The 72,089-nt window shown below is 43.2% G+C and overlaps 1 long non-coding RNA gene across 2 annotated transcripts; it reads right to left on the bottom strand.

Annotated features, from left to right (window-relative positions):
- Positions 1 to 24,109: 24,109 nt before the first annotated feature.
- On the bottom strand, positions 24,110 to 51,354 carry LOC133229639 (uncharacterized). Of its 2 annotated transcripts, none has more exons than XR_009730594.1 (4): positions 50,960 to 51,354; positions 42,361 to 42,476; positions 29,267 to 29,369; positions 24,110 to 26,780 (listed from the first exon to the last, which is right to left on the bottom strand). It is a non-coding gene; the product is annotated as an uncharacterized LOC133229639 (long non-coding RNA). The 2 variants fall into 2 exon arrangements; XR_009730591.1 differs by lacking the exon at positions 50,960 to 51,354 and adding an exon at positions 47,726 to 48,639.
- Between the last annotated feature and the right edge of the window lie 20,735 nt (positions 51,355 to 72,089).

Here is a 72,089-nt window from a genome sequence, read left to right as displayed (position 1 = left end):
GATTCTATGTAACCACTTAAAACCCACGTGTAGGCTTCCCTGGAGGCTCAGTGGTGAAGAATTCACCTACCAGTGCAGGAAACATGGGTTGATGCATGGTCCAGGAAGATCCCACTTTCCGCGGAGTGGCTAGGCCCATGTGCCACAACTATTGAGCCCCGGCTCTACAGCCCAAGAGCCACAACTACTGAAGCCCACAGCTACTGAGCTTGGAACAAGAGAAGCCACCACAAGAAGCCCAAGCACCGTAATGGAGTGGCTCCCCCTTGATGCAACTAGAGAAAAGCCCGCACAGAGCAATGAAGGCCCAGCACAGCCAAAATGAAAAGTAAATATATAAATTAAATTCTTTTAAAAATAAATAAAACATAGGGTGTAGATTTTTGCATATTCTTATGGAAACATATCCACAGAATATTGCTAAGTGATAAAAGCAGTTGACCAGACACTAGTATATGTAACATGGGATGACTTTTGAAAAATAAAAGATACATGCATAGGAAAAGGGGCTTCCCCAGTAGCTCAGTGGTAAAGAATCCGCCTGCAATGTCGGAGATATGGGAGATGCAAGTTTGATTCCTGGGTCAGGAAGATTCCCCAGAGTAAGAAATGGCAATCCACTCCAGTATTCTTGCTGGGAAAATTCCATGGGCAGAAGAGTCTGGCGGGCTACGGTCCATGGGGTCTCAAAGAGTCAAACACGACTGAGCACACAAGCATGCAGCCATCCATAGGAAAAGAGTCTAGACGAATGTTAACAGTGGTTAGTTCCCAGCGGGAGCATTTTTCCCCAGCTCCCACTCTTATAGCAATGACTTACTTTTACAGAAACTCTGTTCCTTTTTCCAGAACATATAACTAAATACCCTGAAATACATTTTTTGCAAAGGAAAATACAGCAACTTCTCCACCCAGCCATCCAACTTTCCACATACAGAATTTTATTTCTTCCCACCAACTAAAAGGTGTGTTTCATCTATTACAATGTTGGCATTATAGGAAGATTCTAATATAGGTTCAGAGAGTCAATTTTAAGGCCAGAAATAATTGTCCCTTTCTGTTAAACGTAGTATGCCTAGAAACAGCCAAAGGTGATATTTTAAACATTTAGATTAAATATTTGCAATGTAATTGATGGAGAAAAATCCCATCTTAGAAGAATGTAACAGCTAAGTCACTAACTTGGAAATAGCCAGTTTAATTCAGGGAAGTTTACAGATTCACTGTATCCAAAAGGGCCCAGGAGAAAACAGAAAAGATGGTCTGGGCTTCATATCTCTCTTCATTCAAACCAACTGCTCTACCATGGTTATACAACACTGCAGCCAGCTTTTCTGTTTGTGAGCGGGCTGTGGTCCATGGAGGAATCTCTCCTACCCACTCTCATCACCACTATATAAATGCATAGGGAGAAAAAAGAAAGCACACGGAGAGTGGAAGATGGGAAGGGAATGAAAGAGCTTTGTCCTCTGTTCCCAGAACCAGCATCTCCAAGAAGAGAAAATGTTCTCAGAAAACTTAAATTCTCTTACTGGTTAGGTGCCTTGAGAGAGAAATGGAGAGAGGGCGGAAAGAAGAGGGAAAGCGAAGAAGGACATCCATTCTTTCCCTCTAACACAACTCCAACAACATCATGGCTGAATCTCTATCAAGAGCAGAAATCGGCTTCATGAACTCCATGGATCTGAAAAACAGAATTGTCATCAGCTCATATGTTCCACCGATTTGATGTGGTTTTAAAAGCAGAATAGCCTCCGGATAAAAACCTGGTTTCTGAGATCATGGGACCTATGACAATAAAATTTCCCTGTAACAATTTAAACCCAGGTATATGGAAAACACTTCACTTGTATAGTTTTTCCCAAATGTATTAAAATTTTTATTTTATCCACAATAAAGGCTGTTTTCTCCCAGAAAGAGATATGAGAGGTTTAATAAGGGAGTGGCTTTGCAGTATTGCTGACTCAGTTTATGGAGCCCAGTTTTCTCCAGTGCGCTAGGGACCAGGAACTTCAGCAGTCATGGGGAAGGTCATCTTCCATGGATTTCTCACGAATCATCCTAGAACTGAGCCTAGGGACACCCTTAGCACAAATTTCTGACCCTAGAGCTAACCTCTTCCACACACTATCTGCACCAGATTTTGGAAGGACACAGTAAGGTATGAAACCTGAGAGTTCTGGAAATGCTCAAGCAACAGAGTATTGTTAAGCCTCCCTTTGGGGAGTGCTTTTTCTTACTCTAGGTAGTCAGGACACTATCCATATCAAAACTCCTTTTCAGGAAATTACCTCATGTCAGTCATTCACACTTTAGTGAAAATTCAAATATCTCCTCTGCCATACACATGTTAATGTATAACCCTTCTAATTGTGAGAAATACTATTTCTGAGAAAATCTCAAGAATATTTGATTAGACTTTTTGGGGGGAAAGAGTGAGAAGGAGGACTTTTCCTACTCCATGAAATGCTACCATTTTCTGGATGGATGGCCAGAACTTAGACATGGCCCCAAAAGAAAAAGGCCACAGACATAGAATTATCCTTTGGAGAACTGCTTCATGGTTATATCCGAAAGAAATCTATTTTCAAGCCATCTCTTTAAACAGCTGCCTCTCACACAGAGTACCATCATCTCTGTTCCCTTATAACACTTACCATTTCCCCCATATTGACTGAGTGCCCAGCTGCGATGGACCCCACCCTCAAGGAAATACAGCCTCACTGGCTGGAGAATAGACCCAGTACAATGCAATCACCTGTAACTTTCAGTGATGGCTTGCATATTTACAATTATTTTAATTACACTTGAAAGGATAAAGATCAGGAACAGATGTCAGACATATAAATTAAAATTAATGATCATTTGCTAATGGAGTGAAGAATCATTCATCATTTTATTAGAACTAATTCATAGGGCCATATGGAACCTTTTTACAATGGAGCAAATCTTTATTCTCTTTAAAATACTAAAATTTTGACTAATAAAATGCAGAGAACAGGGTTGCCCAAGTAAAATTTCCTCTTACTGAACATTAGCAGTTATCAGCTAGTATGACAAACCAGATATGTTCCCATAAAATAAGTGTACAAATGTTGACCAGAGTATGTTGTCCTTCCGTCTTTCATTTATTTATTTAACAAATGTTTACTGAGTGTCAAGTACCACATAAGGGTTAGAGATACACTAATGAACAGAAATAGAGATTGTCCTGCCTTCCTGAGTCCAACTATGTAAATGAAACAGATATTAATCAAATAATTATACTAGTGAATGGAAAATCTCAACTGAAGAAGGTGATAAATCAGCATGTGCAAAGGCCCTGTGTCAGAGCATGTCCTGGAACATCCGTGAAAGGAGCGGAGCTAGAGCGACTGGAACAACAAGCCTGAGGAGGGATTGGTGTGAGATGAGGTTGAAGAGGCACATAGGAGCTTGTCAGCAGGAGTTTTATCATTTCTTAGGAACAATGGGAAGCCAGCAAATGGTTTTAAGAAGGAGCATGACAGGGTCAGATTTGAATTTGGGGATTACTTTGGCTACCATGTGGAGTCTAAATGGGATGGTGAGAGGCAGGATGGATGTGCGGACACCCGCTAGGTATGTTTGCCAGATGGTAGAAGCAAGAGAAAGGGGGAAGGCAACATTGCCGGAGTGCTGGTGGTTGGCTGGGATGGAGGGGGAAAGAAGTGGTTGGATTCAAGAGCTACTCTGAAGCTGTCTAGAAGGGAGTAGCTTGAATGGGAACAGTGGTGAACACAAACCAAGTGTCAGTAGATGTTCTTGGGTTTCTGGCTTGTAGAACTGGATGGAGGGGATTGCCACAAACTGAGGTTGCTTTTTAGACGCTGGAGGAGGCCCACTTAAAATGGAAGCTCCTGGGGACTTCCCTGGTGATCCAGTGGTTAAGACTCTGCACTTCCAATGCAGGGGGCTCTGGGTCCATCCTTGGTCAGGGGACTAAGATCCCACATGCCGCATAGTGTGGTCTTAAACACACACACACAAAAGGGAAGGTTCTGGATCTCTGGCTGATAGGTCCATGCCTGCCCTTCCCTAACAATACCACCCATCAGAAACCATAGCCGAAGTGGAAAAGATGATGAAGTTTAAAAGGCCACATTGTGTGGCCATTTCTACTGGATCAAGTTCCTACATCCTCTTCCCCTGGGGATAAGGATTGGGATAAGTCCTTCCCAGGGTCTAACACTAGGGAGATTACCCAGCACCACCCCCTTGCTTAACAGGCCAATGGGAATGAAGGGATATTGCCCAATGGCACCCCAGGACAGCCCAGAGACCTTGGAGAGAAACCCTGGGCCAGCTACACAGCAAGTGCAGTCCTGTCTCCTGGGTGCCCAGCGCCTTGCCAGGTGCCATGGATCAAAGATGAGCAAGTCACCAGCCCTGGAGAGGGACGGCAGCTAATAGGAACCCAGTGTGACAAGTGTTGTGATGGAGACAGACAGGGTAATTATAGGCATTCACAGGAGCAGAGACCAACCCAGGGAAGGAGGAATCAGGGATGAATTCCTAAGATCACACCTGAGCTCAGTTTTGAAGAATGATGCGGGGTGGGGGTGGGGGTATACAAGGGAGGGTTGAGTGTTTCTAGGGAGAGGAAACAGCAGGACAGAAAGCAGAGAGGCTGCAAGCAGGTAGACTTCCAGTGCTCTGCCCTTCCCCCTCCTCCCTCTCCCAGCACCTAGCCCAAGATCCTGCCTAGCATAAGTCCCACAGGAAGTTCAAGTTCTGGGGAAACAGCCTAGGAAGGGCATTGGCTTCTCTGCAGTTCACTCCCACTTTCTGCCCAGGAAACACAAGCCTCTCCCGGGGCTGAGGGTCTGGTGTCCTTCTTCAGAGGTAAGTGAGGGGTAGGAGTCCTGTTGATGGGGAAATACAGCAAGAACAAACCACCACTGAATATTTCAGAGTATTAGCCTTCCACGAATATTCCAGAAAGTTCTTCTTAACTGCAGTATTTGAGACAGGAGTTGGGAAATGGTTTAGGAGACAGAGCTTCTGGCACAAGATGGATGGCCAGAATTAAGGGACTTAAGCATTTTTCTGTGGGCAGTGAGCAGATATTTGAACAGGCCTGCAACATCAAACCATGGTTCATGATTTGCCACCCTCTTCTACTCCACAGGGAGCTAGATCTAGCCAAACAGGACTCTGGATTAGAAAAGGATGCGGTTCAGTTCAGTTTAGTAGCTCAGTCTTGTCCGACTCTTTATGACTCCATGAACCGCAGCGCTCCAGGCCTCCCTGTCCATCACCAACTCCTGGAGTTCACCCAAACCCACGTCTATTGAGTTGATGATGCCATCCAACCACCTCATCCTCTGTCATCCCCTTCTCCTCCTGCCCCCAATCTTTCCCAGCATCAGGGTCTTTTCTAATGAGTTAACTCTTCGTATCAGGTGGACAAAGTATTGGAGTTTCAGCCTCAGCATCAGTCCTTCCAATGAATAGTCAGGACTGATCTTCTTTAGGATGGACTGGTTGGATTTCCTTGCAAGTGGAAGGCAAAGGAAGGAGGAGACGGGGCTTCTACTGTGACAGAAGCTGAGGATATGAAGACATTGTCTCCTCTCTGAGTTCTGGAAACCCCAAACCTCAGTGCCCTTGTGGATATATGGGGAGGAACTAAGTCAGCCAGTCTCTCCATCAGCTCCTTCAGTTCAGGGGACTGGAAGGGGAGGAAGGTTTAGCAAGAGTGGGCAGGTTTTCTCTGACCCAAGGACTCCACTCAAGTCGGTTCAGAGGAGGAACTCCCAGACTGAAAACAATGATGTGACAACAGATGTCAAAATCACTCTCAGCGCCCAGCAGCAACCATGTCCCCACCACAAACAGCCTTCAGCCACGCTCTCTCTCCATCCCTTTACACACACACACACACACACACAAGCTCACTTAGGGAACATAAAAAGAGCCCTGCCCCCATCTCCTCTCTCCTCAAAGCCTTTGCTCTCTACAGACACCAATTGCCCCTCCCCACCCAGCCTCTTCACCCCTCTTATCCTCTCTCCCCTTCCCATGGTCTCGCGCACAGCAAGGAAAATTTAAGATCTCCTCACACAAAGATGTGGCCCCCACTTTAGCAAATTGGGGACGACCATGTGGGAGGATTGCTTGGGGCTTAGGACCAGTCACTCCACAGAGCTGACAAAGGCATCTGTTCTTCCTGGGTCCCCAGCCTCCAGGACAGGTTCACCCCCACTCCTCCCCACCCAGGGCATAGCACTGAGATTCTTAATGGGCAGATGACCTTCTCCTAGCTGTCACCCACTCCAGAGTGCCATTTGGAAGGCCATTTGTGTGTGTCTCCCTTTTCAAATACAAGACACAAATGAGTTTCTCGAGATTGAGCCACTGTGCCAGCTAGAAGCGTTCCTGGGAGTGAATACCCTGGGGCCCCAGCAATCAAGTCCTCCCATCACCGGGCCAGGCCCGCCGTTAGCAGGCTCAAGTGTAATTTAGGGCTGTACTTATTACAGGCTCAGACCTTGTTTGATGCACTGGAGTGGAAAAAGTTCCCTCTCTGCATGTGGCCGTGTCCTCTGTGCCTATCGTATCTTTAACAATGTAAACATCAGAAACAGATGGGGAAATCCAGGCCGGTGCCAGGCCAAACAGCGCTCAGGGCAGACAATACGCCATGGGGCCAAGACAAATATGCTATGTGGATATCACTAATTTATAGCGCACTGGAACCGAGCAAAACAAATAACAATTAAGGCCCAGAAATCTTAAAATGAATAACCTTTCTGTACACAAGCTCAATGCCACTATTAAAAGGCCATCAACTGCGACGAATATATGAAACATAACAATGAAATCCTTCTTATGTGAATAATTACTGAATAATTGCTGGGAAAAGGGACATTTCTCTAGTTTGCAGAGTCTGTGGGGTTTGCACTGAGTCTTGCTTTTGCAGAGCGCACAGAAGCGTTCAGAATGCCTTCACCCTGATGATGCTGGAAGGAGCCAGCATGGCATGTTGTAGTGTCCCCACTGTCCAGATGAGACATCTATGGCATAGACCCACTGAGCAGGTGACCATGCTCCGCAGGGCAAAACAGGGTTGGAAACAAGATCTGACTTTCAGTCTGGTGTTCCTTCCACCAGATTACACAGTCCCCCCTACTCACCCCTGCACCCCCATGCCCCTCCATCCCCTCTATATCTCTTGACAACGGAAATAGGTGCTAGAAACTTCTTAGACACAGAAAGGGCAAAACTGGGCAGGGATGCAGTCTTTTCAAAGTCCAGGTATCCTTCTAAGCCTTTGGCCTGTCATCTCTTTCCACCAGCCGAGGTGGGTGCCTTCAGAGTGGGTGAAGATTACCTACGTAGCCACAAGTTGTAAGCCAAGGGGATTCAGCTGAATGACTTGTTTCAATTAGGCATAAGCCCTCCCTTAGGAATCATGGGTCCGGGCAAGGAGTGAAAAGACGAATTCACCTGAAAACACAGCCAATCCACTCTCTGTGTCTACAGCTCACTCACCCAATGGATCATTCCCTTTATGGGTGCAGTCACCAGCAATATTACCCATTGTTGTGGGTCCACACCCAGGGGATCTGTCTCCCAGAAAAAAATAATCCTAGGAATGCATATGCCACATGGCTCTTGAGAATCATGGGAGCCCAATAAAAAGCCATTCTTTGACCATTAATTGTTGTTCAGTCCCTCAGTCATGTTTGACTCTTTGCGACCCCAAGGACTGCAGCACATCAGGCCGCCCTATCCTTCACCATCTCCTAGAGCCTGCTCAAACTCACGTCTATCATGTCAATGGTGCCATCCAACCACCTCATCCTCTGTTGCCCTCTTCTCTTCCTGCCCTCAATCTTTCCCAGCATCAGGGTCTTTTCCAATGAATTGGCTCTTTGCATCAGGTGGCCAAAGTACTGGGGCTTCAGCTTCAGCATCAGTCTTCCCAATGAATATTCAGGGTTGATTTCCTTTAGGATTGACTGGTTTGATCTCCTTGCAGTCCAAGGGACTCTCAAGAGTCTTCTCAAACACCACAATTCAAAAGCATCAATGCTTTGTTGCTCAGCCTTCTTTACAGTCCAACTCTCACATCCATACATGACTACTGGATAAACCATAGCTTTGACTATACGACTTTTGTCAGCAAAGTGATGTCTCTGCTTTTTAATATGCTATCTAGGTTTGTTATAGCTTTTCTTCCAAGGAGCAAGCATCTTTTAATTTCATGCTACAGTTACCACCTGTAGTGATTTTGGAGCCCAAGAAAATGAAGTCTGTCACTGTTTCCATTGTTTCCCCATCTATTTGCCATGAAGCAATGGGACCAGATGCCATGATCTTAGTTTGTTGAATGTTGAGTTTTAAGCCAGCTTTTTCACTATCCTCTTTCACCTTCATCAAGAGGCTCTTTAATTCCTCTTTGCTTTCTGCCATAAGGGTGGTATCATCTTCAGATTTGAGGTTGCTGTTAATTCTCCCAGCAATCTTGATTCCAGCTTGTGCTTCATCCAGCCCAGCATTTTGCATGATGTACTCTGCATACAGGACTTCCTGGTGGCTCAGACAGTAAGAAATCCTCCTGCAATGTGGGAGACCTGGGTTCAATCCCTGGGTTTGGAGGATCCCCTGGAGAAGGAAATGGCAACCTACTCCAGTATTCTTGCCTGGAGAATCCCCAAGGGCAGAGGAGCCTGGTGGGGTTCAGTTCATGGGGTTGCAAGGAATCGGACATGACTGAGCAACAAAGAACATTGTATATAAGTTAAATAAGCAGGGTGACAATATACAGGCTTGATGTACTCCCAATTTTGAACCAGTCTGTTGTTCCATGTCCAGATCTAACTGTTGCTTCTTGACCTGCATTCAGGTTTCCCAGGAGGCAGGTCAGATGGTCTGGTAGTCCCATCTCTTTAAGAGTTTTCCACAGTTTGTTGTGATTCACACAATCAAAGGCTTTAGCATAGTCAATGAAGCAAAAAAGATGCTTTTCTGGAATTCTCTTGCTTTTTTGGTGATCCAGCAGATGTTGGCAATTTGATCTCTGCTTCCTCTGCCTTTTCTAAATCCAGTTTGAACATCTGGAAGTTCTTGGATCATGTACTGTGGAAGACTCACTTGGAGAATTTTGAGAATTCTTTTGTTAGCATGTGAAATGAATGCAACTGTGTGGTAGTTTGAACATTCTTTGCCATTGCCCTTCTTTGGGATTGGAATGAAAATTGACCTTTTCCAGTTCTGTAGCCACTGCTGAGTTTTCCAAATTTGCTGACATATTGAGTGTGGCACTTTCACAGCATCATCTTTTAGGATTCGAAATAGTTCAACAGGAATTCCATCACCTCCACTAGCTTTGCTCATAGTGATGCTTCCTAAGGCCCACTTGACTTCACATTCCAAGATGTCTGGCTCTGGGTGGGTTATCACACCATCGTGGTTATCTGAGTCATGAAGATCTCTTTTGTATAGTTATTCTGTGTATTCTTGCCACCTCTTCTTAATATCTTCTTTTTCTGTTAGGTCCATACCATTTCTGTCCTTTATTGTGCCCATCTTTGCATGAAATGCTCCCTTGGTATCTCTAATTTTCTTAAAGAGACCTCTAGTCTTTTCCACTCTATTGTTTTCCTCTATTTGTTTACATTGTTCACGGAAGGCTTTCTCATCTCTCCTTGCTATTCTTTGGAACTCTGCATTCACGTGAGTATATCTTTCCTTTTCTCCTTTGCCTTTTGCTTCTCTTCTTTTCTCAGCTATTTGTAAGGCCTCCTCAGACAACCATTTTGCCTTTTTTCATTTCATTTTCTTTGGGATGTTTTTTTGTTTGTTTGTTTGTTTTTAATTTATTTATTTTTTATTGAAGGATAATTGCTTTACAGAATTTTGCTGTTTTCTGTCAAACCTCAACATGAATCATCCATAGGTATACATATACCCCCTCCCTTTTGAAACTCCCTCCCATCTTCCTCCCCATTCCACCGCTCTAGGTTGATACAGAGCCCCTGTTTGAGTTTCCTGAGCCATACAGCAAATTCCCTTAGGCTATCTATTTTGCATATGGTAGTATAAGTTTCCATGTTACTCTTTGGGATGGTTTTGATTGCAGCCTCCTGTACAATGTTACAAACCTTCACCCACAGTTCAGGCACTTTATCAGATCTAATCCCTTCAATCTATTTGTCACTGCCCATCAGAGTTGTAGAATATTTAAAACACTGATCATTTTTAATGTGGTGATAGCATAGGAAAATGTGTACAAATATAAACTTTTAGGACAAGCGGAAATCAATACAAGATAGTTGAAGGACAGTTTGGTAATTTCAATTAAAATCTATTTTATGTTTTAGGTTGAACCACAAAAAAATTGCCCATATTCCACTGCCTTTGACCTATAAAAATTTTATACGGTTCAGCCAAATACAGTGTACACCCTTCAACTTTCCAGGTCCACTTCTTTGTAGCCACCCTAGAGAAATGTTAGCAAATTTGTACAAAGATCTTTTGCTAAGATGCTCACTGGAGCATACACATGACAGTTGGAGTTTGAGAACAACTTAAAGTGTTCATCAATAGAAGAATGAGAAATATACCATGATGGATCCCTACTGGGAAATACTATGTAGCAGGTAAAAAGGTAGATCTTTTCAACAAATAAATTGCAATGAGAGAGAGAAATGGAGGGGGAACCTATAGCGTAAGAGACTGAAGAGATATAGGATCTTAATTGGATCCTGGTTTAAATAAATGATTTTCAAACTAGATAAATCCTGTTATCAAGGAATTGTTGATTTTTTTACCATTGTAACAATGGTACTGTGTCTATATTTTTAATACTCCTTTTCTTTTAGAGATACATAATGAAATATTTATAGTTGGAATGCTATAACTGGGATTTGCTTTAAAATAATAAAGAAGAAAGTAAGCGGTATTAGATTTTCCAGATTGAGTGAGCTGAGAATTGTTGAGAGTGAGTAGTGGGTACATATTCATCATATTATTCTGTCTACTTTTGCATGTATTTAAATTTTTCCACAATAAAACATTAAAAATAAAGTATCTCCCACATGAAAGACATAAGTTCTATATAAAGATACAGTTGTATGCATACTGTCAAGGAAAGAACACGTTAGTGAACTATCAAGTTGCAGTATGATATTCCATTATGATGCATATTACATTACGTTGCCAGTTAATTAAGAAGCAAAAGCCTGGAACCATATACACACATCCATGTAAATGTATCTTTTAAAGTTCAGAAGGTTATACTGTAGACTAAACTTAATAGTAGTTACTCCTAAGGAAGAAGCTGGGATTGGAAAGTGGATGGGTGGTAATGGTTGAAGAGAACATCCCTTTTTCTCTGTTCTTTATATTTTCACAAGAATATACTAATGTACTACTTGTGTGATTCTAAACAATATTAAGCATCATTAACCAAAAATTTTGGAATGGCATTTGGGAAGTCCTCAAGTTGTCTCCAGCAGTGGAGGTGCTGTGAGTGGGGGCCGGTGACAGTATATTGGTTCATTTCTTGTTTGTGAGTCCCCAGCATCCACCGGGGTAGAGAGAGAGAAGAAACTGCCTTTTTACTAGGCACCCCCAAAATGCCAGACACAATCACATCCATCATGTCCACCATCCTCAGCATAACTGTGGACCAACCATCATAGCCCCAAAGGTCAGGGACTTTCCCAAGTCTAGGCCTGATACAAAAGCCCATGTTCCTTCTGCCATAACATGTTGCAGAGTTCTTCTTCTTCTGTTCAGGGCTTCCTCCTGGGGTGAGCAGAGCAGGGACACCCTGGGGGTGACAAGTGAAAGGGGAAAGAAGAGCTGCCACCTGTGCCAGGAAAGGGGAGGCCAAGGAGCCTGAAGAGGCAGGAGGGTACGGGAGGGATGGAGATGATGGCCATGGCTGTTGGTGGCCTTGCCGGGTGGCTGAACAGCACTGCAGCCACAAGGACAGACCCAGTGCTCCTGCTGGTGCTATGAGGCTAGTGATACAGCGCGTGATGGCAAACACGCTGGGGGTGATGGGGGTGATGGGGAGGAGGAGTCTCTTTCTCACTGGCACATCTGGGCACTTCTGAGGCCGGAGCGTGGAGGATGCAGCAGAAATGGTGCTGGTGGATGCAGAGCTGCAGAGAGCAAGGTGGCAGTGGTGAGTGGAGGTGATGGTGGGAGGGGATTTTTCAGCAGAGGAGACGGTCCCCCCAGGGAGAGGGGGAAGGGAAGGAAAGAGGCAGAGACTGAATAAAAAATCAGTGCCAAGCCCTTAAGAGCACCAGGCAAGCAGCCCAGTGTAGACGAAAATGTTAATAGCAGTTCCTACTAAGGAAGAAGCTGGGACTGGAAAGTGGATGGGTGGTAATGGGAGAGGAGAATGTCCTCAACATCTCCAACTCTCTGTACAAAGTTCATAAATAAGAGTATCAAGCCGGTTCCTCAAACCGGTCATTTTCCCAGGCCTTCCCCAATGCGGTTGTTCCTCTGCTTAGAACGTCCCCCACCTCCACCCTCAGGGGGGCTCCTCATCCTTCAGGCTCAGCTAAAACGCCACCCCCTCCGAGAAGCCATCCCTTCCATGCTAAGGAGGTGTCACTCCCACCTCTCTTCCTCCTTCCCAGTCGTTGCTTAGAGCAGGGATCACATTTTGTAATTATTTATTCCATTGCCCACTTACAATTACCATCCCAGTGCACCTTCAGCTGCGTGTTGAGGAGAAGGGGTGCACAGATCGAGTTGGTTTCATTTATCACCATCTCCCCAGCACCCAGTCAAGCACAGCGTTGGTGCTCAGTTATTGAAGGGTGGATGGATGAAGAAAGAAGGAAGGGATGGAGGGAGGGAGGGGGTTATGATAATTCACTTCAGCTCTCTGCTACCCAAGGACAAAGGGGTACCTGGCAGGCAAAGAAAACTTCCTTGAACATGCCTTCCTGTAGCATCTATTCCAAAACAAGCTTCTCACCTTGGCAACCTAGGCTGTAACCCCACACCAAGCTGATTCTTCACCGGTTTTATCTGCACCCAATCTCTCCCCTCCATCATTCAGGAGAGCAAAGCACTGACTAGAAATTGCATGTTGGATTTTGCATAGAAATAATGTGCGCATCTAAAATATTATTCAGTTGTCAGAGAGCTGCTAGACTACCTCCTAAGCAGGCTGCGTGGAGTATTTATAACTGCCAAAACAAGTCATTTCCAAAATAAACGTGGTATTTTTAGATCAAAGTTGTTGATAACCTGTTCTGTTAAGTCGCAGACTGGGCTGCTCAGATCTGCGCTGTGTCTCCCATCACCCCTGGGTGCCAGGGATCATTGTCAGTCCCTGGATGCACAGCTCATGGGGTGGCGGGACCTGGCCTGGCCGCCCCCCCCAGGGCTTGTACACACGAACTCAAGGGTGCCTGCGGAAGCCTGGCTCTGGGAAGCCTGGCCCACCCTCTGCTCCCTTTCCTCCTGCTGTTTTCGTCCTCCCTCTGTGGGTGGCCAAAATCAAAGAATAAAAGAGAAACAGCAGCAATAAAAATTGAAAAAAGTGAGGGGGGGAAAGTGGCGGGGGAGGGGTGCCCAAATACTACCAGCCAAAGAGCTGAGATGGAAAAGGAAAAGGCAAGAGGCAGAGGGAAGGCAGCCCAGGCAGACAGACATCTCCACTACAGAAGTGTGGCCTGCCGTTGGGTGCAGAAGACACTGTAGGAACCCCTGGATCTGCAGCCTCTTCACCCCAGATGCAGGTTTCTGGGAAGAAAAGCAAGAACACAGGGAGCCTGCCTTCAGTTTTCTACAGCTTTTAACCAACATTTCCTCTCCTGCTGCTGCTGTGATGAAGATCCTTGGGAAGCAAAAGTCATGAAGAGAGTGTGGGGAAATGATGGCAGGAGACAGATCTAGGCTTCAACCCTGACTGTGCCCCCTGCTAGCTGTGTGCCCTGGGGCAAGTTTCTTAACCTTTCTGCGTCTCAGTTTCCCCAACTATGAAATATGGAAAATAATAGTACCTGCTATCCAGGAAGGTTGGTAGAAATAAACACACTGATATTTATAGAGTGCCTGCCACACACTAATAATAAGTGGAGACTCTTGTGTTTATTATCGCTGCCTCCTCCTGTCCCCAGTCCTTCTCGCCTATAAGACTGCGTGTGCGCTCAGTTGCTAAGTCATGTCTGACTCTTGGCGACCCCATGGACTGTAACCCGCCAGGCTCCTCTGTCCATGGGGTTTCCCAGTAAGAATACTGGAGTGGGTTGCCACTTCCTCCTCCAGGGGATCTTTCTGACCCAGGGATCAAAACCACGTCTCCTCTGTCTCCTGCATTGTCGTGCCAAGTTTCTTCAGTCCTGTCTTCAGTCCTGTTTTTTCAACCTTATGGACTGTAGCCCGCCAGGCTCCTCTGTCCATGGGATTCCACAGTCATGAATACTGGACTGGGTTGCCATTCCCTTCTCCAGGGGATCTTCCTGACCCAGGGGTCAAACCCTAGTCTCTTGTGTCCCCTTCACTGGCAGGCGGGTTCTTTACCATTAGCGCCACTTTTTCTTTACCACTGAGCCACCTGGGTATTACACTAAGTGGAACAAGTTAGAGAAAGATAAATACTGTGTGTTATCACTTATATGTGGAATCCAGAAAACAAAATAAATGAACGAACAAAACAAACAGACTCATAGACACAGAAAACAAACTGGTAGCTGCCAGAGAAGAGATTGAGGGAATGGACAAAATAGATAAAGACAATTAAGAGGTACAAGTTTCCAGTTGCAAAATAAATGTCTTGAGGATGTAATGTACACATAGGAATATAGTCAATAATATTGTAACAACTTTGGATGGTGACAGATGGTAACTAACTTATTGTGGTGGTTATTTTATAAAGTATAAAAATATCTAATCATTGTGTTGTACACCTGAAACTAAAGAAAAAAGTTAATAAATGTTAACCATGGTGGTCGTGTTTTTCAAAAAAAGGTGACTACAAATGTGAGTTATTATTAAGCCACAATGGACAGAGGGGAAGAGCAGGACCAAGACCAGATCCAATGTCTCTTTAGAAATTGCCCTACAACCTGGCATAGAAATTCCTCAGGGCATTTCCTATCCCCTATTTGTCCCTAAATGATGATCGTGAGCTCATGGGGTCATTTCCTACAAATAAAAGATGAATCAAGAGCTCCAAAGAAGCCAGCCCCTCTGGAGGTGGCCTCAGCCTTCATCAGTGCAGATGTTAGCCATGGGAATGAAGGCAAGAAACCAACAAAGTCAGAGACAATTGCCCATGGTTGCCCACCTCTCCATCACAGGTTCAGGACAGGACTAACTATCAAGCATGCCAGGTTTGGAGATAAGGGAGAGCTCCCAAGTGAGCAAGCAGTTTGCTCATTGACCCAGGGAATGAGATACAAAGGGGCAGGGGGAGATTGAGGAAGAGAAAAAAATGTGGTTGGCAATCCTTGCATTTCTAATACATACTCAGAGCATCGCGCTATAAAACCATTCAGGGCTGTCCTACAAGGACTGGCCTTTGTAGAGGAAACCCACTAAAAGGTCAACAGGGAAACGCCTTAAGGTATACTCCTTTTGGTCATCATATTTTAGCAGCCACTCAAGTGTATTTACAGGCACTTTCTGGAGTCAAGCATATGGGGCTCTTAGGTGGTTCAGGATCTCATCTCTGAAAGGTACCGCACATCTCCCCTTCCATGGGAGTCACAGAAGCTTCAATGCAGCAGGCAAAGGTGTCTTAAGTTCAAACGCTGAGGCAATTTGCATGGTAATTTACACTGCAACCCTTTGTCCCCCTGTCATCCTGAAAAAGCCCTCCCAAAAGTTGAGGGAAAGCAGCTCGAATGTGTACAGCCTGCTTGACACACTGTGATTTCACCCCTCTTCCTGCCAGACAGAAGGGGAGGGGACAGAGGGTATGGGTTTTATTGTGGTGGCTGGCATTCTTTGACATTGTTCAGTGGAGAAGTTGGAAGAAAGATAGGATAAAGTCACCATTTGGCTACATTGTCAGAAAAGCTACTATCAGACACCATTTGTGATTAGCTGCAAGTTAACCTTCCAAGTAGTGAAAAAAAAAATTTCTTCCATTGGTATAATGCTCTTTACTTTTCAAAATATATAATCATTTATTGTCTCTGGTGGGGAAAAGAAAGTTCTATATTCAAAGTGTTACGCACTGAATGTTTGTGCTCTCCCAGTCCATCCTTGGACTGCAAGGAGATCAAATCAGTCAATCCTAAAGGAAATCAATCCTGAATATTCATTAGAAGGACTGATGCTGAAGCTGAAGTTCAACACTTTGCCCACCTGATGCAAAGAGTTGATTCACTGAAAAAGACCCTGATGCTGGGAAAGATTGAAGGCAGTAGGAGAAGGGGGCAACAGAGGATGAGATGGTTGGATGTCATCACAGATTCAATGGACATGAGTTTGAGCAAATTCTGGGAGACAGTGAAGGACAAGGAAGCCTGGTGTGCTGCAGTCCATGGGTTCTCAAAGAGTCAGATAAGACTTAGCAACTGAACAACCCACCCCACCCAAACTTCACATGTTGAAGCCCTAACTGCAAATGTTATTGTATTTAGAGGTGGAGCCTTTGAGAGGCGATTAGGTTTAGATGAGGTTATGAGGGTGCAGTCCTCATGATGGGATTATTGACTTTAGAAGAAGAGACCAGAGCTCTCCCTCCTCCTTTCTCTCTCTTTCCCTCTCCCTTTCTCTCTCCCTCTCCTTCTCTCTCACCCTCCACCACTTGAGGACCTAGCAAGAAGACAGCCACCCGCAAGCCAAGAAGAGAGCCCTCATCAAGAACTTGACCTTGCTGCCACCCTGATCTTGCACTTCCAGACAGTAGAACTGCAAGAAATACAAGTTTGTTGTTTAAGCCACCCAGTCTGTGACAGTTCAAAAGCTCACTAGTGCCAAACTCAATTTTTTACACATCAAATTGACTTATTTAGACCAACTAAGCAGATGTCTAGCCATTCAGAGCCTGCTTGCTTTTCATACCCAACATTTGTAAGCCATAGTTAAGACCCCCACCCACTGCTGCCCTTTGGGGTCTTTGACTCAAGTCAGGCTGCTGTGCAACATTATCTAGACACCTAAACCCCCTTCCAATCCACATCTCCCCTGAGAGCTCCCTTGTACCCCCACCTTTCTGAGTCGTGGCTCTCCCACTGCACAGCCTCCAGACAGTCTCATGCTGGGAGGGACTTCCCCATGTGCAAACCTGCTGAAGCATCACCCAAATGAAGCCTGAGTGTGCTACTGCCACCTTGTGGTCATATCTTTTTCCTTAAAAAACTGAAGTCGCTCAGTAGTGTCCTACTCTTAGCGACCTCATGGACTGCAGCCTACCAGGCTCCTCTGTCCATGGGATTTTCCAGGCAAGAGTACTGAAGTGGGGTGCCAGCCCCAAATTCCTCAAACTCCCTACAACCAGGATATAAAGTGAAGCCAATACAGGTACAACCTAAACCCACAGTGATATGAGTCTGGGTAGCAGTGACTTCTCAGAGTTCAACAGCAGTGGCCACAGGCTCAGAAAACCATTACACAGCCAGATCCTCACCAGTAACTGGACCATGGGAAGCTGCAACCTCCTTCAAGAGGGAACTGGTCAATACCAGGCTGGACTTCTGGACTCCAGCCAAGTAGAGGACTGGGCAAGGAGGGAAAGCAAAGAAGAGGTTATGCATCATGGTTAGGGGGAAAGTGGGTTCACACTCTCCCTCAGAGGGACAGTAGCTTCAGCCAAGGCTGGGGCAGAGCAGAAGCCTGAGATCTGTCTCACTGACAGATACTGCTACACTTCAGGGCCCAGGTGAGACTTTGGGAGGACAAAACGTTGCTGCTGATGCTGCTGTTGCTGCTTCCAATAGTGGTGTTGATGACAACGGTGGTGATGGTAATGACGATGATAGTGATCTTAATGGTGATGATGGTGGTGGTGGTTGATAACAGTGATGATGATAATGACAATGGTGGGTGATGGTGATGATGACAATGATGGTGATGGTGGTGATGGTGATGATAATGATGATGGTGATCTTAATGGTGATAATGGTGGTGGTGATTGATAACGGTGATGGTGATGATGATAATGACAATGGTGGTGATGGTGGTGATGGTCATGATGATGATGATGGTGATCTTAATGGTGATAATGGTGGTGGTGATGGTGGTGATGGTGATGATGATGATGATAGTGATCTTGATGATGATAATGGTGGTGGTGATTGATACTGGTGATGGTGATGATGATAATGACAATGGTGGTGATGGTGGTGATGGTCATGATGATGATGATGGTGATCTTAATGGTGATAATGGTGGTGGTGATTGATAACGGTGATGGTGATGATGATAATGACAATGGTGGTGATGGTGCTGATGGTCATGATAATGATGATGATAGTGATCTTGATGATGATAATGGTGGTGGTGATGACGATGATGGTGATGATGATGATAACGACAATGGTGGTGGTGGTGGTGACAATGATGGTCATAGTGATATTGATGATAATGGTGGTGGTGGTGATGATGGTGATGGTGATAATAATAATGATGACAATCTTGATGATGACAGTCATGGTAAGGATTGCAATGGCAATAATGTGATGGTCATGATAATCATCATCATAAAGGTAGTGATAATGTTAGCTAATGTGTATTAAGCACTTATTAATCCTCAAAAACTCTATTCAGTTATTTTCCCCTCATTTCACATATGAGAAAACAAGTCTCAGAAAGGTTAAGAAACTTGTCCAAAGAAATGCTGGAATTGGAACTCAATCCCAAGCAGCACTCCCAGTCCCATGTCCTTGTTCCATACTATCAGAGAAAGACAGTGACTCCATGACTGAAAAGGCAAAATTTGTTCCATGTCCCATTTTGAAAGTTTCCAAAACCACACAGTCCCCTAGGGAAAAAAAAGAAACATCGAGCAAGCAACATATAAAGATGCTTCTAATATCAAAGAGGCTGAAAGCTCAGAAGCTCTGTCTCCACGATCCCTGAGAATCTGGGTGCAAAACGCAAACCTCAGCCACCTGTGCATATATGCAGGTTCTTGGAAGGCAGAGCTGCTGCTTCTACACTGCGAGAAACACCCCTAGGAGGCTGTATAAAGAACATGGCATCACTACATATCAAAGAAGAGCACTAGGAATTAATCCGCACAAGAGGAACAATCTAAAAATATGCATTTTGAAAAGGCACACACAGCCGGTGACAGCATCAACCAACCTGTCAAAAGTACAAGCAGAGAGAAAATTCTAGCTTTTCATTAATGGCAGGGTACTTTGTCTTACTTTCAACTGCCTCCAAAAACAACCTGCTCAAGGTGGGTGGCAAGCTCCACTTCATACCTGTGGGAACCTGTCACAAAAGACACTCGCTTCACAGAGCAGCTCGCAGTTAGAGCCAGGGAAGAATGCAAAGGCTGACGCTGCTGCTCGGAAGTATGAGTCTCTCTCTACGATCTATAAAGATAAAGTGAAAGACCCCCTTTCTAAGACACCCTGTGAAATAACACCAAGTTGACATAAATCTGCTATGTACTTTAAAACACAGTTCTAGTCTCTCCATCATCATCCAATCATTTCCCCATGTCCATCTTGTTTCTTCAACTAAATCAGAAGCTCCCTGAAGCCAGAGGTTCTACAATCCATTGCTCTAACTTCCCCTCACAGAGAAAGGGTGATACAGCATGGCTACCACTTGTTATAACAATGAAAATCCATCTTGTGCCTACACAGGAGGCCCCTTGATTTACATAGGGCCAAAGATTATCATTACTGAATCAATCTATTGGTTCCACATTGGTCAGCCAATAACTGTAAGCTGGATCATAATTTCCCTTAGTGACAATCTCATGACTGGAAATTCTGATGCTAATCAAGAATTCATCAACAAGTCAATCATAAATATAATGACAATCATTTACAGAGAATCCACAATTTAAACGAGGGTAAAATTATTCTCCAGTAAAGAACTTCGGAGTTTACAAGGATCTGATGGGTACTTTAGTCAGTTCCTTTCAATCCACATAAGCAGAAGCTGAGGCTCTAGGAAGATAAACTACCCACAGCTACCAAGGAGTGAGTGCAGAGCTGGGACTTGACCTCTGGCCTGTGGGGTTCTTTCCACAACACTACCCTTCACCCCTTTTGCAATCTCATAAAACTGGCATAAATATATCATCTTCATTCTGGAGAAGGAAATGGGAGCCCACTCAAGCATTTTTGCCTGGAGAATCCCGTGGACAGAGGAGCCTGGCAGGCTAAGTCCACAGCATCACAAAGAGTCAGACACAACTGAGCAACTAACACACACACCACATCACCAACATCTTCATTCATTTTATGGAAGGTATCAAAGTATCCATTTCAAAAGTCCAACTGTGCTGTACCAGAATTCCCCAGGTGGTTTTCCTGATATTCATCCACCCTCTGGGTTACCTTCAGTGTTGCAGAAACAAGTGTGTCCCATGTTCTGGAAACACCACACCCACCTTTGGGGTTGCAGTTACTTCCTGCAGCTTGGAATCTCTGAGTCATAACATCTTTCAGCTCATTCAACTCTCCCAACACTTTTTAAATGAGATCTCAGTAGCAAACGCTCTCTGGGTTACCTAGCTTGTTTCATTTTCCTGAGCAGGCTCTGACTGGTGGAAGTACCATATGACAGAAGTGCCCCCACAACCTTGAGAAACTCTGGGTCAATCAAAGTCAGGGAGTTTTCCTCCCTGCAGGCCTTCTCGGAGACTTGAATACCTTAATGGGCACTGTGAATCTCCCAGAAGGGGATGCAGCATCAACGTTTTCCAAATATTTTTTGTCCAGGCGCCCTCCCTCGTTTTACAGAGCATCTTGTGGACCTAGAGCTCATGGAACTGTAAGAAACAGGGTCATAGTTGAAATCCTCTCCGGTTCTCGTGTTAACTCTCATCAGCACTAAATTTGTGATTAATAACAGCTTTATCTCTATTTTCAGAATTTCGAATAGCATTTGGGAGTTGATTTTGATGATGAGGGGAGTTAAAAGTGATAGCATATGTTTGTTTTCTAAATCAGTTTCCTACCTTTCCTCTGGGCATTGAAAGGCATCCAGAATGTAAGTGAAAAAGTCATTCTCAAAAACAGCCATGAGTGAAGGGCCTGAAGGAGGTAAGGGCTGGGTTTCCTTCCAGTTCTCACCTTTAGGAGTCTTAACTGTGGGTGTGCATAAAGCAGGCTTCTTATAACTCATTCCAGTTCTCCTCCTGCCCACCCCGTCGCTGCTCCCTCCCTCACCCAGAGGATGGCAGAGGGGCAGGATACCAAGGACAAGCTTGAAGGAGGAAGAGAACACCATCGCAGGAGGCCCCACAACAGAATAAGGGTTAAGTAATCTACTCCCCTCTTGATGAATTCTCATATAGCCATTAAAAATGATAATTGCAATAACTTTGCAGCAACATGGAAAAAATGCTTATGATATAATTAATGCTAAGTGGAAAAATGCAGAACACCAAATGATCGCTACACTATGATTACGACTATTTCAATTATATCTTCATGGGGACAAAAACCAGAAGGGAGCATGGAAAAAAATAAAAATAGTTTAATTTGTTGAGGACGACAGTGGTATCATGGGTAAATTTTTTTCCTTCTTTATATTTGGCTAAAGATCCTGTAACATTGAGCAAATTTTGAAAATCTAAAAGAAAAAAAGACTTAATGTTATGGAAGTGGTGAGGCTAGGCAGTCATTCTTGTTTGCCTGAGGGTGAGAAAGTAGGATCGCTACAGGATAGGAATCATCCACCTGGTTTTTATATCAAAATGCAACTTGTTTTCTTGCTACTTAAAAACAGAGCTTCATGCTTCTAGGCAATTAACCAGGCCCTGCCTGGGAAAGCCAAGCTTTATGTTACTAATAATTCGGGGTCGTCATCTAAAGGGTGAATCCATCCTCCCTAATTGGGCCTTGAAGGTCACTAAGGCAGGAAAACAACATGAAAAGAATAGGGCTTTCTGCTGGGTGTGGGTGGGGTCTGAGAGAACTGGGGAGAAAGATGAGCAGGAAGGACCTGGACTGGAGCCCATTGTCCCACGGCCACACCCCAGAAGGTTGTCTAAGAGGGTTTTAGTGGGGAGGTGCCAAGGGAAAGCCCACCCCAGCCATGGCCCAGGGGATCTCACCTGCTGACCACCCCAAGTGTTGGGGGGACACTTGCACACCTGCCTTCAGAGTGCCCACCTCTGCTGGTCCAGGGCAGGCCTGGGTCCTGCCTGGGCCTTGGGTCTTCCTATGGACCAGCAAGCCAGCAGGGGGCTCTTTGGGCCACACTGAACATGGAGAGCATTAGGATCTGGGCAAAAGGCAGCACAGGCTGGATGAGGTAGAGGAAGAATGAGGGTTGGGGCACTTCTGGTTGGGGAGGCCAGATGATCTTGTGACAGTGAGCAGGGCTCTGCTAACTACAATCTGGAGAACAAAAGCTCGTAGAGGAAGGCAGCCAGGAATCCATCCTGGGGAGTGGGAGTGTGGGGTGCTCCAAGCCAGGCAGAGTGAAGGGAAAGCAAAGGAAGAAGAGCTTGTCCCAGGCCAGTGGGAGCCTGTCAAGAGGACAGGGGCTAGGAGAAAAAATTGCATGACTGCCAGCAGAGCACGAACGGGAGAGACTCTAGAGCAACCAGGCACCGTGGGCGTCAAGGAGAGAAGCTAAGGGAAGGGCCAAGCCCAGTGCCTGGCTTCTGACCGTGCTCTGAGCAGTGTGCCCATGTGCCCACCCACTGCCTGCAGCAGAGGCACTGTTCAGATGCTAAACTTGGTCCAAAGCGAGGATCCCAGGTCTCAGATACCGGTGGGTGTGCTGCATACTTGTCAGGTACCCCCAGAGCCTGAGCAAGCAGCAGCATCTGAGTTCAAGAAGGGGAGTCATGAACACGGTCCACAAAGCATGTGGTACGTTGAATAATGGCCTCCCAAAGATGTCCTCCTCCTACTCCCCAGAACCTGTGAATATGCCACCCTTCTTGGCCAGGGGGGCTTCGCAGAAGTGATTAAAGTAATGCACATTGAAATGGAGAGATCTTCCTGGGTTATCTGGTGGAGCCAATGTCATCGCAGGTGTCCTTATAAGAATGAGACACAAGGGTCAGAGTCAGAGGAGATGTGACAACAAAAGTCAAGTGATATGGCCACAAGCCAAGGACTATGGGCAACTCTGGAAACCAGAAAAGGCAAGGAAGCAAGTTGTCCCAATGAAGCCCCACCAGTGTATCAATTTTAGCCCAGCAAAACTGACTTTGGACTTCTGACCTGCAGACCTGTAAGATAATAAATTTGTGTTAAGTCACTTTGTTTGTGGTTATGTTAGCAGCAATAGGGGGAAGTAAAAGTATGAGAGAGGCAGCAAGTAAAGATCTTTAAACTCCACCTGCTGCTGCTCCTGGAGGGGGAGGGATGGGAGACACTTGATAATGTTACATAATGATGCACACATAGTGACAGGAGAAAGACGTCCAGGAAGTACTTGGGATTGAAAAGGCATTGAGTGTTCATTATATATCAGATCTTGCATCATATGCCTGATGCATCCTACCTCATTTAGTTCTCAGAATATCTCTGTGATGCAGGAACAGTTGCTATCACCATTTTACAGATGTGAAAACTGAGGCTCAGGCAGGTGAGGTTATGTACCCAAGCAAGGGAACTGGGATTTGAACCTGAGCAGCCTGACTCCAGAGCCTGAGTTCAGAGGCACTGTGTTATACTGTGTCATAAATATAAAAGGACGCAGACTCAACTGCCCCTCACCACACACACACAGGGGAGCGGGCAGCCCAGGGAGATTGGGAGCAGAGGACGTGACCTTGTGCAGAGACCTGCCCTCCTGAATGAGCTACCTTCAGAAGTTGATATGGCAACAAGTGGGCGCAAAAAGAACTGGCTTTCTAGAACCACAAGCCATGAACTTTGGACAGCTGAGATGAGATTTTCTCTGGACTTTGAAGACTAACCCTAATGATCTAAATGCCCAAGGATATAAGGGATTGATTGACTAAATCATGGTTCATCAGTACAATAAAACGCTAGGCAGCTTTTTAAAACAATGATATAGATGATGCTAGATCTATATTTATTGACATGAAGAGACATTCCTAATACATCATTAGGTCTAAAAAGGAAGTCACGAAACAGTATACACAGCAAAAACCTACAGACACACACACAGAGACAGATGCAGGGAGGGAGTCAGAGAGTCTAAAATGCACATACAAAAAGCATTAACAGTGATTATCTCTGAGGCATAAGATTACAGGTGATTTGCTTTTTTCTTCTGATTTGTTTGTGTTTTTTATACATTTTCCACAATAAAGAGAAATTGCCAGGATAATGTTTAAAGGAGGGCAAACTGAACTTTAGTCATGACAAGCAAGGACATGCAATGATTAAAGTGTTATGAAGTATCTTCTCCCTAGCAGACCAAGTACTAATAAATTTACATAAACCTAATCCTCACTACCATCCAGTGAGGTAAGAACTGCAGCCCCTATTGTTTAAGATTTTTTTCTTAATTGAGGCTCAGAGAGATTAAGTTATTTGCCCCCAAAGCCACCCCAACTGAAAGCATTAGTCTGGGATTTAATTCAGATCAGCCTAATTCCACGACATTCTCCAGGACATAACTCTGTGATATTTTAGCTCCAGTATCCCAGGCATTCCAGGGAAGCAGGGATGCCCAAGGAATCAACATGGACCAGAGGAAGATGATGGTAAAAAAAAATGAAGAAGATGGGAAGGACAAAACTGTATTATCCCTACTGCTCCAGGGTGAGGGGTCTCCCGTTCCCTGGAGCAGGATCTCAACCTCGGCACTGCTGATGTTTGTGTACTATAAATCTTTGTTGGAGGAGCAGGGAGTGATCTGTGCATTGCAGGATGGTGAAGAGGATCCCTTATGAAATGCAGTAACACATTATGCAGTCATAATGACAAAAATGTCCCCAGACTTGCCAAGCATCCTCAGATCACGCTTGGTTGAGAACCACTGCCCTAGAAAATTCCTATCACCACGATGACATGAAGGTGGTCCTGGAACATTGTTGGTTATTTACTGTACGTATTCACACTTCAGCCAACTATATGGTTCGCTCCCCTCATCTGTTCTCCTCAACTAAGCTTTTAGTCCTTCTATATTCCAAGATAAAACGGTTCCTTAAGACATCATTAAAGACAAATGTCCTAACTGGTGAGCCCCAAGTGACATTTGTGGCTATTACCCTGATCTCCTGAAAAAACAGAAAGTTAAGTTGCGCCCCTTCAAGAAAGGGCCCATAATGGGCCATCTGCCACACTGGGGCGGGGAGGAGGGGTGCTCATCCACACCCTCACATTCCCTGAATTAAAGGTTAAGGGAAGCTGGTTTTTTCTTGTAAATACGAAGTCATGCAGTCATTACAAGCTTGCTTGGAGATAATCAGGGCTGACACTTGCTGTACATGCAGGGTTTATTGGAGACCACCCACAAAGTCGACTCAATGCAAAATGACACTGCTAAGTAATCTAATCCCAAAATGTAGATTTCATTCCAACAAATTGCACACAAGTGGTCTCCTGCTGGTTTAACTGTTGCCTGGAAAGGCAAGCCCAACTGCATCAGTGGCAAGTGTGTTAGCACAAAGCAACCAGACCATAAACAGAATGCAAATGCCATGTCTGGGACCATAAACCTTGAATGTCCCAGAGAGAGAGGAACTCCTTTAATGTTGAATTAAAATATGATTTTCTAATGGGGGTTAAATGGGGTTGAATATACCACCTTGGTCCAAACTCATTTTCAAAGACCACAAAGAGAATAAAACAGTGAAGAAAATAGGTATTTTTCCTTTTGTATCAAAGACTCCTGCAAACTGGTTCCTGCAGGGCCATACATTCTAGGATGGACCAAAATTTGAGAGAACCAGCACCCAGACTTTATCCCCCCTCAGTAACTGTGTATCTACAGCTCCAAAACACATAGTCTCCAACCTCCAACAGAAAGAACACTTAGCCTACCTCACACCCCTTTGAAAATCAAATATATAATAAAGACTTGGTAAGAACTAAGATATATTTTAAGTCTCAGAGGGTAAAATTTGACCATGAGTTCAGTGTGAGCCAACAATTTTCCAAGGTTACCCAAAAGGTACTCTCTTGTTGTTTAGTTACTAAATTGCGTTGGACTCTTTGGGACCCCGTGGACTATAGCCTGCCAAGCTCCTCTGTCCATGTGATTTCCCAAGCAAGAATACTGGAGTGGCTTGCCATTTCCTTCTCCAGGAAATCTTCCAGACCCAGGGATCAAACCCACATCTCCTGCCTCAGCAGGTGGATTCTTTACCACTGAGCCATCAGGGAAGCCTGGTACTGTCTTAGGGTGCATTAAGAGAGCTTACTGCTCAGGTAAAAGGAGATGACAGTCTTAGAGTCAGGTGATCTGACCACATGTGGAGAACAGGCTTTCTCAGATTGATATTTTGGCCCCTTGGCATTAACTCCTTAGGCAGTAGCGCACTTCAGTGTGGGATCATCTTTGAGAAAAATCTGACCCAGGTGCTTGGTGAGGGAGGGGCCGCTGACTCGCATCCTCACCAACTCTTCTCTCTGAAGGCAGGAACCATGTCTCTTCTCTCTTCTGTCTCCTCAGTGGCACTGCAATCTGTACAAAGCTCCTTGAGGATACTCAACAAACGTCTGGTGGGTTTTCAGAGAATCCTGGCTGTGACTATGTCTCTACAGTAAGAAACCAAGTAGGAAAATAAAAATGTATGCCATTTAGATCAGTGATTTTTCAAACACTGGGTCACAACCCATTACTAGTTTGTTAAGTCAATTTAGTAAGGCTGGAACCAATAATATCTTTATATTAAAGAAAATAAAGACAAACATTCAGGGTGCATGTCCCCTGCTTTGTAAACTCCATTAGCAAACCCTGCAATCCACCTCTGGACTGTACCCCTCAGCTGAACGTGGCTCAAGGAAATCATACAACCAACACTCACAGTCTTCACATAATTCACTTTCATGACCTCTTTTGGGTCCTCCTGCTGCCTGGCCATCACATTTCTTTTCCTTGTCCATTCACTTGGCCACCCTTCTGGAGATGACATCCTCTCTCCTCAGCCTCAAGCACCTCCTCTCCCATCTCTGCTGTCACCTGCTAACCTTGCTCCCTACCTCACTGAGAAAGTCGAAGCTCTCAGAAAAGAACTGCCACAGTCACACACCTCCACTTCTACCCACCCACAGGCATCTGCTCCATAGACTATGCTTCCCACCCCTTTTCTATGGATGGACTTTGATCCTGCAGAAGACCAGCCTCTCCACCTGTACTATGGATTCCACTCAAGGATATGGCAATAACAGCCCTCCCCCCTCTCTCTCTCAAGTTAGCCAAAGTTTCCTTCTCTACTGGACTATTTCTGCTGGCATGTTATTTCTCCCATCTTAAAAAAACAAATAAATATTATAAAATTTAAAAATCTTTCCTCACTCTTATGTTCCCTCCAATTAACAAAACTCCTTGTAAGAGCTATCAGTATTCCTTTGCCAAATCCCTCCTTCTTTCTCTTGTCTACTCCTTCTAATCCAAGGATGACTCCATCGCTCCACCGAAAGTGCTCTTGTCAAAGTCACCAGGACATCCACGTGGCTGAATCAAATCCCTAGTGCTCAGTGCTTGTCCGACATAACATTGAACATGGCTGCTCCCTTCTTCCTCCTTAGAACACTTCGCTCAGTTGGTTTCCGGGGCATCACATCTGGCAGTTTTCCTCCTATCTCATCACCATTCCTTCTCATTTTCCTCCACCAGATCCTCTTGGTGTTCAAAATTTTCTCTTGATAAAAGGCCCAGGGCTCAACTCTTCTCCACATGCCCCACTACCCTGGTGATCTCATTCCATCCCAGTGGATCTCAATCCCCCACTGACAATTCCCCAGCTTTTTGTCCTCAGCTAGAACCTGTCTTGGAACTCCAGACTCATGGATCCAAATGCCTACCCAGCCAGTCCATTTGGGTGTCTAATAGACACAACCAACACCGATATCCTTATGCACTCCCACCTCAAAATCGATTCTTCCATAAAGTCTTTCCCATCCCAGTAGCTGGGAAACAGTCCTTCTAGTTGTTCAGACCAGAAACCTCTGAGGCATCCTTGACTCCCTTTCTTTCACACTATAACTCTTGTTGTTGTTCTTGCTGTTGTTGTTGTTCAGTCGCTAAGTCGTGTCTGACTTTTTGCAACTCCATGGACTGCAGCATTCCAGCTTCCCTGTCTTTCACTATCTCCTGGAGCTTGCTCAGACTCGTGTCCATTGAGTTGGTAATGCCATCCAACCATCTCATCCTCTGTCGCCCTCTTCTCCTTTTTACCTTCAATCTTTCCCAGCATCAGAGTCTTTTCCACTGAATCAGCTTATAACATCAGGCAGCCAAAGTATTGGAACTTCAGTATCAGTCCTCTCCAATGAATATTCAGGGTTGATTTCCTTTGGGATTGTCTAATTTGATCTCCAGGCCATCCAAGGGACTCTCAAGAGTCTTATCCAGCACCACAATTCAAAAATATCAATTCTTCGGTGCTCAGCCTTCTTTATGGTCCAACTCTTACATCTGTACACAACTACTGGAAAAACCATAACTCTACCTCCAACATATACTCAGAATCCAAAAGCTTCTCACTACTTGCAGCAAGACCTTCATCCTACAAACCACTATCATTGTGATCTTGGTTACTTTACTCTGCCCCCTTACTACCTAGCTCTAATGCAGCAGTCAGAATGAGTCTATTAAAACATACATCAGATCATGTGATTCCTCTGCTTAAACCACCCCCACGTACCCCCAGGAGCTCCCAGCTTACTCACTGCTGCATGAGGACACCACCTTAATGGGTTTCTTCCAAGTCTCATCAGCTATGCCCCTTACTGCATGACAGCTACAGAGATGTCACTTGTTCAAGGCTCACTGAATAGATGTCATTGATATGGACAACCTCATTATTAGGAACTGCTACAACCAGCTAATCATTTCATTCATAAACAACCAACTAACCCTCATCCTGGAATCCTTTTGACTAATCCAAGTCAGGTGTGATCCCACAACCTCTAGGTGATTGGTGGGGTACCTGATTGGCCACCCCCAAAGCCATCCATCCCTCTGGCTTCAGAGCCCTGATGTTCCAGGGTATTCCCTCCCCTGACAAATCTCCAGTCACCCATCTCCATGCAGGTGCACAGATTTGAATCTGTATCTGCAGCAGCTCCTGCTGGTATCAGCACAGCTGTTTCTTTTCATGAGCCTCTTTTGTGCAGCAATATCTGAAAAAAAAGATGAGGAGCATATTGAATTTCAGGAGATGAACCAGCTGTCTCAAGACAAAGGAGGAAGAAAAGATGACGTGGTCAATGGGACACTTGTCATGAGACTGTTGCTCCAGAAATCTGGGTCCAAGCTGGGTGTTGCACATGGCTAATCTTGCCCCTAAAATATGGATTAAGGAGGTTCTGACCATCCAGAGGCATGCTTTGCAAATATCCCCCCAAGTGTGGCATGCAAATACAGCTCAGGAGCTCAGAGTCTGAACACTGTCACCATAGCCCACTCTGGTTTCAAATTCACTTTGTTCTCTTGCTGTATTTTTTATTTTTTCCAGGTGCGGAGCTTGGTTATGAGATCACAACCTCCTCTTACTTAACAACATTATCGCCAACTATTTGAGGACCCAGTCAGCTAAATTGTCACTGGGGTTGACATGAAATTTCTTGACCTTGTAATTGCAACTATGGAGCTGTTTGTTTTTTCTGAAGTCCCCAAAACATGTGGGACAGGTATAAAGTTTCCACATAAGCCAACTTCTTTGGTTCATTCTGAACTAAACAAACAGCTTTCCACAGCTGGACCAAAAATACCATTTCAGTCCCATCTTTCTGATCTGTCCCAAGCTTAGAGATTTCCAAGATGGAATTCTGCCATCATAATATGGTAAAATCTTAAACCAATACTTCTCAATGCCAGAAAAATAGCAACCTAGCCCAGAAAGAAATCAAAGCTGCATTTCTACTAAACAAGATTGTCAACATGGTAGAAAAGAGGAGATCATTTTGTTAATGATCAAATATACTGGTTTCACCCAATCAAATTTTTGAAGCAAATAACCTTTGGACACGACTGAAGCAACTTAGCAGCAGCAGCAGAGCCTTGAACTCAAAATGGGACAATACCTTCTTCTGCCCAAATTAACCAAACAGAATTTTCAATGAAACTCCCTAATTTAATTTTAGTAGCAACAAAAACTGAGTCCTGGCCAAACCACAGGGAAGGGAGTCAGGTGTCAGAATAAAGTAAGCTCCAAACACTCAACCTTAGTTCTTGTCCTAGTATCCCCTGTCATTCCTTAGTCCAGTTGCCCCAGTTGGTTAACAAGAACCAACCAAGAGACCAAGGTCTCTGAGGGCCAGCTAGTTCCACTCAAGTTTTCAATCCAAGATTGCACTTCTTACTTGGTCATCCATCTTAAAATGCAAGCCTTTTCTCTGCATGGAATAACCAGCCAATCAAAGGGAAGGAGGAACAGTCTCCACCTTTGCTGCTACTGCTGTTGCTAAGTCGCTTCAGTCGTGTCCAACTCTGTGCGACCCCATAGACGGCAGCCCACCAGACTTCCCCGCCCCTGGGATTCTCTAGGCAAGAACACTGGAGTGGGTTGCCATTTCCTTCTCCAATGCATGAAAGTGAAAAGTGAAAGTAGCCCAGCCCGACTCTTAGCAACCCCATGGACTGCAGCCCACCAGGCTCCTCTGTCCATGGATTTTCCAGGCAAGAGTACTGGAGTGGGGTGCCATTGCCTTCTCTGCCACCTTTGCTAAAACAGCTCAAATCAAAGGTCTCACTATTAAGTGGGATCCCAGCATCATCAAAGAGTAGAAGAAGAGAAGGCTACTAAGGCTTTTAGATTGGTAAATAAAATATGGAGTGAAATCTTATATACGTATAAATGTACCTATTTACAAAATATAAATAGACCCACAGACTTAGAAAATAAACTTATGGTTACCAAAGGGGGAAAGTGTGGTGGAGGCATAAATTTGGAGGCTGGGATTAACATATACACACTATATAAAATAGATAACCACCAAGGACCTACTGTATAGTATAGGGAACTCTACTCAATATTCTGTAATAACTCAACATTCTATAATAACGAGGGAAGATAATCTAGAAAAGAATATATATTGATATAGTCAGTTACCTACATATAACCAAATCACTGGGTTATTACACGTGAAACTAACACAACATTGTAAATCAACTATACTTAAGTTTAAATATATATATTTACATATTTATGGTGAATATCCCATTAAAAAGAGGCCCCACTCTTCATATTTGAATGCCATATATATGCACTTTGTACCTAGCAATTATTCATGTTTAAAGCCATAACAATAAGTCTTTGGACTTCCCTGGTGGCTCAGCAGTAAAGAATCCACCTGCCAGTGCAGGAGATAATGATTTTGATCCCTTGGTCAGGAAGATCCTCTAGAGAAGGAAATGGCAAGCTTCTCCAGAATTCTTGCCTGGAAAATCCCATGGACAGAGGAGCCTGGTGGGCTACAGTCCACGGGGTCACAAAGACTCAGACAGGACTTAGGACCTAAACACAAACAACAACAATAAGACTTTGCATTTTTCTAGGGCTTTATAAATTTATAGTATACTTTCACACATGTTCCTGGAAAAGGGAACGGTTACCTACTCCAGTGTTCTAGCCTGAAGAATTCCATGGACTGTATAGTCCATCAGGTCACAAAGAGTCAGACACGACTGAGAGACTTTGACTTTCACTTCACACATGTTAATGTTTTTAAAATCTTATTAGATGACAAGGCAAACATTATTATCCACCCTTCATTACAGATTTAAAAAGAAGAAACTAAAGCTCAAATTTAAAGCCATGAAATTAAAAGATGCTTACTCCTTGGAAGGAAAGTTATGACCAACCTAGACAGCATATTAAAAAGCAGAGGCATTACTTTGCCAACAAGGTCCATCTAGTCAAGGCTATGGTTTTTCCATTAGTTATGTATGCATGTGAGAGTTGAACTATAAAGAAAGCTGAGTGCAGAAGAATTGATGATTTTGAACTGTGGTGTTGGAGAAGACTTTTGAGAGCCCCTTGGACTGCAAGGAGACCCAACCAGTCTATCCTAAAGGAGATCAGTCCTGAGTGTTCATTGGAAGGACTGATGCTAAAGCTGAAACTCCAATACTTTGGCCACCTGATGCGAAGAGCTGACTCATTTGAAAAGACCCTGATGCTGGGAAACATTGAGGGAAGGAGAAGGGGATGACAGAGGATGAGATGTTTGGATGGCATCACTGACTCAATGGACATGAGTTTGGGTAAACTCTGGGAGTTGGTGATGGACAAGGAGGCCTGGTGTGCTGCGGTTCATGGGGTCACAAAGAGTTGGACACGACTGAGCAACTGAACTGAACTGAAAGCTCAAAGAGATCAAGTAATTTGCCAAAAGTCACTCTATGAAGCAATTAGAGAAACCCCAGGTCCAATTCCAGGTGCCTATCTCTGCATGCTACTTCCTAAATGAGTGGATTTAGACACTTGTTCCTGGAGAAATACCAAAACATTCAAAGTTGCAACTCTGATTAATTTCATTTGTGCAGGTGGAAGGAGAATAAATACTGACTTTTCCCTTTCTGTCCCCAACCCCACCTCCATCTGACCCCCATCAAGTACAACTGTGCCTATATGACTACAACCAAAAGCATAAAACAGTCCACTGCACTGGTCCTTCTCATCAAGAACTAAATAATTCTTGCTGTTTCTCCTCCTCACCCTACTGTCACGTTACATTCTAGACTAGAAGCCCATGGAGAAGAGGGACTGGGTCATTCTTGCTTTGGGATGGTCTTCCTGCTGCTGCTGCTGCTGCTAAGTCACTTCAGTCGTGTCCGACTCTGCGACCACATAGACAGCAGCCCACCAGGCTCCTCTGTCCCTGGAGTGGGTTGCCATTTCATTCTCCAATGCATGAAAGTGAAAAATGAAAGTGAAGTTGCTCAGTTGTGTCCAACTCTCAGTGACCCCATGGACTGCAGCCCACCAGGCTCCTCCATCCATGGGATTTTCCAGGCGAGAGTACTGGAGCGGGTTGCCATTGCCTTCTCTGATGGTCTTCCTAGTAGACTTCATTTCACTTACCAACTGTTTACTAACCATCCACTCCTTATCAATCTGGAAATGTGAGAGTTTATCCTAGGGTAGAGCAAGGAACATGTTCCTTGCAGCACTATTTACAATAGCCCAGGACATGGAAAAGTCCTAGATGTCCATCAACAGATCAATGGATAAAGAAGTTGTGGTATATATAAATACAATGGAATATCACTCAGCCATAAAAAGGAATGAATCTGAGTCATGACGTGAGGTGGATGAGCAATGAGAATGACATGGATCACCTTGCTTCCTTACTAATCACCATCTACTATACTCCAAGGTTCTAACTCTCCTTTGAGAAAACATAATAAACAGAATTCATGACCACAAGGACAAAGAGAGCAGTCTATAGCTAAAGACAGCCTCTAAGTTTTGAAATTATCTATTATTTTCTATCTGGAAGATTTATACATGCTATACTCTTTGCTACTGAATATAGTGATGAGTAAAAAAAACAAGTTTTAGACCATACTCCAGGGGGTAAATTGAAGGAGGCTGCTCATCTTTAAGGCAGTTCCACGACTTGGACCAGCAGCATAGCACCTATTCAGAACACTGAAAGAGTGTGGGTGGACAGGGCACAAAGGTATAAGCTGAAAGCCAGGGCAAGATGAAATAAGAAATGTTTGGAGAGTCCATCAGTCAAAGGAAGAATTGAACACATGTGGCACCAGCCAGGCTCTTCTTTGATCTGTCCACAGCAGACATCATCAATGGACACAGCACCCTTGCACCCAGCCAGGGATTCTGACCATCCTAGATACCACACTTCAAGTGGCTACCAACATTCATTAAGAATCAGCAAGCAACATGTCACCTGCTCCTCCATGGTCCAGTGGTTAAGAATCCACCTTCCAGTGCAGGGATGCAGGGGACTAAGATCCCACATACTGCAGGGCAACTAAGCCCCAGTGCTACGACTACTGAGCCTGCCCAGCACAACTAGAGAAGCCCACGCACTGCAGCGAAGACCCCCCATGATGCAACTAAGACTCGATGCAGCCAAAAATCAAATCAATAGTTACATAATTTTCTTTTAATTTTTTTAATGTCACCTATTTAATTTGCATTTATAACCATTTCCTCTTGCTGGAAATCACATTTCGTGTATTAGGATTAAATCATGGTGCTTCCTCATACTTCTCTGATTCCAAGATTCATGATATTAGATTAGCAACCCAGTTCTGACTTTCTGGATTCCTGACCTCAATTCTTCATTGCTATCTACTCTTCCCAGTCCCCACGACCTACCCTCAGACCCTGAACTCTGACCAGGTATTCTAACCAGGGCCTGGTGACATGCCCCAACTCCTGATTCCTGTTCTGTCTGGCAGCCTTTTGCCATTCCTCCACGGACTCAAATTTACCCATCTACTCACGGCGGCTCAGTACAAAGTACCTTGTCCAGGTCAAGATTCCCTTCCACGATTGCACAACAACAGCACAAAAATCCCTGGGGAACTAAGACAAGGATGGCAGAGTGGGAAAATTCCAGACTAGTAAATGAGAAAGGGAGAAGCTAGCCCATGGGTTCACAAAATCTCCCTCAGCAATGGAGTTTATCTGCAGCTTAGGCCCCATCTTTATCCCTTCAGAGAGAGTGAGCGATTCCAGACCTGGCTTGACTTTTTCTGGTTTATGGTGAAGTTTCTGCCTTCGAGGTAAGGAGCAGATGTTTCCTAAGCTCCTAGGGATTTATCGGCCTTGTTCACACCTTCAACAGACAGTTCATTGTAGGTTTAATTTATACTGTTCTGTTTCACTGGTGGGACAATAATTCTGGCTCCATCTTAAGTCACAAAATGGCGGTGTAAAAGAAAGCCAGGCCGCGCTTCTCCAGGCTTGCATCTCTGCCTCGGCTCTTCTGTACATGTGACTCCCTTCCACTACAGTTCATATATTCTCTGAATCCATACAATAAAGTTTATCTCAGCTTTGCAATTTGTTGCCAAGCAAGGCTCAGTGGCACCGCAGGAAGATCATCAACTGGGAAGCCGGGGGTCTGGGTTCAAACCCTAGTTGTGCCAGTAAATTGCTTCCCTTCTCTGGGCCTCAGTTTATTCATCTGTGACCTGAGGAGATTGAGCTTAATGATTTATATAGAAGGTCCCTCCCAGCTGTGACATTCTATTAAACTGGAAGGTTTTGGTGAAGAGAGGCGCTTGACATCTACTCCAGCTGTACCCTCCCAATTTCCCACAATGCCCCTCTGCTCCTCCCCCTCCACTGAGGCTTAACCCGCGGAGGGAGAATCATTCCCAGCTGCTGGCAGACTAATCCAGCTGCCATGTGAGGAGTTTTGTTACGCCTATTTCACAGTGGGTCATGTCTAGTCAGCATGTATTTCCTAAGTGCCTCTGACAAGCCCAGAAAGAGGGTGGAGCCCTCTGGGGCCTCAGTGACTTCATCTGTGAAATGAAAGGCTTACAACGGTCACTGGGCTTCAGGGTGCCTCCCAGCTCTGAAGTCCCGGGATTGAAGATTCCACTGAGAGAAGGGGAAGCCCCACCCTGGGGTGGCCAACTGCCAGCCCCACCCCTGACATGGCCCAGGTCCAGCTCCATTCAAGCCTGTGCACCTGGGGCCACACGTGGGCAGAGTAACCCAAAATCCAGCTATAAGCCATTGGGAGGTGTGTGTGTGTGTGTGTGACAAATACAGTCATACCTCTAACACTTCACCACAGCTGAGTCTCAGCCCTGCCTCCTGCCCATTGCCCAGTCCCTAGACCACACTCTTCAGTGAGTGGGGGAGAAGCAGATGCATGTCTAGATGGTGTGATCTGAAGAAAGTCCCCACACACCCCACAAAACATCTCTCACAGACCTGCCTGAAATCCTCATCACAGGCACTCGGTTTCTTTGCATTCAAGCATCTTGCTTCCAGAAGTTTCCTGTTAAAGGCAAACGTGCACAAAAGTGCAACATGTACTCAGCCTTTGAGTTTCTTTTCCCCAGTGCAACCGTCTCCTCACTAACCTTCACCAGTTCCCGTCACCACTCCCCAGACCCCCCAAAACATCTGACAAACAGAAAAACTTCCCCCACCAGGACAGAGGCATGAAACCCAAATTTATGAAGAAAAAGCTAAATAGGGATGAGTAAACAGACATTCTGCCTGACTTCATCTGATTTATTTTACACTCTTTACAACTAGTGACAAAAAAAAAAAAAAAGCCCTGGAGAAGGAATTAGTTGGAGGAGAAGAGAAGGGTAAGGGATCACTTAAGAGCGATTTTCAAACCCACTGCGTTATTAGGGTTTTTATGAAATAAAAGTTCTCACTTAGAAGCGTCATAAAGCCACATCACTGTTTGTTTGACTTGGCTCCGTGTACCTCTCCTTAGATTACTGCACATGTTTATTATTTAAATTTGAAAGAAAAAAATTAATTTTGAGTGGATAAGTTTTGAGGGATAAGTGTAGATACACAGATGGAAACCACAGATATAAAGAATTAGGATTCACTCTCTACCCTCCCCACAGAGGCCAGAAGAGAAAATGCCTTCATCCTGGATTGAGCAGGCTCTAGCCTGTGGAAGACTTGCCTAAAGAGAGAGTTTTTAAGTCTGAGAGAGAGAATTAACGGAAATTGTGCGGACATTTCTTTTCCCTTTAAATATTCTTGAAAGAGAATCTGTTCCCATTTGTTATGGACTGAATCATGTCCCCCCAAAAAATTCATAGGTTGAGGCCCTAATCCTCGATGTGATTGTACTTGGAGATGGGAGGTAACTAAGGTTAAATGAGGCTGTAAGGGTGGGACCCTAATCTTATGATGTCCTTGTAAGAGGAAGAAACACCAAAGAGTTCTCTTTCCAAGTATGCACAGAAAAGAGACCATGTTGCAGACACCATGAGAAGGCTGCCATCTACAAGCTAGGAGGAAAAGTCTCACTAGAAACCAAATTTTTCAGAACCTTGATCAGACTTCTAGACTCCCAGAACTGTGAGAAAATATGTGTTAATTGTTTAAGCCCCCCGGTCTGTGGTCCCTGGTTATGGCAGACCGGGTGACTAATATGTTTCTGTCTAAGGAAAGGGGACAAACTGGGTCAGTCCATAAATGGGGATGAACTCCTTTTCTAGACACTGGGTTTCGGAAAGTAAATACGATAGTGTTCCCAGCAGTGTCCTCACAATACCTCGAGCCAGTTGGTTCTAGAATCCACATCCTTTTTCCTAACACACTGCCTCCAGACCTACATAGCTGTGCCTTCCTCAGAGTGGGGAGAAGCAGGGCTCATCATCTGGGTGAGGAAGGCAGGGGGTGAATGATTCTCCTTTCCCTCCCAAGTGTTGCCTCAGCAGGTGCAGTGCCATCGAGTCCAGATTTGCCTGTCAGGAAAGAAGAGGGTGATGCTGTGGAGAGAGAGGAAACAGTCATCGTCCTTCCCAAACCCGAGGAGGCCGGGCAGCCCAGATGGGCCTGCAGACCTGGAGGAGCTTCTCAAGCCAAAAAGGACCAGTAAAGAGTCTGATGCCTTGGGGGAGGGACAGTGTCAGCACAGTGACCCTCAGGAAGCCACAGGGAGCAGAAAGAGGAAAATGGGGGATTTTCAAAGGAAATTTGCACTCAGTTCAGTTCAGTTCAGTTGCTCAGTCGTGTCCGACTCTTTTCGATCCCATGAGTGGCAGCACACCAGGCCTCCCTGTCCATCACCAACAGTGTGGGCTTAAAGAAAGGAATCAGACTGTGCCTGAAAGCTGGGACAACTTGCCTGTCTTTTGAGCAAACTCTGGCTAAAATTAAGACCAGAAATCTGTACTTGATTAAAAATAAAACCTTTGTTTCAAAGTTTTTGAAGGAGGAGAAGAAGGAAATCAGGCTATTTTTCTCTTTTTACCCAGTAAATATTTGCTTCAAAAAATTCCAAAATGTATCATTGCCAAAATAAGGTGATGTGTACCAAGAAAGACTAAAGTACATTGGTACTAAGAGGGCCTTAGCAGCTGGAGTGCTGGTGAGGCGGCAGAATAAAGGGCTTCATTTGTGGTGTTTGCCAGTTTCTGTGTTGTAAATATTCTCACCAAGGCTGATTTCAAGCTACCAATGGTTTAAAAATCAGCTTGCAAAATTCCTGCCTGTTTATCCACAGTCTCTGACCAGCCAGCACCATCTGGCTCAGGTAGATTTCTACTAGAAGGTATGCCAAGCAGGAAGGTAGCAGGCAGCCAGGCACAGAACCAGCTGGGAAGGTCAGAGGTCCTATGAACAGAGAGAGGAGGACCCCAAAGGATGATGTCAAGAACACGGGGAGATTCTTCTCTCTGGGATGCGTCATCTCACAGGCATTAATGGAGATCCACTGTCATGGCCATCCTCTCCTCAGAAGGGGCCAGTGCACTTTCTCATCCCCTGGACACTGCAAGCATACTACCCGGGGTCCAAGGGAAGAGCAGCAGCCACAGATAATCCCCCAAACCCATCACATTTTGAAACTTCCAAATGCCAACAAGAACTTTTACTGGCATTTACAGAAAGAAAGAAAATAAATGTAAGGAGGGAAGGAATTCAATTTAGAAAAGATTTTTCACTAACCATTGTGAAACCAATAAACCCAGATTTCCCAAGGACCCCAAGAAAACGCCTTTGTACAGTCACTCAGTTGTATCCACCTGTTTCCAACCCCATAGACTGCATCACGCCAGGCTTCCCTGTCCTTCACCACCTTACAGAGTTTGCTCAAACTCATATATTGAGTCAGTGATGCCATCCAACCGTCTCATCCTCTGTTGCCCCCTTCTCCTCCTGCCTTCAATCTTTCCCAGCATCAGGGTCTTTTCCAATGAGTCAGTTCTTCCCATCAGGTGGCCAAAGTATTGGAGCTTCAGCTTCAGCATCAGTCCTTCCAATGAATATTCAGGACTAATTTTCTTTAGGATTGACTGGTTGGATCTCCTTGCAGTCCAAGGGATTCTCAAGAGTCTTCTCCAACACCACTGTTCAAAAGCATCAGTTCTTCAGCACTCAGTCTTCTTTATGGTCCAACTCTCACATCCATACATGACTACTGGAAAAACCATAGCTTTGACTATATGGACCTTTGTTGGCAAAGTAATGTCTCTGCTTTTTAATACACTGTCTAGGATTGTCATAGCTTTGTTTCCAAGGAGCAAGCATCTTTTAATTTCATGGCTTCAGTCACCATCTGCAGTGATTTTGGAGCCCCCCAAAAATAAAATCTGTCACTGTTTCCATTGTTTCCCCATCTATTTGCCATGAAGTGATGGGACTAGATGCCATGATCTTAGTTTTTTGAATGTTGAATTTTAAGCCAGCTTTTTCACTCTCTTCTTTCACCCTCATTAACAGACTCTAGTTCCTCTTCACTTTCTGCCATAAGGGTGGTGTCATCTGCACACAGCCTTGTCTAACTCAATGAAACTATGAACCACGCCATGTAGGGCCACCCAAGATGGATGGGTCATGATGGAGAGTTCTGACAAAACGTGGTCCACTGGATAAGGAAATGGCAAACCACTTCAGCATTCTTGCCTTGAGAATCCCATGAATAGTATGAAAAGGCAAAAAGAAAATGCCTATTTCCCCCATAAAGTGAGGAAGAGAAAAGGAATTCCTGACATCCACTTTGGATTTGGCCAGACATGTGCTGAGTGTGTCTGCACCCCGCTCCCTTGTCCTCTCTCCCCACCCCCAGAACAAGGCAACAGGACAAAAGAATTCCAATCCCATCACTTTCTTACCCTTGACCTTCTGTAGATGAGTCCTACCAACCGACGCATACGCTGGACACTTACGAAGAATCCACTTAGAATTTCATTCTATTATCCAGTGTTAGTCTTCAAATGAACTACAGACATATGCTTTTGTTTCCAAAACAAAACAAAAAGCAGAAGCCAGGACTGGGATTCATTTCTCTCCAATTTACCTTCCAGTACCTGGCACTGGGCTCCATGCTTGGTCAATATTCAATACATCATCATCCTATTTAATTCTCCCTTTTTCCCCTGAAAGCGCTCACCAGGCGATTCTCTCTAAGGGTTTATGCCAGTCACCTCCAGGGGGTTATGACAACTACTCTTTGATCCATGAATCAGAATTTGAACTGGCACTAGTAAGCACTGAATAATACTTAATGTTGTGGATTAACTAAAGAATAGAATTACTATATATAGCCAAAAGGTTCTTATCGTATGTATGCAAGTTATCTACTCAAGAGAAGTGAAAGTGAAATGTTAGTCACTCAGTCGTGACTCAGTCCAACTCATTTCTACCCCCATGGAATGTAGCCTGTCAGGCTCCTCTGTCCATGGGATTCTCCAGGCAAGAATACTGGAGTGGGTTGCCATCTTCCTGACCCAGGGAGTGAACCCATGTCTCTTACATCTCCTGCATGGGCAGAGAGGTTCTTTACCACTAGCGCAACCTGGGAAGCTCACTGGAGTGGGTAACCATTCCTTCTCCAGGGGATCTTCCAGACCCAGATTGCAGGCAGATTCTTTACTATCTGATCCATCGGGGAAGCCCCATTTAAGAGAACACGTAGATAATATAGTTAAACAGTGCATATATAAGAAGATACAGATGGTATGAATGATGCATATATTTCCACCAGCCCTCTGGCTGTGCTTCCAGCTGAAAACTCCTGAATTTCCTTGGACTAAGAAAACACAGCTAAAAAGCCATTTGTTGGGAACGATAAAGGAGAAAGGGTGACCTCTGCTGGTGGAATGAGCCTTTTTAAATCTGGTTCTTTCCCCCAACTTTGCAAAGAAAAGAAGTGAGCAAAGAGCTGGGAGAAGGTAAGGGTGTGACCACGTCCTCTCTGAACAAATGATCATTTTTTCCACTCTAGTCATTCTTACAATCTCTTCAGAAAAAGATCGTGGTTTGTGTGGTTCAAGAAGTCTAACAGGACTTCCCTGATGGCTCAGTGGTAAAGAATCCACCTGCCAATGCGGGAGACATGGGTTTGAGCCCTGGTTCAGGAAGACCTCACATGCCGCAGAGCAACAGGGCCCATGTGCCACAACTATTGAGCCTGGGCTCTAGAGTCTGTGCTCCGCAAAAAGAGAAGTCATCATACCACAACGAAGAGTACCCCCCATTCACCGCAACTAGAGAAAAGCCCACACAGCAACAAAGACCCAGCACAGCCAAAAATAAATAATTTTTAAAAAAGAAGAAGAATCTGTAATGATGTGTAGAAATGAGATTCAACAAGGCTTTTATTGTGTTTAACAATCATTCTCTAGAAAAAAAAAATGAACACTTTTATTTGGAACTCAGTAATTTGTTTTCTTTCTTTCTCTTTTATTTTTTTACATATTTCGTTAATGAAATGAGGAATTTGCGATCGATTTTGAAATGTAGGGACTAATTAGAATAAATGAAAGCACAGTCCCCAAATGTCTTATTAAGGTTTACATTTATTTGTCAGATAAATACACATTTTAGGAACTGCAAATTAAACATGTTCAAATAGTATCTACATCTTACAACTTGATGCTTTATGAAAAACTTGAAACAAGTTACTTTGCTTTAAAGTTCAGCAGTGCTCAAAACCAAATCATTTCCATAGCTCCCTCATTATGCGGCCTGATTTTGCCTCTCTGAGAATCTTTCATCACCTTTGACAAGCAAAAAGCCTGTGTTGTGCTACCAGCTTTCTAATAGTCTTCAATTCTTAGTCAGACTTTCCCTGATCATAGACGCCACTTTGGTCTTTAGCTTTGCCAAGTTTAAAGCCAAATACTTCAAGTTTTCTGGAGAAAAGCGAGGCAGGAGCCTTTTCAACTCCTAATTTTTTTAATGGTCTAAGGCTGCTGCACATGTAATTATTATGTATGTGTAATCAGGCTTGTTGGAGGGAGGAAACGGAACAGGGACGCACAGGCAAGCAGACTCATAATCCCATTCAGAATTAGATAAACTGGATTATATCTGGGGGGAATCGTATATCTTTGGGGAACCATAACAATAAAAGACATCAGTATGCTGTATAAGGGAATACACGCTCTAGCCTTACCAATAAATTTTAATTTCAGATTAAATAAAGTGTTCATTTAAATGCACGTTTATAGGCCTTACGTAATCAAAAATCGGACGTAATCAAAAATCGGGTTTTTCTCAGATGCTTTTCTTAAGGCAGCATACACGCCTTCCCACGACTGTCAGGCTGATGAGACACCGACTATTTTTCGGTCAACACCTCTTTGGAAACCTGGCAGAGAGGACAGAGGAGGGGAAAGAGTAAACAATATTAATTACCGGGGCTGCTGTCCTGGGCCCAGACTGGAATGAGAGAGAACAGTGGCAGAAATAATTCAGATGGGCTTCATTCTCAGTCCCTCACCTCCTTGTTTCTTTATATCATACAGTAAATGTATTCATTCTTTGCTAAGTATACTAAAGAGATCTGAAATTCTTTGAAGGCAACATTTTTTGTTTTGTTTTATATGGAAAAGAATGTAGATACTGAATTAAGAAATTAGTAAGTACTAATCAGTGTGCATTCAAGATTTTTTTAAACAAACATAAGACTAAAAACTCAAGCAGTTGGATTTAATATAAATAATAGAAATATGAATAATGGAGGAAATATATTCCCCAAACTATATATATATATATATATATATATAGTTTTCTTAACAAAAGAACCCTTTACAAGTATAATCTTTAATACGAGCATTCAATAAACAACCGTCAATTAGCTAATCTGTAGAAGTGCGCAAGTCATTTCCCTCATTTGACTGCTCTTTATTAAGCACCTGTGGTATGTCACACACTGTGCTGGGCATTAGGAAGACAGTAGCTAATAAAGTCAGACATCTTCCCAGTCTTTCCAGAAGTTTGTAATATCATGTAGAAGCCAGACATCAGTCAGCTATTCATACCAGTAAATATAAAATTACAACAGCGATGAGTGCTACAAACTAGAGGTAGATGGTGCTAGTAGAGCATTGTTTTTCTTAAACAAGAATTCTGTTTCCATCTGCATAGTAGCCAAATTCAACTTTTTTGAAAAGCTCAAACCAAAGAACTAAAATCAACATTTTATAGGCACAACATGACTCAACCAACTCTGAAGTATTTGGTCAAAAAGGTGCCTGATTCAATTTAAATATATTTATTCAGCATCTATGCTGTATAGAGCAGTGCTTCTCAAACTTTAATATGCATGGAAATTACTTGAGGGGAATTGTCCAAACACAGATTCTGAGTCTGTAGGTCCAGTCTTAGGTGAGGCCTAAGACTCTGCATTTCTAACAAGCCGCCAGGTAATGCTGATAATTCCAGTCTGTTGATCAGACCCTGAGTAGCTCCAGTTCAGGCCAAGATTCTGAACTAACATGACTGCTGGATCCTCACTTCTACAGCCATTCCGTTCTCCAGGGCATCTTCTCCACCCAGGGACTGAACCTGGGTCTCCTGCCTTACAGGCAGATTCTTTACTGTCTGAGCCATCAGGGAAATCCTCCTCAACTCCATTGCCCCTTCCCTACCAACTCCACAAGAACAGAAGAGTAAAGAGAACATTGTAAGAAGCTTCTGAGTTTACTCGACTGTTTTGGTCTGGTGTTGTGGAGTAGTGGGCTTTATCCTGGGGCAGGACACAGCCCAACAAGGTTAAGGAAGAATAAAATAGGAGAACTGGTGGAATTCTGTTACTGCTTCCCCCAATCCTCCTTTCATCACGTTGCAGCAAACGGAGCCTGCCCTCCTCCAGGAAGACATAGGAATCTGGTGCAAATGTCCTCAGGAGAAAAAAAAAAAAAACAGAAAAACCAGGGGAAACCAGATAACTCTCAAAAGTTATTTCCATATCCCTTCTCTTTCAAATACCCAGGGCTGGAGAATTACAGGGTTCCCAGGTGGCGCTCGTGGACATAGACATACATCCATCATGGACAGAGAATATAGACAAACTGGACGTAGAGAAACAATGCAGGAGACATAAGAGACGTGGGTTCAGTCCCTGGGCGGGGAAGATCCTCAGAGGAAGGGCATGGCAACCCACTCCAGTATTCTTGTCTGGAGAATCCCAGGGACAGAGGAGTCTGGCGGGCTACAGTCCATGGGGTCACAAAGAGTCAGACACGACTGAAGCAACTTAGCATGCACACATGAAGAATTACAATCTAGTCCTGATGACAGGTGTCAAACCTGCCTGTCTGTTGAAATCACCTGGGGAGCTTTAAAAGCGTTACCGCTTGGATTCTGCCTCCAAGGGTTCCAACGAAATTGGTCTGGAGCATGGGCTAGGCAGCAGGGCTTTTAGAAACTTCCCAGGTGATTTCGATGTACTGCCAAGATTCAGAACCACGGAATTCTGAGTTTCCTGTGAATGTGCTTCTCTCTCGGGGACAAAAGATGAAGACCTGACCAGAAGGCATGTTTTGTGGGGTAAGTAGAACTGGATATAGCCTTCTGATGTCAGAGTTCTAGACCCTGGAGCTCATCTACCCCTAATTCTCTGAGCTCACTGGGGGTTTACTTTTCCCAATAGGCATTGCCTGACAGAGTACCAGTGTCCTAGAAAAAGAAATGAGCACATAAAACAAAATAACAAGATATCTGAGGAGGACAGTTATTTCAAAATGAAAATAATCTCCTGGAATACACATTCCAATAGAAGTAGAAATATTAAAATATTTGGGTCAAGTGTTTTTAGTCAGTCTGATCAATAATGTATCCTATATCCTGGGTCCTATAAAATATGCAAGAAAGAATTAATAATAATAAGCAAGAAAATGTAAAAAGAATCAAACAGAAATATCAGTAATAAATATAGTAATAGAAATAAAAACAGGCCAGAACTGATACTGCCTAAAAATAGCAATGCAATGAACATGAACTTGGGCAAAGTCCAGGAGATGGTGAGGGATGGGAAGGCCTGGTGTGCTGCAGTCCATGGGGTTGCAGAGTCAGACATGACTGGGTGACTGAACAGCAACAACAACAATAAAAATAACTTAGTGAATTGGGAGACCTGAGTGAGGAAATAGCCCAGAAGGAAGAACATAGAAGAAAGAAATAGATAACATAAAGGAAAAGCTAAAGATAAGGAAGATAGACATAGAGTACTAACATCTAGATAATAGGAACTCCATTAAAAGAGAAAAAAATGGAGAGGAAGAAATATTTAAGGACTTAACGGAGATCAGTTTTTCTGCCTTAAAATATATCTGTGTGTATTCCAGAAAACATATAGAGACATAATAATAAAATTTAAGAATTTTTTAAAGTTCTGAAAGTTTATCATAGAAAGAACAGATCACATACAAAAGAACAAAAATCAGATTGATGTCAGCAATACTAAATGCAAAAACAAAAAAAAGAAGAAGCAATGTTTTCACAAAATTGAAGGAAATAGAAAACCTGGGTCTCTCACATTGCAGGCAAATTCTTTACCATCTGAGCCGCCAGGGAAGCCCAAAATAGAACACAGAATCTAATATTTTACACTCAACCAAACCTAATATTTATATTCAAACATTTGAACCAAATAAAAATATTCTCAAGCACACAAGATATGCTGCGGAAATATGTGCATTATAAATAATTTTGGTTGAAGTACTATGGGAGAAAAATCTAAGAGATTCTACAAGGGATTTTTAGAACAAGGATGTTCAAATACCTTAATAAACTTTCTTATTGCTTAAAAGAGTAAGAAAAAGCAAGCTAAGATCAAAGAAAAAGAGAAATTACATCTATAACAGTCTACAATTAAACCCTAGATTATATTAGCATGATAGGGGGTGGACAGAGGAGAGAGCAGGAAATCCTAAATTTTCACCTTAGGCAAAATTAGGGAATTACAGTTATATCATTAGGAAGAAATTTAAGGAAGGAAATTCCCTGGTGGTCGAGTGGTTAGGACTCACTGCTTTCACTACCGGGGCCCAAGTTCATCCTGGCATTGGGGAACTAAGATCCTGCAAGCCCGGAGACATGGTCAAAAAGAATTTAAAAAGTAAAGAAGATAAGAAGAAAGTCTTGTAAACAGTGATGCAAGTTGAAAAATTAAGAGGATAAAATTAGGTCCGTGTGTGTCATTTATTCTAACAAGTGTAGATGGACTGAGCTCACCAGTTAAAGACTGAGAGATTGAATTTATCTTTTAAATTCTGATATGTGCCATTTACAAGAGATATTAGTGGTAAAGGATCTGCCTGCCAGTGCAGGAGAAGTAAGAGACTCTGGTTTGATCTCTGGGTGGGGAAGATCCCCTGGAGGAGGGCATGACAACCCACTCCAGTAGTCTTGCCTGGGAAATCCCATGGACAGAGGAGCCTCGCAGGCTACTGTCCATAGAGTCACAAAGAGTTGGACACGACTAAAGTAACTTAGCATGCACACATACATCAAACATAAGAATATGCAAAGACTGAAAGCAAAAAATAGAAAAAGACACATTAGACAAATATTAACCAGAAGAAAGCTGATTTAGCTATATTGATTCCAGGAAATACAGTCTTTAAGTAAAGAACAATATTAGAAATGAAGAGAGTTCCCTAGGACACAGCCATTCCACTCCCAGCTATAAAGCCAAGGAAAAAGTGTACACGTGAGCAACGGATGAGGTAGACAGATTCTAAGTGGCCCCCACTATTCCTCCTCCAGTACTTGTATCCCTGGGCAATGTCTTCCCTTGAATGTGGGCAGGACCCACACTTGCTTTGAACCAAGAGAAAAGGGCACAGGTGATGGTATATCACTTTAGCAATTATGTTACATAAGGCTGTAATGTTTGCCACGCAGGCAGATGCTTTCCCTTGCTGGCTTTGGAGCAGTGACCCTGATGGAGAAGACTCAAGGGTGAGAGGGCTGGCAGCCAGCAAGACATGAAGCCCTCAGTCCAACAACCTGCACCTAAATCCTGCTGGCAACCACAGGAGTTTAAAAATGAATCCTTCCCCAGTCACACCCTAAGATTAGCCCAGAGCCTTGGACAACTTGGCTGCAGTCTTATGAGGACTGGAAGTGGAAGACCCAGCTAAGCCATACCTCAGTTCTCAACTCCCAAAGACTATGAGATAATGAATGTGTGCTATTTTAAGTCACTAAGTTTTTGGTAATATCGTTACACAGGAATTGATAACTAACACAGCAAGAGACATAAGAATGTCAGTGGTAAAGCAAAACAATTTAAAAAGTCTGGAAACAGCCAAATGCCCATCAGTAGGAGAAGAGATGAATAAACCATGGTATATTAACCTGCTAGAATATTACATTCACAGCCAGATGTGAAAATACAGATAAATCTTAACAATAAGAAACTGAGCTTGGGAAAAAAAATTAGCTTAGTATGATACTCTTTCATAAAATTTAAAACAATTAAATCAATCTATTTCAATATAACTGCTTAAATCAAAAAACAATTAAAATAAAAAACATACATTACTTATAAACTTAAACATAGAAATCTCTGTAAAATTAAAGATCTTATAAAGTTAAACATTAGCTTACCAGATGATCCAACAATACCACTCCTAGGTATTTATGCAAAAGCAGTGAAAACACACATACACACGAAATTATGAATGCTCACAGCAACTTTATTCATAATTGCCCAGAATTAGAAACAATCCCAATGTCCTCTAACTGGGGAATGGAGAAACAAAGTGCAGTACATGTGCCCAAGACGGGTCAATACCAAATGCACGACACTCAGTGAAAGAAGCCAGATTCAAGAGATGACATGCTATAAGACTCCATGTATACAGTTTTCTGGAAGAGGCAGAATTACGGAGATAAGAAGTTGATCAGTGGTTGCCAGGGACTGGAAGTAGAAAGAAAGAACTGACAACAAAGAGACACCAGGGAACTTTCTGGGGTAAGGAAGCTGTTATATATGTGGATCTGGGTGGTAGTTATAAAGCTGTATTCATTTGTCAAAACTCATAAAACTATACACTAAAAAGGGTGAACTTTACTGTGTGTAAATTATTCCTCAAATATATATATACATCCAGATCCATCCCTGTTCTGCCCTCCAGTCCTTCCTTCTTTCCTTCTATAAGAACAAAATGAGAAATTGTGTCACTGAAAATATTATGGTTAAAGCTATTGTAAAGAATAACCTTGAAAGGGGACTGGGAGAAGAGGAGTAAGAGCTTCAAAAATCAAAGTGGTGTATATAAAAAGAATGCAGGAGAAGAAAGGAGTGAAATTTACTTCCTTTGCCTTTGTTGACGGGAACGTTTCTGACTTATTTTTACTATAGTAAACTCATTTTGCTCAAGGCAGGGAATTACTAAGTCTTTGTTCAACCACCAGCAATACAGAGGACCCCTCCCCACAGCGACAGCCCTGTTTGGTCCAGATTCTCTTTGCCTTGGAATGTCCCGATAAATGGCCCATTAGCAGCCCACAAAGAGATTAAGAAACAATTCTATTTAAGAGAATGCACAGTTTAACAAAAAAAAAAAAAAACGATCCTAGAGTCAGAGTGTTCTGCTTCTGCTATCTTTTAAGAACCAAAGGAGCAGGGGTTTTGAGGTCACAGTCAGCCTGACCATATTTTGCCCTTATCTCCCTATTTTCTACTCCATAATGAAATTTAAATAGCTTGCTATCACTAAGTAAATAATTGGCGCCATAACAGCCTTCTGGAAGCTTTTAATTGTGTCAAACCAGCTCTTCAATTCTAAACATTCCTGACGACCAAATGATATTTAGAGCTTTGGGTATCTTCTTAGCAGATGGAGATAGGAAGGCAAAATGGGATAAGAAAGCCGAAACTCCCCGTTAATCAGGGTAGTGCTCCTTTATTCAAAGATCATAAAATGCCTGAAATAAAGTCTTTAACTTGGTGGGGGATGGGGGAGGGCCTGACTGAGAAGCGGAAAGTCTGGGTCTTACTTAGCCCCTTTTGGGCTCCTGCTCAGCTGTATGATTTGAAACAGGCACTCAATAATCTCTTTGGATTTCATTTTCCTCCTGTGTACGCCTGATTCTGCAGCCAGGGTTTCCCCTCCCCCAATGTCCCAGGTCAGGTGCTCTAGTGGGCAACAGGCTTACCCCGAAGTTCCGGAATGGGAACTCTCCATTCACCTCTACAACTCTGTGTCTGGAGATCCCCTTTGGTCTTGCCAGGGTTTTAGGGCCATTGTAGAGAAGCACTCTCACAGGGTGGCCAAATTATGTGGCTTTCAAGAAAGACTCCAGGCTACTGCTGCCAGCCCACGGTAACCCAAGATAAAGGGTTACCCTGGACAAAGGTTTCCATCAGAAGTACAATTGGAAACACCAGGCGAAACAAATCAAACAGATTTCTTTACTGCGGGATTCCCAGAGCCTTTGTTTGTGCATGTGCTTGACCAAGACATCTCTCTTTCAAGGATCAACACACTCAGGGCTGGAATGCTCAGTTCCAAATTTAGGATACTATCTGCTCATATTTTATGCATTATTCTCTTATCAGGAGGTATTCAATCCTGACTGTAGAATAGCATCACAGGGGCCTCAGCTCTAGAGATGTGGCTTTAATGGTCCGAGGGGTGGGACATGGGCACAGACAGGTGTTTATTTCAGCTCCCCTAGTGATTCTAATGCAACTCACTCAGGGAGCATGGGAAGGTGCCTCCTTTCTCATGCCTATTGTGGTGCATTAAGAGGGAGCACATCCCCATCCCGAGGTCAGTGCTTGAGAGCAAACCCAAAGAAGCATTCATCTCTCCACCCAGAAGCTACACTACAGGATCCAGAGCCTCCTTGGGAAACTGAATGAATTTCAGCATTTCTTAGCAGTCAGTCACTCACTCAGGACTCTAGTCCTAATCATCTCTTTTAAAACCCTGTGGATTTTTCCTTTCAAAATGGAAATAACCTTACTGATTTTCTAGTTGTAAATTTAATGTCTGCTCATCGCAGTGGGGTAAATATATTTTTATTATATTTGAGGCAAAAAATAATTGTTCTTAAACCTCCCCCCTGCCCCTGCACCGTGAATATTGTATGCTTACTTCTAGATCTTTATGTGTTTTTTTAATTATTTTGTAATCTGGTTTTTTACTTATCAATATCTCTCATTAATAACTAAAGGGGCTTCCCAGGTGGCACTAGTGGTAAAGAACCTGACTGCCAATGCAGGAGACATGAAGAGGGGTGGGGATTTGATCCCTGGGTCGGGAAGATTCCCCTGGAAGAGGGCATGGCAACCCACTCCACTGTTCTTGCCTGGAGAATCCCCATGGACAGAGGAGCCTAATGAGCTACAGTCCATGGGGTCACAAAGAGTCAGGCACGACTGAAGCTACTTAGCACTCAGGCACATCTAATATATCATTCCATCCCAATATATTCTTATTCGCTAGCTCTTGAATATCTTCTCATCTCAATATAAATAAAACTGCACCACCCTTTTTCTTTTTTTTTGGCCTCACTGCACAACTTGTGGAATCTTAGTTCCTTGACCAGTGATTGAACCTGAATCCTTGGCAGTGAAAGCTCGGAGTCCTAACCACTAGACAGGAAATTCCTTGCACCATCATTTTTAATGACCCTATCATATTCTGGGTATACCATAAATTATTTAACTGATCCCTGTGTTAAGCAACTCTAGAGTTTACCATCAATGAAGGGATAGATGTCTTTGCACATGTATCTGATTGGTTCCTGAGAATAAATTTCTTCGTAGAATTGCTTCCTCAAGTCCCCAGTCAGCTGAACCCACTCGGCTAGGCTTCCATGTCCACTTACCTGTCCAGGAGAGCTGAATCCCCTCTTGTTTCCCCATCCCTAACCCCATCCACCCTTCTACACTCTCTGGCCTTGTTCACAAAGTATTTTCTGTCTGCTGTTGGTCCAAGTCCCTCCACTTTTATCAAATCTCCTTCAAGCTTTATCTCTTAAAGCCAGTGTTTTACTTTAGAAAGCCTCCTTGGTTCTGTGCAAATCTCCCCTCTCCTTGGATCAGTCTGGCTCAGTTCAGGCTGGCCGTGTCATCTCCCAGCAGAGGTCACCAAATCCTCTTTTAAGGAACCAGGGAGGAGGCAGCAAGCTGAGGCTGACCACCCTGGAAAGCTCCCCCACCCCCCAGCACCTCCTCTGCATCCCTCAGCAGCACTTGTCACTCTGTGTCTCTTTTGTTTACACACCAGCCTTACCTCTGGACACTGAGTCACTGTGCCCTTCCTCCCTGTGTCCCCTGGGACTCCCCTGGCTTCAGGTATCTTCACGGCCTGCTGAATGTCTGCTATTGAAAGGCCACATTTTTCCAGGGAAAACTCTGAGCTATATTGCTGATATTAAAAGTAGTAATTGGGACCCATATCCCCTCTTTTGCCAGAAGATACAGCTCCAGGCCCACACCTGGGCTGACTCACATGACCTTGTCACTAAAATGTGGAGAGAACACCCAGAATCAAAAGGATTCCAATCAAAAACTCAGCTTTTCTCCTTGTTTCCCCAGCCCAGCACCCCAACCTGGCCTGGCCTGGGTCTCTCTGTCCTGGCCTGGCCCATGGCAGCAAGTGGCCCCTTGCGAGCTGTTTCTGCCAGCTCCACTGAGGGACCTGACCCCAGTCGAGCATTCATTTATCCAACAAGTGTCTGCGGCTGGCCACGCTGGTAAAGAGAATGGGCAGAGTCCTGGCCTTCAAGGACGTTACATTTCAGGGACACTGCAAACTGATAAACTAACCAATAAAATAATTTTGAATTTTGCTGGATAGTTTGGAGAATATAAAAAGGAGACTAAAAGAAAGAATAAGATGTGCAGTATGGCTCACTCTCAATGAGGGTGCCAGGACAGGCATACCAGAGTTGGTGAGGTTTAAGTTAGAGGAGTTGGCTGGTGCCTGCAGTGGTATTGGAAGGGAACAGAGCCTTCTCGGATGGGGCACGGCACCCTTGGGCAACTGTCAGGTGGGAAAGGACAAAGGGGACAGCATGTTTAAGGCCTGGAACCTGGTGAATGAGGGGGAGAAAAACTTAAGGTGAGTTTGGGGGACAGGCAGGTGTGCAACAGATATCAGTTCAGTTCAGTTGCTCAGTCGTGTCTGACTCTTTGCAACCCCATGGACTGCAGAATGCCAGGCCTCCTGCAGCACACCAGGCCTCGCGGAGTTTACTCAAACTCGTGCAACAGGTATGGTTACATTCTAAATCATCTGTCAGAATTCAGAGTCCAGTTATCTGGATTCAAAATTCCTAAATACCTCAGGGTTGGGTTTTTTTTAACATCTTTCAAAAACAACCAAATTGTTTTTTCAGACTCTTCAAAATTTCTCAAACCATGGTCATGTCAACACAACTCACCAGGATAGAATAAAATTGGGACAATACATTGAAGAATTACATGAAAAGTCTCTGAAACTAGAATTTTACTGTGTTTTCAGTTTCTTTTAATTAAGAAATAAAGCATACCTACTTATGTCATTTCAGTATCTTTTCTTGCTAATTTCAACTTTTTAATTAAAAGATCTTCACAGATTCCTCAATCAAGGTTGGGGTAGGGGGAGGATACAGGGGAAGTAAGACAGGAAAGAGCCATTTTATACAATTTTTTAAATTGACATGTGGATCTTTCTTTTTCCTCCTAAGTAGTGGAACTACCAGTGGCGCTACTGGTTAAAGAACCTGCCTGCCAATTCAGGAAACATGATGAGACACAGCCTCCATCCCTGGGTTGGGAAGATCCTCTGGAGAAGGGCATGGCAACCCACTCCAGTATTCTTGCCTGGAGAATCCCATGGATAGAGAAGCCTGGGTGGGCTGCAGTCCAGGGGGTCACAAAGAGTCAGACACAACTAAAGTGACTTAGCATGCAGTGTTGCTTAAAACTCCTGCTCTCCAGTTCCCAGCACCTATTTCTGTTCTAATGGGGGGAGAACCCATTTCTACCCATGACTTCTCTTGATGGAGGTATTTTTGCTTCTGTGCTGAACTTTATTTGTCCCCAAAGTTAGAACCCACCCTGGCAAGTGTGGATGTAAACAGTCTGGCATGAATGGGGAGCTGTTTTCTGCCACAAGGAAGGGAGGGTCACCCTGCTAATTCAAGCACGTGTTATTGGGAAGTATGACAACATCTTCCCGCACAAAGTCTTCCTTATTCGGGGCTGTTTGTGAATAAAACACATATTGAATCATTTTGAGTGCTGCTTTTAATATCCTGCTTCCCGGTAAGAACACCTCCAACTACTGGGCTTCAGGAAGCTGTCTTTGTGGATTTCCAAAAGTAACTTGAGTCCGAACACCCAGAGGAAGGAAGAAAGGCTCACGCTGCAGAAGGCACAGTTCTCTCCTGAGTTGCTGGGATTAACAACACTCAGATGGCCTTTTTATTCTTATCCTGAAAAATAATTCCACAAACAAGTCTTTTTGAAACAATCCACTTTGCAAACACATAACGAGGTCTTAGGAGGTTTGCATCCTTGCCAGGAATCATGAGAAAACAAAGAGCAAGACATAATAAATGGTCTTCAGAATGTTCACTGCTCAAAGGTTTATTGAGAGGTTCTTATCAACCAATGTGGGGGGGGAGGAGTGGATGAGGGGGATCTCAGTGGCAAGGCTGTGAAGCAGCAGTACACAGCTCCCTGGGAGTGATACAAGATGCTGTGGAATTAAAGAAGAAAAATAGCGCACCCCTCTGTGCAAATCAAGCATATAGCTTCACAGAGAAATTGTCTCTACATTCTCTTCTGTTTCTTAGGTCTCAGTGCTGAGGAAGGTTCTGAGAGAGACTAGGCTTTCCCAGGGTCACCCTTGCTTGCCACTTAAATAACAAGAAAACATCACTGAGTTTGCACAGTACAAAAATGTCAGGATCCTGAAATCTTAAAAAAAAAAAAAAAATACTAGCACTGTAAAATCTCAAGATGAGCATGACAAGCAATTGAACCCAAATAAGGTATAGCAGATTTTTAGCCCTGTCTTTTGCCTTACCCTCCACTAAGAATTCCTTTGTGAAGTTGGATGCCATATGTGAGCAGGAGAAACAGTTCAAAGTTTCAGTGAGGCTTCTCATTTTCTCCCATATGTAATCTGGGGCTCCAGATCCAAGGTTTAGTAATGCCAACTGGAAACACACACACACAATGTAACAGCCATGAGTAGAATTTTACTCAGTGTCTTGCTGAAGACTATAGCCTGGGAAATAACCTCTCTGATAGCTCTGAGGAACGGCTTCAAAGAGGTATGAGAGAGGAACCTATATACATGATTTCATTTTGCTGGGAAATACATTTAGTCAAGTGCATATCTCAGTAAAATATTACTGCTAATCACAAAAAATAAATATCTCAGGTTAACTGACTTTAATGCTTATCTATATATGGGGGATGCAAGAATCTGGGATCATTGAAATTCTTCCTTAGATATGTATCTTAACTATCTAGGGGTTCCTATATCTAAAATACAGAATGCTTCATCCTGAATTCCTTCCAGGGTGTACTGTAGGTCAGCAATTGAAGTGGCTTATGACTTGATCCTTGTAGAACTGGAATGGTGAGCAACAATTTTTTGTTTGTAGTAAGAAAGTACATAAAATAGACCAGCATTTATGGCCTATGGGGAAATGTATTCTTTTCAACAAAACAGGGCCCCTGAGAGTTACTTTTAGGCCAAGAATATCACACATGTTGCAGACACCTGGATAACTTCCCCATTCCATACCCCAAGCAGACCTCACAAATCAATTATGATCTCATTCTCACCAAGCCCAAATGCTGCCCCAGAATCCCTTTCAACATCAGACTCCAGGTACTCTCCACCAATTGACAGGAGATTAAACAGATTAACAGATTAAACAGAGAGTCACAACAGATTAAATCTGAGGACCATCTCTACCTTCAGCTCTGTAGCCATTCACTGTAAGGGGGACTTGTCTTTCTATGAAAAGAACAATGTGATTGGTTGCAATTAGAGTCTTGGGCCCTACAAAAAGTCTTAATGGAGATTTGAACCAAATTACTAAGATGGCGGGCTTCACTGGTGGCTCAGACAGTAAAGAATTTGCCTGCAATGCAGAAGACCTGCATTTGATCCCTGGATTGAGAACATCCCCTGGAGGAGGACATAGCAACCCACTCCAGTATTCTTGCCAGAGAAGCCTGGCAGGCTACAGTCCACGGGGTCACAAAGAGTCAGACACAACTGAGTGACTAAACACAAAGATAGCCACGTCTTAAACAAAATGAACTTATTGGATACAATCTTCTAAGGCTTGTTGAACAAATAATAGTCTTAAATTTTTGACTAAGGTTTGAGTTTTAAAGTAGATACAAATACAGTTGACCCTTGAACACATGCGTGTTAGGGGTGCCGACTCTGCAGAGTTGAAAATCTGAGCATCTTGTAGTCAGTCCTCTGTACAGGTGGTTCCTCCACGTCTGAGGTTCTAGGCTCAAGGATTCAACTGACAGTGGATCATGCAGTATTGTCATATTTCCTATTGAAAAAAATTCACAGATGAGTGGACCATCACAACTCAAACCCATTTATTCAAAGGTCAACTATATAGAGAGTTTCCAACTTTCAGAGCAGTTAATTTGGAAGGTGTTAAGTCAGTTTACAAAAAGGTTTGCCAAAGTTCTCTTACAATGCCAAGTTCCTCTCCACCAAATGTATTCAAGACCCTTAACTACTTGAAAGAAAAGGAAGAAGATGGTTGGATAAACATAAATCCCATCTGTGAGGCAACACAGCCATTCGAAAAGGAATCCCAAACAGCCATGAATCAGCTATGAGAAAATGTGATTCTGTTTATACAAGTCTTATCTATACATACTTCAGAAATGACTTGGTCCTCTGAAACAATTCCACACTGGGCTTGACAAACAATGCCTTGTTGCTGAATACCTGTCAAGTGTCAACTACAGGCCAAGGATGGAATAACTTCATGGAGAGACAGGGAAAAAAAACTGGTCATTTATCACTGAAGGCATTAGGACACATCCAAAAACCCAAGTCAAATGCTGTGAAGCAATCCTGAGGTTTTCACCCGATCTCAGAACAGTCACTCTCATTCAATGGTTACTAAGGTCAGTTGGACCATGCCCTGTTTAATTTAGAGCAGTGGTTGTCAAACTCTATTCCCTGGAGGTGCCTTGGGGCTGCCTACCTGGGAGCAGGAGGTGAAGTAGACAGGCAGACAGGATTCTAATGCTCTCCCAAAAAATACACACATGCTTCAATCAGAGCAGACCTTCTTTCATCTCTTCTACAGCTTATGTCCTACATAAGATTTCATTTGCAAAGAAAAGACTTGACTAAAAAAAAAATTCTTAAACACTAGTATTATCTATTCTAAGAGTAGTCAGACTTCAGCATGGTCCCAGAACAAACACAGAGTAGTAGGAAGATAAATATTTTTGCACTAAAGCAGGATATGCAAGATTTTTTAACCTTTTATTTGGAACTAACTTTAGAGAAAAGGTATGAGAATATAAATAGTAAATGAATACTTGATTTTCTCTTAACTGGATTCACCTATTGCTGACAGTTTACCCATGTGCTTTATTAGTTTCTGGCTTGATTACTTCCTCTTGCTCTCTCTTTCTCTCATATATACTTTCCCTTTATTTTTTTAAGGAAACTTACATAGATCATGGCCACGCATGCATGCTCGGTCATTAAAGTCTTGTCCAACTCTTTGTGACTCCCCGAACTGTAGCCCACTAGGCTCCTCTGTCCATGGAATTTCCCAGGCAAGAATACTGGAGTGGGTTGTCATTTCCTCCTTCAGGGGATCTTCCTGACCCTGGGATCAAACCCACATTTCCTTCACTGGCAGGGAAATTCTTTACCACTGAGTCACAAGGGAAGGCCGTGGCCACTTATCCTTAAATATATTCATTGTATTTCCTATGAATAGACATTCTCTTACAAAACTATAGTAAGGTCATTATCCTCAGTAAATTTAACATTGGAACAATACCTTCATCTAATCGATTGTCCTTTTCCCATTTTTGTCAATTGTTCTAATAATGTCCTTACAGCATTTCCCCTCAGTAAAGAATCCAGTCCAGGGTCAGGGATTGCATTTAACTGTCATGTCTCTTTATCCTTCTTTAATCTGGAACACTTCCAGAGCCTTTCTTGGTCATCATGATGACATTTTTTAAATACAGAGTTCCCCATGCCCCCATTCTCAATAAAATATTTTTCATTTGGAGTTTAATATTTCCTCATGATTCAGGCTACACAATCTTGGCCAAAATACTACCCAGATGTTGTTGTATCTTTCTCAGGGTATCACATCTAGAAGTGTGTGATGTTAATCTGCTCTCATGGCTGATGTAAATTTTGATCAATCTTGGTGCTGAATTTTGCCACTGTGTAATAACTGATTTCTGTCTCTTAGAACTAATGATTAATCTGTGGGAGATACTTTAAGACCATACAAATATTCTGCTCCTCATCTAAATTTCCCCCTAAATTTAGCATGTATTGATAATTCTTGCTTGATCTAATATTTTCCATAATGTTTATAAAATGCTAACTCTTCAACTGTAGTACCTTCTCCCAATTTATCAGCTGGCATTCAGCATTTCATTGTAAGCAACAGCTCTCCCTCCTCCCCATATATTCATTATTAGTGTATATATATGTTATCGTGGGAACTCATGAATTCCTATTTTTAATGGTTTATGATAGATTATTTTATTTAATTATTTTGGTATTCGAGCTGTCCCAGATTTAACCAGCAGGAATCCTTTCAAGCTAGCTCCTGTGTCCTTGTGCCATGTTTCCATCATTTTTCTAGCGTATTTCCTTAATCTCTAGCATAACAAAATGCTATAGGCTCATCTCGTACCTACCCGGACCCAGCCCTGGAATCAGCTATGGAGCCCTGATTTCTTTCAATACAGAATGGTTTAGAGGCCAAGACTGGGCACTAAGTGTGTTCAGTCTAACTGAGGTGTTATTGTTTCTTGGCCCCATCATCAGACAAAGGTAGGTAACATACGCATGTATATACATTATACTTATAAATATGCACATATGCATACATATATATGTATAAAAAATGCTATATATGTTTTAGAAATATGGTACACATTGATACTCCAATTTTAATTCAACTCAGCACAGTTCTTTTTGCCTTCTTCCATTCCATTTTATGTCCCTTCTTTCCTAGCAAGAACCCTGATTCCCAAAAATAACAATTTATTTACAGTTGATCCTTGAACAACACAGGGCAGTTAGGGGTGTCAACCTCCCCCCCATACACAGTTGAAAATTCTCATATAACTTTGTAGTCAACCCTCTGTATCTGTAGTTTGACATCCACAGATTCAACCAACCTCAGATTAGATAATGCTGTACTGCCCTTAGTCACTCAGTCGTGTCCGACTCTGCAACCACATGGACTGTAGCCCGCCAGGCTCCTCTGTCCATGAAGATTTTCCAGGCAAGAATACTGGAGTGGGTTGCCATGCCCTCTTTCAAGGGATCTTCCCAACCCAGGGATCGAACCCAACTCTCCTGCATTGCAGGCAGCTTCTTTACTGTCTGAGCCACAGGGAAGCTCTGGTACAGGTTACATAGTATTGTAGTATTTATTTTTAAACATCTGTATGTAAGTGGATCAATGCGGTTCAAACCTATGTTGTTTGAGTCACCCGAACTCCTTTGTTCAAATCTATAATACATACAAAATTTTTTCAGAATTGCTTTTTCCTAACCACACAAAAACAAGCCTACTAAAAAGAGTTCAGGATTTGTGTGAAATTTCCCCTATCCATGCTCCCACCTAAGCCTGAGGTGTTCCTAAGTAACCTAAATTAGTCATTTCTTTCTTTCTCTCTCTCTTCAGTTATGTTTTCCATTTGAAGTTTTATTGGGTGATTGGCAATTTGCTTTCAGCTTTAGAGATTTTTCCTGTTTCCATTTTTATTAATTTTATTTTTGAATCTGTAGAACATTAACACACTCCTGAAAGTCAAAACTATGCAAAAAGATATACACTCAGAGAAGTATTACTCCCACAATATCTCTTCTGTTCTATCCTTTATAGGTAACCAACTTTAATGTTTCTTGATGTATCCTTCCTGTGTTTCTTTTATAAAAATAATCAAATACACATGCTTTCTGATTTTCCTTCTTTCTTACACATAAGGTAGCATACTATATATGTTCTTCTGCACTTAACAATATCTCCTAGAAATCACTCAAGGTCAATTCATAGAGCTCTTCCTCGTTCTCGTTTATAGCCACACAGCACTCCACTGTGTGTAAGTATCATGATTTTTCAATCAATTTCCTATGTTTGGACATTCAGATGGTTTCCAATGTTTTATGATTACAAATAATACTAAAAACACCAATAATAATAATAAATAACAACTACCTTGTTAATTTAATATTTGTGATAATATTGAATATAGTAATATAAGGGAAAACCACTAGACCATTCAGGTATGACCTAAATCAAATCCCTTATGATTATACAGTGGAAGTGAGAAATAGATTTAAGGGACTAGATCTAATAGAGTGCCTGATGAACTACGGAAGAAGGTTCGTGACATTGTACAGGAGACAGGGATCAAGACCATCCCCATGGAAAAGAAATGCAAAAAAGCAAAATGGCTGTCTGGGGAGGACTTACAAATAGCTGTGAAAAGAAGAGAAGTGAAAAGCAAAGGAGAAAAGGAAAGATATAAGCATCTGAATGCAGAGTTCCAAAGAATAGCAAGGAGAGATAAGAAAGCCTTCCTTAGCGATCAATGCAAAGAAATAGAGGAAAACAACAGAATGGGAAAGACTAGAGATCTCTTCAAGAAAATTAGAAATACCAAAGGAACATTTCATGCAAAGATGGGCTCAATAAAGGACAGAAATGGTATGGACCTAACAGAAGCAAAATATATTAAGAAGAGGTGGCAAGAATACACAGAAGAACTGTACAAAAAAGATCTTCACGACCAAGGTAATCACGATGGTGTGATCACTCACCTAGAGCCAGACATCCTGGAATGTGAAGTCAAGCGGGCCTTAGGAAGCATCACTACGAACAAAGCTAGTGGAGGTGATGGAATTCCAGTTCAGCTATTTCAAATCCTGAAAGACGATGCTGGGAAAGTGTTGAACTGAATATGCCAGCAAATTTGGAAAACTCAGCAGTGGCCGCAGGACTGGAAAAGGTCAGTTTTCATTCCAATCCCAAAGAAAGGCAATGCCAAAGAATATTCAAAATACATCTCACATGCTAGCAAAGTAATGCTCAAAATTCTCCAAGCCAGGCTTCAACAGTATGTGAACGATGTACTTCCATATGTTCAAGCTGGATTTAGAAAAAGCAGAGGAACCAGAAATAAAATTGCCAACATCCATTGGATCATCGAAGAACCAAGAGAGTTCCAGAAAAACATCTATTTCTGCTTTATTGACTATGCCAAAGCCTTTGACTGTGTGGATCACAATAAACTGTGGAAAATTCTTCAAGACATGGGAATACCAGACCACCTGACCTGCCTCTTGAGAAATCTGTATGCAGGTCAGGAAGCAACAGTTAGAACTGGACATGGAAAAACAGACTGGTTCCAAATAGGAAAAGGAGTACGTCCAGGCTGTGTATTATCACCCTGCTTATTTAACGTATATGCAGAGTACATCATGAGAAACGCTGGACTGGAAGAAGCACAAGCTGGAATCAAGATTGCTGGGAGAAATATCAATAACCTCAGATATGCAGATGACACCACCTTTATGGCAGAAAGTGAAGAGGAACTGAAGAGCCTCTTGATGAAGTGAAAGAGGAGAGTGAAAAAGTTGGCTTAAAGCTCAACATTCAGAAAACTAAGGTCATGGCATCTGGTCCCATCACTTCTTGGGAAATAGATGGGGAAACAGTGGAAATAGTGAGAGATTTTATTTTCTTGGGCTCCAAAATCACTGCAGATGGTGATTGCAGCCATGAAATTAAAAGACACTTACTCCTTGGAAGGAAAGTTATGACCAACCTAGATAGCATATTCAAAAGCAAAGACATTACTTTGCCAACAAAGGTCCATCTAGTCAAGGCTATGGTTTTTCCAGTGGTCATGTATGGATGTGAGAGTTGGACTGTGAAGAAAGCTGAGTGCCGAAGAATTGATGCTTTTGGACTGTGGTGTTGGAGAAGACTCTTGAGAGTCCCTTGGACTGCAAGGAGATCCAACCAGTCCATTCTAAAGGAGATCAGTCCTGGGTGTTCATTGGAAGGACTGATGCTGAAGATGAAACTCCAATAGTTTGGCCACCTCATGCGAAGAGTTGATCATTGGAAAAGACCCTGATGCTGGGAAGGATTAGGGGCAGGAGGAGAAGGGGACGACAGAGGATGAGATGGCTGGATGGCATCACTGACTTGATGGACATGAATTTGAGTGGACTCCAGGAGTTGGTGATGGACAGGGAGGCCTGGTGTGCTGCTATTCATAGCGCTGCAAAGAGTCGGATATGACGGAGCCACTAAACTGAACTGAATTTTAAATATAGTAAACTTGTGTGCTTCTTTTTTCACATTGTTTGAAGTATACCAGGATGAATTCCTAGAAGTCAGACTGCTGGGTCAGAGGATAAATGCACGTATAGTTTTGTTAGATATTACCATATTTTCTTCCATAGGAATTGTTCCATTTTTAATTCCCACCAACAGTGTATGAAAATACCAGCTTCCCTGCAGCCTTGCTAACAAGTGTATTGTCAAGCTTCAAATTTTTGCAAATCTGATGAGCCAAGGTTGTATTTTAAAGAAAGGAACACATTTACTCACATTAAAGATTTATAATGGAAAAATAAAGCAACGCATGGAGAGGCAGGCCACTGGAGAGAATGGGGGTGGCAAGAATGACCTAATGTGTTTTGCATTATACGTACATAAACTAGGGATTAAGAAGTACACTGAGATAAACGAAGAAAAAGGGTGACTAAAAAAAACCCAAATTACTTCTTAATCTCTGAAATTAAAAAGATCGTTAAATATACATAGTACACAAACAAGAGTCAGTTTCACTGAGTGATGAATGAGTTCTGGGGTTGCATGTTCAGGTAGGGATAACGCCAAGATGTATTTTCCTCCTATTAAAATGCCAAGATGCATTTGCTCCTTCCTGTTAAATGCCACGTCTATACCCTGTATTTATTTATTTAATGGCATTTGTCTCACCATATTACAATTATTTATTTTCAAGTTGTCTTCTCTCCCAGACAGTGAGCTTCTTGAGGACAGAACTACATCTTATTCCTGTCTGCGTCTTTAGAACAGAATAATTTCAGATGCATTTGGTCTCTTGCAAATAAATCTTGACTGAAGGACAGGAACAAGTGTGGAATGGAAGACGGACATATTCAGTGACAACCTAGAATGGACCCACTATGCATCAGAACATGAATTTTCATTCCAGTGTGAGACATTTGTTCAAGGAAAGACCTTTTCCCACAGTTGACCTGCTACAGCTTTTCCACAAGATGTTTTCTAAATATATTTTTAAATACAAATTCCCATCAGAATAAAAGGAAGGTGTCACATCCACGGGATGATGGCTAATGCCCAGTAAAGAGGGAAAAAAAATAGAAACTTAATGAATTTTGTCAAGATTAATCTTATGGTGCCTAAATAAATCTCCAAGCTTTGATTACAGGAGTCAGGGCAGAACAGCACCTTGGTGAGAAATGGAAGACAGTAAATTCAACAGAGCATGAAATTTAAGCACTGAATCATTTACTAGCAGGCATTAATGACTAATAAGGCATCGTTACTACTAATGTAATAAATAACTAATCTTGAGAGTTTGACAACACTTTCACAGGTCAGTGTTTTGAATCCTCACAGTCTCAGGGAATAAGTATTTTGTTATAATCTTTTTACAGAAGAGGAAACCTGGTCTTTACTTACTTTTTCCCAAGATCACTGGGCCTTGATTTTCTGAACTCTGTGACTGCACACTGCCAGCCAAAGGAGCTGAGTTAAAACCTAACAAGTGATTAGAATTCACTGGAGAAATCAGAACCCAACTCTAATTAAGGAATTTGCTAATTGCCCTTCTCTCTGCAGACTTTACTCTCCTCTTGGTCTTTAGCCCTAGCACAGACTTGACCTCAATCATGCTTTCTGCAAAACAGCAATGGGCAGAGAGTGTTGTTTCCAAATTACATTTAGCCACAAAATGAATCTCCCTCTCCTTTCCAAAGCTACATCCCCAAGCCCTTGGAGCACAAAGCTACCCACTGTCCCAAGAAACCATGCTAAGAACTTCCTGTTCTGAATCTGTCCAGATCCCACCTTCCTGACGCCCCATCCAGGCTTCCCCAAACACGAGTTCCCCAAGCTCTGGGCCCGACCATTTCTTTCTTGGCTTTTCCTTCATTTCTTGCCCCATTTGGACCTGGTAACATGGGCTCTGGGCAGTCTGCTTCCAGACTGACTGGGAAATCTCCTGAGATGCAGTCCCCAGAATCACCCTCAGGCCCCTCAAGGTATTGCCAGTACTCAGCGCCCCCCTCAGGCCAAGGTTCAAAATTCTCAATGATCAAAACAAAGGAAAGGTTGTCAGAATATCCAGTGCTCTTTCAAGTCCACGTGTAAACATCAGCTACCATCTACCACTGAGCACTACCAAAGTGAAATATACTCAAGGGAATGGAGGAATGTTGTGAAGAAAAGATGGGGTGTGAGCATAGGAATATTCCTGTGTCTCCTCTCTCTAGTCTTTGCCACCACAGCGTATTGCTTAAGGCATAGGTTCTGGAATCACCTGCTTGGGTTCAAATTCTGGTTCTCCTACTCACTGAATCACTTTGGGCAAGCAACTTACCCTCCTCGGGTCCCCCTTTCTTCATCAGTTAAATAGTGATAATAATACTAGAATCTATCACTTTATGAGAAATATCTGTGACATATGAATTTGAATTATGTGATTTTGAAAGAATGTGATGGGAAACATTTAAAAAAATAATAATAATAGTATAACACTAAGACCTATTTCATAGGGCTGTTTTGAGGAATCAATGTAAAATCCACATGAAAGGACTTAGAATCATGCCTGATACATATTAACTATGGTTCCCACCACTTCACTCTACCCAGGCGCCAAATCTCTCTCAATATTGTCATGCCATTTCTAAACAGCTGTCTAACCCAATCACTATGTCACTGAGTGTCTCACACATTCTCCCCTTCCTCTCCACTCTCTTTGCTACTACTTGAATGCAGACTCTGAGACAGAGTCTACCAGTTAACTGCCTTCCCCTGCACGCCTTCTCCCTTTTCCCCTTAATGAAAGAGCCCTCCATTTTAGCCTGACACATGGCCATCCCAGTAAGATCCCTTAAATCCCTAGAAAGCAACATTGGGAAGGTGGTGGTAACAGATATCATACATGCAAGACAGGTCACCAGCTTAAGAACACTTGCAAGCCTTCTCTACTGCGGTCCTGCTCCCTGGTTCATACATCTTCTTGAGCTGGAAGCCATCCTGAATGTATGCCTTTCACTTTCATTGCTGGGGTTAGGGCTCACCAAAGTCCGCACCCCATTTTAAACCTACCATCAACATCTTCCATGAAGGCCCTTTTCCCAGAAACTAGGAAATAAATAGTAATAAAAATCCAAGGTAGATTTCTTCTGGAGCAAATGAACATTGTGTATCTCAAAGACTCTTCAAACTACTGCAGAGAAAACCTTTTCAGAGGTTCTCTGCCCCTCAGAGAAAGGGGTCTTGTGCGGCATTTCCTCATATCTTTCATTGCACTGTACTGCTTTCTACCTTAAGACACTGTAGAGTAACGTCTTGCTTATTTGTATCCCTCCCCCTTCCCAGCTATACTTGACTTCTCTCCTGGTAGACTGTAAACTCTTCGACGAAGGATTTAAATTTGGTTCATCTTCGCAGCCTGACAAAGTACATCTAGGCCAATACTTTACATGAGTAGCTTACTCATTCCAATATTAGATTGTTATTTAGATAATTAATACTGTTAGATACTTAAATCAATGAAGATCAGACTTGGTAGAAAGAATCTATGGAAAAGGTATGGCTCCAAACCATCATACAAAGACTGCATAGGATTTAGACTTGCTAAGGAAAGACCAATGATGTGAGCAGGTGGGTGTTGGTCCTAGAACCTTGGAACAAAGTTCTAAAATAAATCTCCCTCTGCCTCACTCGAAAGCACATGTTATTCCCATAGACCTCATTCAGGGGAGCCTTCAGCTTTTAGCATCCTTGCCAGAAGTTCAGAAATTTCTGGAGTAAGATGAATTACTGGAATTCCCACTTAGCACAGTGGTAAAGAGTCTGCTTGCCAATGCAGGAGACGCAAGAAACACAGGTTCAATCCATGGGTCAGGAAGATCCCCTGGAGTAAGAAATGGCAACCCACTCCAGTATTCTTGGCTGGGAAATTCCATGGACAGAGGAGCCTGCTGGACTACAATCCAGGGAGTTGCATAGAGTCAGACACAACTAAGCAACTGAGCACACAAGGTGAATTAGGACTCTTCCATTCTAGGTACCTTGGGAACAATCAATCGGTCTTCTGGAAAACCAGCTTCAAGAGAAATCTCAGACCCAAGCCCTGTAGGTTAGATAGCTTTCCCAATCCCACAACCTCCATCCAGTTTTGGAATTTAAAAATTGAAGTAATAATAAAGGCTAGGAGCAGGGGTATTGAAGAAATGGAGGGGAAAATTGAAACAACACTTGCTGAATATGTGGTGTTTCACATCCTCCAATCCACAAAATTCATCTTGAATAGGAGAGAGTAGAATCATGTCAGATTCATTTATAATGGAGCCTTTTAAGTTAACTTGTTTGGACTTGCAACCAAAGCAAGAAATTCCACCTCTGGAAGAAAAGCATCTGTTTTATAAGATGGACATTCAATCCCAAAATAATTAACAGTGGTTAAGGAAGGACTCAAACCAATTAGGTTTTCTGTTCAAGTTGATTCCATCCCATTTTTCAATGCCCCGTGAAGTCTTTATGCAATCCAGGGCAAGCCCCTCACAACCGCAGGAGGTCACAGATGAGAGGGCCGACCTGACCCAGGCTTCATGCAGAGCAGATGTCCCTGCTTCATGCCAATTAGGAGCCAGGAACTGTGCTCTCTGCCTCTGGTTTCTGATTATCTGTTTATGTGAAGTTACATGTAACTGGAACCTCTTTGAAAGCTGAGCCGTGTGGAAGCCATTTAAAAATTATTTCACTTCTAATTATAAGCCAGATAGAGCTGTTTTCATGCAAGGGGAGAAACACTTCAGAGACTGTCAAGGTTCAGAACGTTCCGTGGGCGACAGGTGGTCTGAATATTTGAAGAACTTTCTGCGTCCAAGATAACCTTGACTGGAGGAGTGAGCAGTGGAATGTTAAAAGAAATAGGAACTTCACATACAAAGTTGGAGCACGTGAAACACTTAGCCACATCTCATTTTAAAAAATGCATTGGCCAGATGGAATCATTGGGTTTCCCTGGAAGGCCACACAGTGGCAAGGATGGGCTCCTGGCTTTAGTGTTGGGCAGAGTTTGGCTAAGGAAACTTGGGAAAGTTACTAAACTCTCAGAGTCTCAGCTTATTTATCCACAAGAGGTAGGAAATAATTCCTACTTACAGGGTTGTTATTCTAAAAATTAAATGAAATAATGTATGTGAAACCACTAGCCCTGGGTTTGCCACATGGCCATTGCTCTACTACTTGACAGCTATTATCCTACTTATTACTATTTTAAGTCATAATTACATGTCTGGAATAGTAGGACAGGACAGGTCTACAACATACGACTGACTTAACTTAGACAAAAAGAGTTTACAACTGCCTGGGAAAACTGAACAAGAGAAATTCAATCTCCAATGTCACTGCCGTAACATAAATTCCTAAGCATTTTATCTTTTCCCATCTTCCTAATTCTCAGCTCTTTCTAGGCAGAGTAGCAGAAATTCAGTGTAGGGTTCAAGATTCAGAATCAAGAACTCCAGGGGAACCAAGAAAACAACTTTTATCCTCTTGAAGTTGAGCAGTACACTTCAGGCCTCTCCTGAGTCTCAAAAGGTTATCTCAGGAGTTAATGGTTAGAAAAATGTGAGCACATAGGAACAAAGAGTAGCTGCTCGGCCAGGAAACTGGTGACAATTTAAACAATAGATCAGCCATAGCAGAGACAGAGAACTTTTAGTTTCTCCCTGAAGGACACAGCGAACATGTCTGATGTACATTCTAAGTAGTTTACAGAAACCAGACTCCCATCAGATGGGAACTGATGACCACAGGTACGTAGACCCCAGACCAGCTGGGACCAGAAGGTTGATGATGTTGACTTCCATCACCACCATCAATGTCCATGAGCCGATCAGGCATCCTGCAACCCACACCCCTAATGCTGCCTTTAAAAACCCTTTCCTGAAGGCTATAGGGGAGTTTGTCTTTTGAGTACTAACTGCCTATTCTCCTTGCTTGGCACCCTGCAAGCACAAGCTGGTTTCCTTCACCACAAGCTGGTTTCAATAGATTGGCTTTGTTGTACGTTGGGTGAAGGGATCCAAAAATCCAAGTTGGAAAACACTCTTACATGAAAGCACATCCCTACGTGAAAAACCTAGCAAGCTAACCCATCACAGAGTCAGCCAGGATATATCTGGACCAGATGAGCACGTGTACTACACTGGACCCCAGGGAGACACCATCACAGCTAAGGGATGTTATTGAGCCTAGGGAACCAGGTATGGTCAACCCCGGTTTTGAATTCTGCCCACTGGAAGTTTAATGAACTGTAAATAAAACAATTATTTCAACAGTACCCAGTTGTCTCATCTGATGGATGAAGCCTGGAGATAGCTCCTTGTAAATCCATTGCACTTCATCAGTTACCCATAAATTTTAGATGTGTCAGCTGGCACTTACAGTCAAGGCTGGATAAGACATCTTGACTTACAGCTTGGTGATACAGCCAACCTGAAAAAACAGAAAGATAAGTAAGAGGCAATAGTCAAACTATTTTGACAGCAGGTATGACATGGGTATGAACCAGCTAGCAGCAGCTTTATACAAAAGACCTGAAAGCCAGGTCTTATTCTGTGTGATTGAAAAAAGCTGAGCTCCACATCCCCCAAACTGGGCTTAAATGCTGAACTCAACAGGCTTGTAATTACATGCAATACCATGATCGAGCATGACTATATACCATTTTACTACACAAAGGAGAACTATTGAGTTCTATTCACAAGAGAAAGTGCTACAAAGATTCCTTTCTCAGTAGGATAAAAAGAGACACATCACAGCATATATTTTTCCAGCAATTTATTCTTATGAAACCAAGCTTAAAGGATAATGCACCTGATTTAGGTATTTTTTAATATGCCCTGGGGGAGTTGGAGCAAACCAGGAGAAGCAGGAACAATGATGGGACCCATCCCAATATCAGCAGATGAGTAGGCAGATAATCCCAATGTGAGAAGTAAACTTGCTTTGGTTTCCTTGACTGCCCTTCCTCTCCTATACCCCCTCGCACATCCCCTGTGCCCCATTCCCCACTAGGCAAGACCACACAAAATCCATCCCAAACAGATGACACTTTCTTAGGTCAAAGGCTCCTAGGAAAGTCCACTTGATCTTTTTTTCAAAGGACTAATTTCCATCATTGTCAGAAAACCCTGCCTCACAATGAAGACTTATGTAAGGGAGATGGCTAGCCTTTCAGACTCACACATATTTCCCCTGAGGACACTTTCATCCTCTCTCCGAAGTATAGGCCCTCGGGCTACACTCCCTCACTGGATTAGTGGGTATCACTGTCTGCAGGGACACCTGGGAGAACCCTGGGAGGACAGCCCAAGCAGGCAGGAGGGAGAAGCCAAGAACATGGTGCCAAGTGGCAGGATGCCCATCTTCACAGCACTCCCTCTGCCTCCATCCTCACCTACTTCTCCTACCAAAAGCCAGCCCTAGAATTCAGGAAAGAACTGAGCTCAGCTTTCACCACCTCATGAACCCAGATCCCCAGGCATCTTCTCTCCAAGCCTCGTCCCAGAACAGTCTTCATTTCTCCTCCCAGACACTGGTTCCAAATGTGTAGTCACAAGCCCCTTTTCTGGAAAACAGAACTATCCCTGTTCTCAGTATATCTACAGGAGTTCCAGATCTCTTCATATGGATGGCATAGGAGGTACTTTCAGTGATTCAAAGATGCATTCTTTGTAAAACAAGGTATCTTTTTCACCCTCTCTTGCTAGAACAGGGGGAAAACACATTTAATCTTCAGTAGAGCATACTATTGGGTATATGGTATACTTTTTTTTTTAATTCTCTGTACAGTGGTGCTAGAGAAGACTCTTGAGAGTCCCTTGGATAGCAAGGAGAGCAAGCCAGTCAATTCTAAAGGAAATTGACCCTGAATATTCATTGGAAGGACTGATGCTGAAGCTCCAATACTTGGCCCCCTATGCTAAGAGCCACCTTATTGGAAAAGACCCTGATGCTGGGAAAGATTGATGGCATGAGGAGAAGGGGACAACAAGGGATGAGATGGTTGGATGGCATCACTGACTCACTGGACATGGGTTTGAGCACACTCCAGGAGATGACGAATGACAGGGAAGTCTGGCGTGCTGCAGTCCATGGGGTCACAAAGAGCTGGACACGACTGAGTGACTGAACAACAACCACAATAGTAGATGTAGGGTAAAACATGAAACTTCTCCATGAAAACCTTGAAAATTATTGTAGAAAACCCCCCTATTATTCTTTTTTTCTCAGCTTAGAACCTACTTCCTTTTTTTCACATACCAAATAATTCAGGTAAGAGCCCACTAGAGCATATACAATTAAGTAAATGTTCTACGTAAAGCAATTTGTTTTTCATTTAAAAATGCCCATTGGAAAACAGTAAATTTTTATTTCAGTAGCTTTATATTCATGCCAACTATGGACGTATTAGTATTGTTTAAAATTGGTAACAGTTTACTAATTAATTTATTGCATTATAGAGATTACAATGTTGTTCACTGCTGTGAATAATAATCATTGGTCTTTCATGCAGAGTATTTGAACATAAAAACACACTGGTATTTAAAGGATGTGTGTTTATACCAAATAAATTCAATCCAACCCAAAAAAAGAGGAGTTCTTTTCAGTGCAGAAAATATCATATTTGGAGCAAAATCCTAAAGCTTAGATATCACCTTTGTTTTCCCAAGTCACTCTTTTCCATCTCTCTTTTCTCCCTATTAAAAATTTCTTTGACGGGCTGTGGACTTTAACATCAAGAGTCCAAATGGAAAATATGATACCCAAGAGGTGATTATAAACAGGTAGCAGGATCTGCCCCCAGTGTTCTGAATTTGGGTCCAGGCACCAAAGTCAATTTTTCTAATTTGCAGCTGTACTTCACACCTGACCTTGGCTCTTACTTTTCTCCTTGGAAGCTGAATTCCATGCACAGTTGAGCCCATATTGCTAAATGCAAGTACAGAGCCAGACATTGCTTAGAGAAACCAAACTGTGGGTTTAAGCTGTATGAGGCTCATCAGTGGAGTAGCTCAGACCTACTGAAACAGAATTGCTAGAAGCAAAACCCAGCAATCTGCATTTAACCGTGACTTAGGCTGAAGGGTAAGCACCATGAGGGACAGAACAGCAGACCATGATGTCATGGTTGAAAGGTCTCCTGCAAAGGTTGATACAGGAGGTCACTGGGCAATTGTGTTCTGATTAGATTCCTTTGTCTGAACGTGGTGTGAGGCTACACTGCTGTGAGCAGCAGTGCAGGGTCTATTTTAAAGGACAGACCCTTCACGAAGCCAAAGATCCTAGAACAGGACATTCAAACTCAGTAGGTAGACTTGAGATAAGAGGCAGCAACATCCTTCCTCTTGGTGGACCTGGCCCTCCAATACTGGACTCTTCCTTAGTGATGCAGAGATTCTGAGGGTGCTCCTGGTTATGGGATGGGGTTGTTACATTTGACTAGGGCCACCAGTTGGGGCATGCAAAGGAAGGGACCCGAGACAGCTGCTCCAGCTGCAGCCAGAGCTGGCTGCACATGGTAAGTGACTCTCTGCGTTTGTCCCTTCATTGTCCCCAATTAACTGCAGTTATGTCTGAATCACATACCAATCTGGTCTCAGTTGTGCTTTAGGGGAAAATCTGTGTCTTTTCCTGGTATTTAGGGAACAGAGCCCAGGACCTAGTGCGCTAGACAGCAGTAAACAGCCCACCAAGAGGGCCACAAATTTCCAGAGACGATAGTTAGAAGTGGGAACCCCAGGAGTTCCACCATCCATAGAGAGCGCCCTCTTCTGATAAGCCTGGGATGTGAATGTATTAAGACAAAAGGGGAAAGACCTAGGAAAAAAACCAGGCAGGGTGTAGAACCATGAAATATTAATAGAAGATATGTGTGTGGTCAAGTAAAACACACCATTCTCAAGAAGGGATCATCTGAGACCACTGAGAATAAGTGAGGCCTTGCCTTTCACAGAGAACTCCTGTAAAGAAAGCAGGAAGAAACAATGAGAAAAAGTTACACAGCAGAAAAACGGGAATATAACTACAGTGAACATGAAGATCAAAGCAACGCATGAAGCACTGACTTCCTGCCAGCAAGGAATCACGCGTGAAATTTGACATGGATCAGGCCTAAGAGCTTCACTCAAGTATCACTGCTCCCACAGCAGAAGCCAGAGGGCTGAGTTACCTCCCCAGATATCAAGAGGCTAAATAACCACAGCTAAATAAAGTTGGTCTTAATGAAAACTCTTATTCCAAATTGTTTAGCTGGTGCCAGGGGAAGGGTCATGAGAAAGTAGTTATTAATATTAGGGTACTGACCTGTCCTGGGGCTTCCCTGGTGGTGCTAGTGGTAAAGAACCCACTTGCCAATACAGGAGACGCAGGAGACATGGGTTGG

Source organism: Bos javanicus, chromosome 2 (genome assembly GCF_032452875.1).
Source record: "Bos javanicus breed banteng chromosome 2, ARS-OSU_banteng_1.0, whole genome shotgun sequence".
NCBI lineage: Eukaryota > Metazoa > Chordata > Mammalia > Artiodactyla > Bovidae > Bos > Bos javanicus.
The sequence above is the reverse complement of the archived record's forward strand: the minus strand, read 5'-3'. Positions and strand labels throughout refer to the sequence as shown.